Source organism: Notechis scutatus, chromosome 13 (genome assembly GCF_049901735.1).
Source record: "Notechis scutatus isolate UNSWTSFEM ecotype Mainland chromosome 13, rNotScu1.2, whole genome shotgun sequence".
NCBI lineage: Eukaryota > Metazoa > Chordata > Lepidosauria > Squamata > Elapidae > Notechis > Notechis scutatus.
The window spans coordinates 7270383-7341607 of record NC_142021.1 but is presented as its reverse complement, the minus strand read 5'-3'; the positions used below and the strand labels follow the sequence as shown (position 1 = coordinate 7341607).

The 71225-nt window shown below is 43.3% G+C and overlaps 2 protein-coding genes across 5 annotated transcripts; both read right to left on the bottom strand.

Annotated features, from left to right (window-relative positions):
- Positions 1-41032: 41032 nt before the first annotated feature.
- On the bottom strand, positions 41033-45145 carry GP1BB (glycoprotein Ib platelet subunit beta). Of its 3 annotated transcripts, none has more exons than XM_087942837.1 (2): positions 44810-45145; positions 41033-43143 (listed from the first exon to the last, which is right to left on the bottom strand). In XM_087942837.1, exon 2 carries the CDS (start codon positions 43065-43067, stop codon positions 42462-42464), a length of 606 nt encoding a protein of 201 aa, XP_087798963.1. In that variant the 5' UTR covers positions 43068-43143; positions 44810-45145; the 3' UTR covers positions 41033-42461. The 3 variants fall into 3 exon arrangements, with proteins under 3 accessions (XP_087798963.1, XP_087798965.1, XP_087798962.1); XM_087942839.1 differs by having other exon boundaries at positions 44814-45145; XM_087942836.1 differs by having other exon boundaries at positions 41033-43148; positions 44814-45143.
- Positions 45146-50150: 5005 nt separating this feature from the next.
- Positions 50151-69313, bottom strand: SEPTIN5 (septin 5). Of its 2 annotated transcripts, none has more exons than XM_026686379.2 (11): positions 68983-69313; positions 64185-64281; positions 63252-63338; positions 61776-61899; positions 60958-61092; positions 58977-59094; positions 57687-57788; positions 55745-55841; positions 54794-54929; positions 53657-53759; positions 50151-51548 (listed from the first exon to the last, which is right to left on the bottom strand). In XM_026686379.2, the coding sequence occupies exons 1-11, from the start codon at positions 69130-69132 to the stop codon at positions 51492-51494; spliced, it is 1206 nt and encodes a 401-aa protein (XP_026542164.2). In that variant the 5' UTR covers positions 69133-69313; the 3' UTR covers positions 50151-51491. The 2 variants fall into 2 exon arrangements, with proteins under 2 accessions (XP_026542164.2, XP_087798969.1); XM_087942843.1 differs by having other exon boundaries at positions 64185-64314; positions 68983-69217.
- Between the last annotated feature and the right edge of the window lie 1912 nt (positions 69314-71225).

The following is a 71225-nucleotide window of genomic DNA, read 5'->3' as shown; positions in this document are numbered from 1 at the left end:
AGAACAACAACCCGTACTAAAATTTGCACATTTGTGCATCCAGACAAACAAAGCAGCTCGTTTCTTTCAATTCACTTTGAGCTCTTCACTTGCACCAAACAGAACAAAGCATTTCCCTGCATGTCTTCCATATTGTATGTTCCTCCTGGATCGTGACTCTTGTCAGTCCAGCTAATAAATATTGATATTTTGGAAAAAGAGAGAGCATGTAAACAGAAGAGCAGGCTGTGAAGTCCTGGGGATGTCCAAGAAAATCTTCTAAATTCCTTTTCCATTCTAAAAAGGTTTGCTAAAGTGGAATTAACACAACATGAAGGGTGGATCAGTGGGATTTTGAGATCCTTGGACCCAATAAATAGCATAAATAAGACCAAAATCTGGAAGTTCAAAGAATATCGCTGAAGTAATGTGCAGTTTGGCCCAAGCAGACTAGACTAATGAAAGCAGGCAGTTTTGTCCCCAGTCCTGGGTTACTTTTCTCCAAGTTGGACCAAAGGGAGGGGGGGAATGGAGGTGGTAAGATCAGAACTTTGACAAACACAAGGAAAGAAGACAAAAAATGGCCATGACATTATTTCAAATAAATGATGCCGGTGTGAAGCTTTTCCATAAAGGGAGGAGGAACTTGGATGACTCCTGTCATTTTCGCTCGGTTGAATGGCTGTGAATTGGGCACATTCCAGATCTCCGGCACCATAGCTCGAGGCGATACATAAATTATTCTGGGCCGTCAGAAGTGTGTTTGCAGAGCTGCACACAACATCCTTGTAGACAATGAGGCCCTGCGGTCATCCTCCCTCGTCAACTTGAGTTGAGAATTCCTCCTTGTCTTACTTCCTTTCCGTATTTGGGGTATGGGTATAATACCTACATAAATAGACCTTATAACTGTATTTATATATTTATACACACACGTGTATCTCTCTCTCTCTCTCTCTCTCTCTCTCTCTGTGTGTGTGTGTGTGTAGTTCTATATATGAAATATACAGGTAGTCCTTAACTTACAAATATTTGAGCCCAGAATTATGGTAATAAATCATGACAGTCATTAAGTGTGTGTGTGTGAGAGAGAGAGAGAGAGAGAGAGAGATAGAGACAGATAGAGGTAGAAATAGAGACAGAAACATATATAGATAGATGGAGAGACAGACAGACAGAGAGACTGACAGGCAGGCAGGCAGAGGTAGATAGGCAGAGATAGATAGATAAAAAAGATAGAGACAAATAGAGAAACCAAAGTGTTTGGGTCCTTAACAATGATTGGCCATCCCATCCCTGGCACAACTACATCTATCTCAACTTGTGTCAGGCTAGCTAGATTCAGTCTGCGTTAGGAGGTTTCCCATCAACATATTCTTTGCGCGGCCTCCGGGCAGACTTTCTGGCACACCGTTATGTCTCATTCCAGGGAATTCCCACCAGCAAAAGTCAACACTCATTAGCAAGGGAAAAGGGCTTTATTGTGAAAAAGCCATTTGTCTGTGTGCCTGAATCCCAAAACGCAGCTTTGTGCGGGAAGTGTGAATCGGCTTTGCCAATTCAGAATGATATTACAGCTGCTCGGAAGAAAAACACAACCATGTTCAATAAAGACATCAGAAAAGTTATATGGGATCTCTCTCTCCAGCAGCCAAAATAGTTGCCATTGGTCTGATCCAATGCAGTCTATGTAGTCATTCCACCTGCCTTGAGATGCTTCTCTACAGCATGCATAGTTGGTCCCATCTTCATAGAGTTATATGGTTGGAAGAAAGCTTTGAGGTCTTCTAGTCCAACCCCTTCCCTGGAGCAGAAGACCTTATTCCATCCTGGACAAAGGATTGTCCAATCTTTTCTGGAAGATCTCCAGCAATGGAGCACCCACAGCTCCAGGAGGCAAGCTATTCCACAGATGAATGGTTCTCACTGTCAGGAAATTCCTCCTTATTTCTGGGTTGGATTTCCTTCCTTTCCACCTGTTATTCTTGTTTTGTGTCATGCACTATGGTAACCTGTTATTTCCCCCCACTTTTCTAAAATTCAGGGTATTGCCCTCTGGTTGAAAACTAAGTATAAAAAATGCAAAGAACAAGAGAGGGAGAAACATTTCCAAATGTCAGCGTTCCAGCAACCCTCCACTCCAACCAATAACTCCGAGACAGGCATCTTCTCAAAGGTTCTTTTTTATTTGGATAGTAAACTGGCACAACTGGGGAATCCCGAAGCTGAAAGTTCCGGCTTCCTTGCAATAAGTAAAAACTACAAAAGCCACCCCCTGCACCCATCATCACATCACATGGCCCAATCACCATCCGTCCCAACTTGAGATGTCCCCTCACCCAGGTGCAGAAATAACATGACCTTGACTTAGAAAAAGAATGTTATTATGTCTAACTACATATACACTCCAAGAAATTCCCCCCTCCCACTTTCCCAGTCTCAAAATGTGGCAGCATGGGAGCATCTGGTCTCAGTATGGCTTCCAAAACTGACATCAAAGCTATATCTGAAGAGTCCTTGGTACTCTGTCATCTTCCTAGTTTTCTTGCAGATGTTTCGTTACCCGAACTAGATAACATCATCAGTGATAGAAGGGGGGGCGGTGTGGAGAGGAGGAGGAGGAGGAGGAGGACTGTGGAGCCCTTGGTGGTCTCTGAGCTTGGTTGCACATCACTAGCACTGATAATGTTGTCTAGTTTGTGTAATGCAACATCTGCAAGAAAACCACCAAACTCAGAGAGCACCAAGGAACCCTCACTTCAACTCTGAGCTACAAAAATTTCTCCTTTCAAATTGCAACTCCTGGAAGAAGAGAGTGGCCAATATGATATCTTCTAGGGGTTGGTACTGGAAAGGAGAAGCAGGGTGCAAAAAGAAGTCAGACTAATGTCCTTCCAAGAAATATTGAAGAAAATCTCCCTCAAAATATACAGGTAGCCTTTGACTTACACACAGTTCATGTGATGACTGTTCAAAGTTACAACAGCACTGAAAAAGTTGACTTCTGGGCATTTTTCACACTTATGACCATTGCAGCATCCCCATGCTCACGTGATTTACAACCTCTTGACAACCGACTCACATTTATGACAGTTGCAGTGTCCCAGAGCCTCGTGATCCCCTTTTGCGATCTTCTGGACAGGCCAATGGAGAAGCTAGGTTCATTGAACAATCGAGTTACTAATTTAAAATTCCCTTAACAAACACGGTGAGAAAAAATCATAAAATAAGGCAAAACTCACTTAACCAACTTCTCACTTAGCAACATAAATTTGAGGGCTCGGTTGTGGTGACAGGTTGAGGATGACCTGGAGAAGGAAAGCAGGCCGCTCTCTTTTGGGAAAAGACGAGGCATGAGAGTGTAGAAAGTTCTCACACTTTCGGGCCCAATTTTCCTGTTACAATCGTTCTGCTCCTGCCTTTCTTTCAATACCACCCAGCCAGCCTGTTAGAAGTCCTGTTTACAGTAAATACAAGAAATGAGAAACCAGGTGGCCTTTTGAAGTTGAAGTATTCATGGTTGGTAGACAAGGGCTCTCTTCGCCCAGACGAACCAGTTCTTCTGCTCAACTCAGTTGTTCAAACATAATTTCAGCCGTTCTACAATTTCAGGCCTGGAAACTCTCTCCTGAGAATGGGAAAAGAAAAAATTGTCGGACCATGGCTTGGGATGGAATTGAAAGTGGAAACAAGACACTTTGTTTAAAAAGAAAATAACAGAGTTGGAAGGGACCTTGGAGGTCTTCTAGTCTAACCCCCTGCTTAAGCAGGAAACTCTGTACCGTTTCAGACAAATGCTTGTCCAATCCCTTCTTGAAAATTTCCAGTTGATGGAGCATCCACAACTTCTGGAGTCAAGTAGTTCCACTGATGAATTGTTCTGTCAAAAATTTTCTCCTTAATTCTAGGCTGGATCTTTTTTTGATAATCTCCAGATCTTTGATCATCTTAGATAGATTCAGATTAACAGGGTTGGAAGGGATCCTGTAGGTCATCTAGTCCAACCTCCACCCAAGCAGGAGAGCCCACACCAATTCTGACCGACGGCAGTTCAATCTCCTCTTGAAAGTGATGAAGCTCCCACAACTTCGAAAGGCAACTTTTGTTCCATTGGTTGATTGCTCTCCCTGTCAGGAAATTCCTCCTTATTTCTAGGTTGAATCTCTCCTTGATCAGTTTCCATCCATTATTCCTTGTCTGGCCTTCAGGTGCTTTAGAGAATAGGTTGACCCTCCCTCCTCTCTGTGGTAGCCCCCCAAATATTAGAACACTACTATCATGTCACCCTAGTCCTTCTTTTCATTAAACTAGACCTATCCAGTTCCTGCAACTGTTCTTCATATGTTTTAGCCCCCTAATAATCTTTGTTTCTCTTCTCTGCACTCTTTCTAGAGTCTCAACGTCTTTTTTTATAATGTGGTGACCAAAACTTGATGCAATACTCCAAGTGTGACCTTACTGAGGCCTTATAAATTGGTATTAACACTTCACATGATCTTGATTCTATCCCTCTGGTCATGCAGCCTAGGTCTTCATTGGCTTTTGGGGCAAAGTTAAGCACAAACCCATCCAACCCATTTCATGGCTTATCCCAGGGAACCAAGTTAGATGGGATGGCCGGCATATAAGTCTAATACATCAAAATGAAACCAACTTTAATTTAATTTTAATTTAAGAAGGAAATAATGTATCTCATAGTACATGTATTGACGGTGGCTAGAATATTATATGCACAATATTGGAAACATTAAATCATACCTCCAGAAACAGAAACAATAAGAAAAATTATGGCATGTGCACAATTGGATAGGTTAACTTTAGAAATAAAAGACAAAGGAGAGTCTAAATATTATAAAATATGGAATAAATTTTATCAATGGTTACATAGCAGAAAACAAGGTCGAAAATTTAGTAGTTATGATTAGATTAATTAGTAACCAATATGTTAAATAAGGAGATTATAAATGATGAAGTAAAAGTATATATGTATAGCAAAGCTAAGTTGGATGTATTGTGTTGTATTCTCATAATTAAAATTTAAAAAAATAATTTAAAAAAAATGAAACCAAGTTACAGTGTGGATCAGAGAAACTTTCTCCCTCTGTCCCAGGAGCCCAGCTCAGGTCATGCAAAGAAGCTGACATAAATGATGGGATGGAGTAAAAAAAAAAGTCCTTGGCTTATCACTACAACCAAGATGCAACTAGGTGGCTTTAAGGCTTTTGCTTTGATGGATTTGTGGAAGTTAAATGCTATCGGTGTCTCCTAATCGTCGGGGTATTAACTCTGATTCCAGAATTAACTCTTCTTAATTCTGGGATCAGAGGCACCACCAGGTCGAATAAATGCCACTGGGGAACACATACTCTGGATGGTCCAATCCTGTAACTTTAGGATTGGGCCCGATGGGAAATGTGACATATAAACTAGACCTTTGATCCAGCTGAATTCTTTTCTTCTTCCCAATTCGCCACAGCTTTCAGCTCCCTCCGGGAAGAGGATTAGGGGGAGATTGCAACAACTCATCCCTTGTCGCCACCGTAAATCTTGCTTTGTCCCCTTCTGTCTTCCTCAGCTCACAGCCTCCGTTGTCTTCCCAAACATCCCCGTGGACTGGGCTTGGTTTGCAAACCATGAGAATCTCTCTTTTGAGGGGCTGCGGGGAGAATTTAGGATTCTACAGAGTGGTCCTCGCCTTACCAACCACAGCTGAGCCCCACATTGATGTCGCTAAGCAATTGACGTTTGCAAAGTGAGCTCCGTCCCATTTTCTGACTTCCCTCGCCTCGGTTGTTAAGCAGATTGTTGCAGTTGTTCACTTAGTAGCATGGTTGTTAAGAGAACCTGGCTTCCCCTTCGACTTTGCTCGTCAGAAGGTCACAAAAGGGGATCGGGTGACACCGGGGCACTGCAAACCGTCATAAATATGAGTCAGTTGCTAATCACCTGACTTTGGATCACAAGACCAAGGAGAAAGTGTGAAAAAGTGGCCATAAGTCTCTTTTTTTCAGTGCCGTGGCAACTTTGAACGGTCGCTAAACGAACTGTTGTAAGTCGAGGTCTACCTGTGCAGGTAGTCCTCGACTTGTGCCCACAACTGAGCCCCAAAGGTATGTTGCTTAGTGAGGCATCTGTTATGTGAATTTTGCCTCACTTTGCGACCTTTCTTGACCCAGTTGTTAAATGAATCATTGCAGCTAAGTTAGTCACACGGTTCTTAAGTGAATCTGGCTTCCCCATTGACTTCGCTGGTCAGAAAGTCGGAGGGACACTGAAACTGTCATAAATGTGAGTCAGCTGCCAACTGACTGAATTTTGGTCATGTGAACATAGGGGTGCTACAGCCGTTAAAGTGTGAAAAATGATCATAAGTCCCTTTTTTCAGTGATGTAACTTTGAACGGTCACTAAACGAAGTTGAGGTCTACCTGTATTCATCCTATCTCCCAAAATAGTGGGTTAAAAGTACAACTAGCATTAAAAGTAAAGGTTCCCCTCACACTTAATATGTACTAGTCATTTTCCGGCTCTAGGGGGCGGTGCTCATCTCCATTACAAAACCAAAGAGCCAGCGCTGTCCGAAGACGTCTCCATGGTCATGCGGCCGGCATGACTAAACGCCAAAAACGCATGGAACGCTGCTCCCTTCCCACCAAAGGGGTCCCTATTTTTCTACTTGCATTTTTTTACATGCTTTCGAACTGCTAGGTTGTCAGAAGCTGGACCAAGTAAATGGGAGTTCACTCCATTATGCGGCGCTAGGGATTCGAACCACTGAATTGCCGCCCTTTCTGATTGACAGGCTCAGCATCTTAGCCACTAAGCCACCACGTCCCTCAACTAGCATTAGAAGCAGACAAGGAATAATGGATGGAAAATGATCAAGGAGAGATTCAACCTGGAAATAAGAAGAAACTTTCTGACAGGGAGAACAATCAACTAATGGAACAGAAGTTGCCTTTGGAAGTTGTGGGAGCTTCATCACTGGAGGCTTTCAAGAAGAGACTGGACTGCCATCTGTCAGAAATGGTGTAGGGTCTCCTGCTTGGGCAAAGGGTTGGACTAGATGACTTACAAGGTCCCTTCCAACTCTGATTTATCTGTTCTCTGAATGTAAAAGTGCTGATTGTAAGAGTGAGAATGCTACCACTACTGATGGCCAAATCATATCTTCCAAAGGAGATTTCAAAACAAATTGTCCTCAACCTGGAAGGGAAAAAAAATGTAGGTTTTTAGCATGGTTCTAAGGCAGCGTGGATTGTCTATCTCCAGCCAAGGTCTTGAGGTAGCTCTGTAAAAACAGGAAGGAGCACCATTTGATAGTCTCAAGGATGCTTTTCCAGAAGCTAATTGGCCTTTCTTGGTTGTTTTCTTTGAAAACATTTCACTTTTCATCCAAGAAGCTCCTTCAGTTCTTCTTGGATGAAAAGCGAAATGTTTTCAAGAAAAGAAAACCAAGAAAGTCCAGTTGCTTTTTGCAAAAGCACCTTTGGGGCAATGGTGACCTGGAAGATTGGGAACCTCCATAGACATTCCTCCATTTGACAGACTTCTCCATTTGGGCTGGTTGTGTAGAGTAGAAGGAGAAGAGAATCTCACAGCCAATAACAGTGACAATAATGAGTGTGTTGTCCAAGTGGACTTTGTGACTTGTCGGAGCTTGTTCAGGATGTGAGCAGAAGAAATATCTGCGGCTCCACCTTCTCCTCTGTGTTGGAATCTAACCTAAAGCTCCGCAGACACTGTAAATTATAACTTTGCTGCATTGCTACTCAAGACCTTCCAAAACTGAAATATTTTTCTATGAAACCTGCCGAAATGAGGAGTAAACAGATGAGTGGTCTTGGGGACTGTTAATCTGTCATTCTATTACGGGGACTAAATTTTTAAAGCAAAATAAATACCAATCAAAGCATATAAGAGATGATAAATGTCTATTACCACAAATCCAGATATTACCACCCAGATGTCTGAGAACAAGAGGGGCTTCCTTGAGTTTATAGGCAAAGATTTAAAAGTGGGGCTCAGTCTGGGGGAAACCAGACAGGATGGGGGTGTGTGAATAGGACAGAGCCTGGAGCTATGTCCAGTGTTTGAAAAGTTATTGTGGCATATTATCGAATGCTACAATATTAAAACAAATGAACCCAATTGCTTTAATACAAATAAAGGATAGTTGGGTGTTACTTTAAAAAATGGTACGATATATCAAGGTTTAAAAACTTGGGGCCCACAAGGCAAAAAGTCTGGCATGGTATAGGATCTCCTGCTTGAGCAGAGGGTGGTCTAGAAGACCTCCAAGGTTCCATCCAACTCTGTTATTCTCCCCTCTTTCATACTCAAGAGGAAATTGTCCACAAGACCCACCAGGACAGTTGGCCAAACTGCCAAAATTACAATAATATTTGCTAAGAGACTAGACAGCCACTTATCCAGAATGGTATAACTTCTCCTGCTTGAGTAGGGGTTGGACTAGAAGACCTCCAAGGTCCCTTCCAACTCTGTTAAACAGTTGAAAAGGGGTTGTGGTGAAGGAAGGGGATTTTAGCCATGCTTTGAAAAAGAGCAAGATTTACTTTGTAGATATCAACAGCTACGAGACAACCATTCTGTCTCGCTGGGTTCAAATTTTTTGGTTATCAGTAACACGCCTGGCCTTTAGCAGATGCCACACTTAGTTATCACAGGTTTATCTCTTCTCAACAGATTGATCCTGGATTATAAATAACACAACTCTTGGTATGTGCCTCAACAGCTACACTAACACAACAGGCTTAAAAGAGATTAGCTTAGAAGCTAGTTGCTGCCTTTCAGTGATTCATGGACTGCCATCTGTCAAAAATGGTGTAGGGTCTGCTTGGGGGTGGGTGGGTTGGACTAGATGACCTACAAGGTCCCTTCCAATTCTGTTAATCTGTATAATCTCCTTCACCTCGTGTTTATTAGACTTCCCAACACAAGCAATGTGCCCAAAAGATTTTATTTTCTTAAATTTATTTGCTGCCCATCTTACTACGAGGTTAAGATCAATGTTAGCCCAAAAATAAACCCTAGAGCCTTAAGCTTTTCTAAAAGCAGGGAAATTTGGGTTCTATTATATGGGGGGAGGGGGAGTGGAGATTTTTCCAGAAGACCGGTGATGGCACAGAAACATGAGCAAAACACGTGAACCATGGTTAGATTCACTATAATGATTTCTCCTGCAGCTTCGTGTACTTGCAAACCCATCTTGCTGGCTACATAGGTGCAAATGTTTAATACAATTACTTGTGGATTGCATATCCAAATTAAATCTGTGTCTTATGAAAGATGTAAAACTGTGCCTTGGGTACTAGTAACAGTGTCATGTCAGGAAAACTTGAGGAAGAAGTAGAAAATAAGGTTTGGCTGCATCCCATTTTTGGACCAGAGTAATTTACAGTAATCGAGACTCCGATTTGGGGAGAAAATTAAATAATGATCATTCCTCTTATTCTGTTCTGGTTAAAGAGCAGAGATGAGAGGAGTTTTTGTAACGATTTCCAGATTATCTCCAATGAACCATTGGCAGGAGGAAAGGAACAGTAATGGATTTTTTTTCAAAATGGAGGAGGAGGAGGAGACAGGGAGGAAGGAAGGAGAAGAAGAAAGAGGGAAAATAGGTTTTGTTTTTTTTCAAAATGGAGGAGAAAGAGAAAGTAGAGAAAGAGGTGAAGGAGCGGATAGAGAGGAAAGAGAAGGAGAAAGAGACGGTAGGGAGGAGGAGGAGAAAGAGAAGGAGGAGGTTTTTTTCAAAAGGGAGAAAGTAGAGCAAGAGGAGGAGAAGGAGAAAAGAGAAAGGGAAGGAGAAAGGAAGTAGAAAGGGGGAGGATATTTTTTCAAATTGGAGAAAGTAGAGCAAGAGGAGAAGGAGAAGGAGAAAGAGAAGGTAGAGAGGAGGAAGAGGAGAGGAGGAGGAAGAGGATGAGAAATAGGAGAAGGAGAAGGAGGAGATTTTTTTCAAAATAGAAAAAGTAGAGCTAGAGGAGGAAGAGGAAGAGGAAAAGGAGGAGGAGGAGGAGGAGGAGAAAGATGAAGGAAGCCTGGACATCGTGTCCCAGGACTGGTTACAACTCCATGGAAAGCAATCAAACAAAAAAAGCAACAAGTGGAAATCTGGGCATAAAACATGCCTATATATTTATAATTCCAGCTCGATGATAAGCAAAGGCCGCCCCATTCTTCATCGTCCATTGTCCCCGTCACAGACAAGACGGAGCTGGGGTTTTATTATTAACAGTTCACCTGTTCTCATCTTTCAGCGCTTTTTGATTCCGGTATTTTATTTGGCCTCCTGGCTCGGTTGTCATCAGCTCCACCACATCTCCTCTTTGGGATGCAAAGGGAGCCAACGGGATTTGACAAGAGAACCACCAAGTGAACAGCAGCTCTGGAGACCCTCCCCCGCCCACCCCGCCTTCTCTTTACACAAGCGCGCACAAACACACACTGTTGATCCTATCGAAACTGTTTCCACGTTCAACAGGCGTGCAAACACTCTCCTGAGCCTGCTTATTATTCTTTTGGAATTGAGTTGCGTCTGGCTTTCAAGGCTCTTCAAACAAGAGGTCCTTCCTCCAAGAACCAAACTCACACCCAAGCCAGTTGCATCTTGTGCATTGAGTGGTGAAATTTTCCATGGCAATGGCCTGCTACCTGGACAGGTGTGAAACAGAAACGCTGCTTGCTCTGGTTTCATCACTATCTCAGAAAAGCAGCAGAAGATGATGAAGGATCCGTTGTTCTGACCCAACCGGGTTCCCAGAGAGCAAACACAGACAAAGGCAGCAGCCCCCACCTTTCAAGGTTTAATCACGAATGCTGTTCCTTTACAGATTAAAGGCTGCTTTCCAACAATTATCTCCAACAAGAAAGAGCCTTGCCAAGTTGTTTGTCAAGGCTGCCAAAAAAAACAGAGATAAGAGCAAATTTACAAGATTCACAAACTGAGATGTCCACAAGTTGAGCTTCAGAGCTTCTTTGCTTTCTGCAGCGAATGTTTTTTCAAACCTGGCTTTTATCCTCTTGAGGGAGGGCCCATTACCTTGCAGCCTTACTCTCGACTTGCCTGTGCTGCTGTAATTGTTCTTTCCTCCGAATAATCCTCCGTGCACGTGCACTTGGCACAGGCTCCTCAGGAACCTCCTCGTCACTGCTGCCAGCGCCTCCAATCTCTGAAGGCAGCAGTCCACTCCCTGATGGTCCTGGCCCCTCGTCTGAATCCTCGCTCTCCTCAGCCACCTGCACCTGCTGCCAGCTAACCACAACATCCGTAGGGTACATTGTATGATGAACTAGGCATGTCTAGTCTAACATTAGGGGGGACATGATAGCCACATGAGAGGCTGTCCCACAAAAGAGGGGATTGACTGATTCTGCAGATGGAAGTAGCAGATGGAAGCTACTCAAAGACAGAACCAACCTAGAAGTAAGGAGAAATTTTCTGACAGTGAGGACAATTAATCAGTGGAATGGCCTGCCTCCAGAAACTGGAGGTGCTCCATCTCTGGAGGTTTTTAAGAAGAGATTGGACATCCATTTGCCTTAAATGATACAGAAACTCCTGCTTGAGCAGCGGGCTGGACTAGAAGACCTCCAAGGTCCCTTACAGCTCCGTTATTCAGTTATTTTTCAGGACAACATAAGGAAGTGGTTTGGGGCTTCCCCATGCCAAGTATTTTTTTTAACAAAAAGAAAAATGACTAATTTTAAAACAGACACCACTTCAAATACAATCCACCATGCTCAAATCACCTTGTGCGTTAGCTACCCTAACAAGACGGACAGGCATTAAATTGCATTCTGCAAAACTGTAGTTAATCAATCAATCAATCAGAATAGAGCTGGAAGGGACCTTGGAGGTCCTCTAGTCCAACCCCCTGCCCAGGCAGGAGATCCTATACCATTTCAGACAGGTGACTAGACTTTCCTTAAAAACCTCCAGTGATGAAGCACCCACAATTTCTAGCAGCAAGTCATTCCGCTGAATAATGGTTCTCACTTTTAGGAAGTTCCTCCTTAGTTCTAGGTTGCTTCTCTCCTTGATTAGTTTCCATCCTTTGTTTCTTGTCCTGCCCTCTGGTGCTTTGGAGAATAGCTTGACTCCCTCTTCTTTGGGGCAGCCCTTCAAATACTGGAACACTGCTATCATGTCTCCCACAATCCTTCTTTTCTCTAGACTAAAGGTAAAGGTTTCCCTTGCACATAACGTGCTAGTTGTTTCCGGCTCTAGGAGGTAGTGCTCATCTCTGTTTCAAAGCCGAAGAGCCAGCGCTATCCGAAGACGCCTCTGTGGTCATGTGGCTGACATGACTCAACACCGAAGGCGCACGGAACGCCGTTCCCTTCCCACCAAAGGGGTCCCTATTTTTCTACTTGCATTTTTTTTTTACATGCTTTCGAATTGCTCGGTTGGCGGAAGCTGGGACAAGGAACGGGAGCTCACTCCATGACGCGGCGCCCGGGATTCGAACGGCCAACCTTTCTGATCGACAAGCTCAGCGTCTTAGCCACTGAGCCACCGTGACTAGCCATACCCAATTACTGCAACCGTTCTTCATAGGTTTCAACTCTGCCCGGGGCCCCCCGAAGCATACCACGGCTGGCAGTAGACTTTAATGGGACGAGACAAGGAACCCATTTGGAAATGGACCTGAATCCCTGGTTTTTGTCACGGAGAGAAAAAAAGAAATCCCCAAAGAGCCTGGATTTGTTTACATTCTCCTGCAGAATTTGTACGATGGGGTAGCTACTCAATCTGCCCTTCTGATAGCTTATCTACAAGGGCTTTTCCCTTCATTAATCATGGATAGCAGATCACAGCGAAACATCAACTTTCCTGCAGGGCCAGAGCTGAGCACTTGGGACCTTTCTTGGCCACGTGTTTCTCTGGGTCAAGTTTTCAAAATGGGGACAATAACTTTTTTTCTCTTAAAAAACGTGAAGGACTGTACAGGGCACTTTGTGCAAATTTTGTTCGAAACGGACTTAACAGGAACGAAAGAGCATTTGCCTGAATCAATATTGTTTCTTCTCTGCGAAAAGACATCCAGGTTCTCACTGCCTTTGTGCTGCATTTGAGTAATATTCTTTTTATTATTATTATTATTTTATTTTGTATTTACATTACAACAAATCCTTCTTTCATTTAAACAGTGTGTCGACTAGGTACATATAACTTGTGCTAGCAATTACAATTAAAATATATTCCTTACTAAAATATCAGTAATGACATTTTCTTTATAAGCCATTGTCCCTTACATGTTTTATCATTATAACAATCTTGGCTTATTTCACTATATATTCATCTACTTAATTTTAACTTATTTATTTTTTCAACCGTTGATGGCAATATTCTAATTAGCGTGCTAATTCAGAGAGTTCTCCAGTCAGTCTTTCCCTTACTTAAGGTTGCAAAAAAATCAGGTAGTCATCGAGTTATTGGCATTCATTTTAGCAATTGTTTGAAGTTACCAGGGTCCTGTAAAAAGTGATTTATGACTGGTCTTCGCACTTATGACTGTCAGGGCATCCCAAGGTCAAAATTCAGGTGCCTGGAAAGGGCAGCATCCTAAGCTACTGTGATCACAATTTATGTCTTTCTCAACTGGCTTTCAACAATCAATGTCAATGGGGGAAGCCGGATTCACTTAACACCTGTGGTGATTCACTTAACAACCATGCCAAAAATTGGGCAGGATTTAATCAACAGCCACCAATAGCCATGGAAATTCTGGTCCCGATCGTAAGTCGTGAATTATCTGCCAACTTTCTTCAGGTTTTCTTTCCTAGCAAAAGAGACTTCTGATTTCTTAATTTAAGCTTTATGATTGCTTTCAGATAGCAAAGAATAAGAGAGTTGGAAGGGACCTTATAGGTCATCTAGTCCAACCCCATTCCCAAACAGAAGACCCTACACCATTTCTGACAAATGGCAGTCTAATCGCTTCTTGAAAGTCTCAAGTGACAAAGCTCCCATAACTTCTGAAGCCAACTTCTGTTCCATTGGTTGACTGTTCTCACTGTCAGAAAATTCCTCCTTTTTTCCAGGTTGAATCTCTCCTTGTTCAGTTTCCATCTATTATTCCCTGCCTGGCCTTTGGGTGCCTTGGAAAATTGCTTGACCCCCTCATCTCTGGAGCAGCCCCTCAAATATTGATCGCTGCTATCATGTCACCCCTGGCCCTTGTCTTTGCTAGATTTCTTTCAAGTGTTGCTTTGAGTGTGCTCTTTTATTGAGAGGTTAACTATGGTAAAGATATTCTGCTCCTGCTTGTTTTCCATCAGACAGATTGAAAAATGGAACAGATTTGTAGAAAAAGCTTCAGGATTATTCCAGCTGCAAATAATTCAGATTTTCCTGGGAAGCGTCTGTTTACATTTATAAGAACCTCTGAACAGCCCAAAAAATTCCTAAGGAAAGTTTTGAAAAACTGAAAAACTTTTCTGATAGAAAGCTAACTCTACTTCCAAAAACCCCAACAACTGGATGTTGCTGGTGCAGCTCCTCAGAATATAAATAGATCCCCTTAAAAACTGGGTCCATATTCTTTTCATGCCCACTCGATATTGAGAGAGTCTGAAATCACACCTCCTGGAGTATTATTCCTCCTTTCTTTCGTTTCTCCCAACTCTCTCTTCTAGTCACTGAGGAGCATGGTGCAATTAATCTAACTGGTAATGGGAAACAGATGAATGCATAAATCAGACCTCACAAAACCTGACGGTGTATCTTCCTTTCGGGTGGGAAATGGTTCTTTGACGGGTTCATGACTCAGAGATGGAGCACTTTCCACAACGACAATAAAATCAAAAATTAACAGCTCAGCATCCTACAGTCGGGCTGACCAACTGAAGGTTGTGCTTCAGCCTGGGAAGAAGGAGATCGGGGAAAAAGCAGTTTCTCTTCTCAGCAATTACACCAGGTCTCCAACAGTCAACATTTCAAGATCCTGCATTACAGGTAGTCCTCAGCTTATGACGACAATTGGAACCTGAGTGTCCATTGCTAAGCATGTTAAATAAATCACACCCGATTTTATTTAAAAAACTAACAGGGTACCCGTGCTTCGCTATACAACTATGTGATCGGGCAAGTTTTTGGAGAGAAAAATAAGGGGAAAAATTGTGCCTCTGCCTACCAGCATCCATCGGTATTCATCTGGCTAGCGTTCTGTCAGTGTGGGAGAGAGTTGAGGGCTGTTTGGAAACTGAAGCAGTATTTGCTGTGTCGGCAAGGAGACAGCAAGGAGCCTGGGGGTGGCTTAGCTCAACCGTTCTGTACTCAAGCTGCTTGGTGATGTGAAACTGAAACTGAACCTCCTCTCCTCTGCTTGTGTTTTGCATTTGGAAGAGATTTGTTTTCAGGTGGGGAGGGGGAGTAGAACTCCTTAGCATCAGAGCATGTTAATAATAATAATAATAATATAGGAAATACTAATAGCTCTGATGGTCATTTTGAAAAATCCTTTCTCAGTGAGCACCTAGAAGCCAAGTGGAACATACGTGCCAAATGTCAAGTTTGTAGGCTTTACAGTTCTGGTGATTTTGTGGTGATGCGTGAGTGGTATTTCACTTTTATATATATAGATTTGCCAGAAAATCCAACTTTCCCCTTTGATTTGGCTCGTTGGAAATTGGCTGGGAAGGTCCCAAAGGGTGATTCCCCAGGATGCAGAGACCGTCATAAATATTTGCTAGTTACCAAGCACCCAAATTTTGACACCGTGATGGCCGTAAGTGTGAGGATTGGATGTAAGTCGCTTTTTTCAGCACTGTCATAATCTGGATCACGAAATGAATGGTTGTAAGTTGAGGAATACCTGTATTTTTCCCCCCTCAATTTCTTCCACACTTCATTCCAAGCACCAACCTGATACTTGGAAGTTTCAGGCTCAATTCCAGAAAATGAATCAAATCCCAGAAAATAAGTAAAAGGACTTCCACGCGTGGTGGGGTCAATTTATCTGCTTTGGAATTAAATGAACTCTGAGCAGTCACCATGAATTCATAACTGTGGAGTCTTTGTTGCTCTCAGAGCTTGGTGGTTTTCCTGCAGACATTTCTTTACCCAACTATGGAACATCAACTATGCTACAAGGAGGTAGGGTTTGTGGAGAGGAGGAGGAGAGGACAGTGGCTGTGGTCCTTGGTGTTCCCTGGTGGTTTTCTTACAGACATTTCTTTACTCAACTAGGGAACATCAACTATGCTACAAGGAGGTAGGGTTTGTGGAGAGGAGGAGGAGAGGACAGTGGCTGTGGTCCTTGGTGTTCCCTGGTGGTTTTCCTGCAGACATTTCTTTACCCAACTAGGGAACATCAACTATGCTACAAGGAGGTAGGGTTTGTGGAGAGGAGGAGGAGAGGACAGTGGCTGTGGTCCTTGGTGTTCCCTGGTGGTTTTCCTCCAGACATTTCTTTACCCAACTAGGGAACATCAACTATGCTACAAGGAGGTAGGGTTTGTGGAGAGGAGGAGGAGAGGACAGTGGCTGTGGTCCTTGGTGTTCCCTGGTGGTTTTCCTCCAGACATTTCTTTACTCAACTAGGGAACATCAACTATGCTACAAGGAGGTAGGGTTTGTGGAGAGGAGGAGGAGAGGACAGTGGCTGTGGTCCTTGGTGTTCCCTGGTGGTTTTCCTCCAGACATTTCTTTACCCAACTAGGGAACATCAACTATGCTACAAGGAGGTAGGGTTTGTGGAGAGGAGGAGGAGAGGACAGTGGCTGTGGTCCTTGGTGTTCCCTGGTGGTTTTCCTCCAGACATTTCTTTACCCAACTAGGGAACATCAACTATGCTACAAGGAGGTAGGGTTTGTGGAGAGGAGGAGGAGAGGACAGTGGCTGTGGTCCTTGGTGTTCCCTGGTGGTTTTCCTCCAGACATTTCTTTACTCAACTAGGGAACATCAACTATGCTACAAGGAGGTAGGGTTTGTGGAGAGGAGGAGGAGAGGACAGTGGCTGTGGTCCTTGGTGTTCCCTGGTGGTTTTCTTGCAGACATTTCATCACTAAACTAGGTTACATCATCAGTGCTAATGGTAGTGAAATGTATGCAAGAAAACCATCAAGCTCAGAGAGCACCAAGGACTTCACAGTTCAACCCTGAGCTACTTCTCTTCTCTTCCATTTCTTGTGTTTGTTTATTTTGGCATTTCAATACCACCCTAATCTACAGACTCTAGGCGGTGCACCATAACGTTATCAATAACAGAACAGCAGAAGAAAGAAAAAAAAAATAGCAAACATGTTGAAGAAGTAATAGACCTCAGTGCTACTCGTGTAGACACTTCTAAATGTGGGAGGGTTCTTGGTGTTCGCTGAGCTTGGTTTTCTTTCAGGTGTTTCATCATCAAACTAGGTAACATTATCAGTGCTGATGGCGGTGGAATGTCTGCAAGAAACCCACCCAGCTCAGAGAGCACCAAGGACCCCACAGTTCAACCCTGAGCTACAGATACTCTCTTCTATCCAGTCCATAACTAAGCAGAGCCAAAACAGACCCAAAATCAAAATCCAACAAACACAAATGATTGACCAAAATCTCATTCATGCCACTGGCTCTTCTAAATACATCTGGACCTGGGTGAAGTAAGGTGTGCCTAGATGGCATCTCTGGAGGCTCCTTTGTACGTTTATCACAATGCATCATTGATGGAAAACCTGAGTTGAACAGAAAGAGGGAATTCCTATTCCCAACCAGAAAGGGTGGTGGTGGTGGTGGAGAAGGAAGCAATTAATCTTCGGTTCTGTCATCTTGACTGGCAAACTTGATACAAGATCAGCTGTTAGTCAATAACTGATGAGGGAGAGCAGGAAAGAGATCTCCTGATACAGAAATTATACAGGATCGGGGAAATGTTGACCTCAGGCCAGGGAGATCCACAAGGATTTAGCATTTACTGTTTACTTCTTACTGGGGGGTTTTAACCTAGCAGCGAGATTGAGAGAGACTGAGAGAGAGAGAGAGAAAAGAGAGAGAGATTTTGTGTGTGAAAGAGAGACACTAAGAAAAAGACTGAGAGAGAGATTTTGTGGGTGAGAGAAGGAGGTTGAGAGAGAGAGATTGAGAGAGATTGTGAGAGAAGTAGAGAGACAGAGATTTTGTCCATAAAAGAGAGTGAGAGAAAGAGATTGAGAGATTTTGTGTGAGAGAAAAAGATAGAGAGAGATTGAGAAATTGTGAAAGAGAAGAAGAGATGGAGATTTTGTGGGTGAGAGAAAAAGAGATTGAGAGAAACGGAGAGAAAGAAAAAAGAGGGATTAAGAGAGAGAGAGATTTTGTGTGTGTAAAGAGAGACACTGAGGGAAAGACTGTGAGAGAGATTTTGTGGGTGAGAGAAAGAGATTGAGAGAAACGGAGAGAAAGAAAAAAGAGGGATTAAGAGAGAGAGATTTTGTGTGTGAAAGAGAGACACTAAGAAAAAGACTGAGAGAGAGATTTTGTGGGTGAGAGAAGGAGATTGAGAGAGAGAGATTGAGAGAGATTGTGAGAGAAGTAGAGAGACAGAGATTTTGTGCATGAAAGAGAGTGAGAGAAAGAGATTGAGATATTTTGTGTGAGAGAAAAAGATAGAGAGAGGTTGAGAAATTGTGAAAGAGAAGAAGAGATGGAGATTTTGTGTGAGAGAGAAAGACTGAGAGAGATTTTGTGGGTGAGAGAAAAAGAGATTGAGAGAAACGGAGAGAAAGAAAAAAGAGGGATTAAGAGAGAGAGATTTTGTGTGTGAAAGAGAGACACTGAGGGAAAGACTTTGAGAGAGATTTTGTGGGTGAGAGAAAGAGATTGAGAGAGAGAGAGACTGAGAGAGATTGAGGGAGATTTTGAGAGAGGCAGAGAGACAATTTTGTGCGCGAAAGAGAGTGAGAGAAAGATTGGGAGATTTTGTGTGAGAAAAAAAGATTGAGGGAGAGAGATTGAGAAATTGTGAAGGAGAAAGAGATTGAGAGATTTTGTGTGTGAGAGAAAGATTGAGAGAGAAGGAGAGAGAGAAAGCGTGCACACTGTTTTCTAAAACACCCCTTTAATAAATTTGACACAGTGCCTACAAGTGTGTTTATAGAGGTCTATGGGTGGAGAAAAGAAAGAAGGTTATATCTGTTTTCTTAGACTGCAAAATCAAGGCTAGCTTATAGCTCCTCAGAGACAGAAGCCGTTTCGAAGGCCACCCATCTGGAAAGCAGCTGATAGTTACCTAAACACCCTTCCCAAGCTTGGGGTTTCTGCACTTCACCCCCTCCCCTTCCTGCCCCAAGTTTTATGGTCCCCTGTCAGGGTAAGAGAGAGAGTTTATGAAAGACTAACAGCAATCTTGTAGAGCCCATAACTGGATGGATCAACAAACACGGCTATAAATTAGCAGGAAGAAAAGGCTCCAGGGAGGTGTCTCTAAATTGGCCTGCAGTCCCACATAAGTCAGCAATTTTTTAAACACTCTAAAGTTTCAAAATCCAGCAGGTCTCAAAACAGGTCCAGGTTGGAGCAAGGAGATGGGAAGGGGAGAAAGGCCAGGGGGAGCCAGCCGAGTAGGCATAGCCGAAATGCGAAATTAGCAAGCGGGGAGTGAGAGAGGTGGGGATCTTTCCTTTTGCTACTTTAGAACTCCAGGCTGTTGGAAAATTTCATGCTTCTGGTTTATTAGCTCTGGTCTGTTGGTAGGGTTGGTGTGATATTTGGTAAAGTTGCACCAGATCGCGAAAGTTAGAGAAGAAGATAGGTAGATAGGATAGCTAGACTAGATAAAAGAGAGATGGATGGATGGATGGATGGATGGATGGATGGATGGATGGATGGGAGAACTAGAGATGAGAGAAAAATTAAATATAGATAGATAACTGGATCTAAGTAAAGATGATAGAGAACTATAGTGGGTTGTTGAGTGGGTGGGTAGATAGAGAGAAAAAAGATAGATAGATAGATAGATAGATAGATAGATAGATAGATAGATAGATAGATAGATAGATAGATAGATAGAACAGAGAGGTGGATGACAGAAAGATACAGATATAGATAGCACAGAGAGAGGGGGATGGGTGGATGGACGGACGGACGGACAGACAGATAACAAAGTGGATGACAGATAGACATAGACAGCAGATAGATAGATAGATGAAAGAACTAAAGATGAGAAATATACATAGCTAAAAGGATATAGAAAATATTTTTAAGGATTAGAAACAGAAATTAAGTAGGTAGGACAGAATGACATTAGACCGACAGACGGACAGGTAATGAGAGAGAACAAGATAACAACGCATCTGTACCATGGCTGGTCGTTGTGAGAGTCTCATGTTTACTCCCATTTTATTCTCTCGTCATGGCTGAGAGGTTTATCCTGCCCACCCTCCATCTCCTGGAATCAATTTCCACCAGTTACACCTGATGTGTGAGCTATCAACATTTATAGCTGCTAAAAGCATTTCTTTTTCAAGCAGGTTTAGGTCTTCATTTCCCCCCCCTGCCAAACTATTTTGTTATTTCAATATAAATTTTAACGATCATTTTTAAACGCCCTGAGCCATTCCTATTACTGAGGGTCTCTATTTTAACCGCAGTTTTAAAGGGCCTCTGACATCTGTCCATGTGTTCATAAAATTTTACACCCCAGTTTTAGCAAAAGTTGGCTACATTTCATTGCAAGGGGAGGCTTCATAACCTGTCACTTACAAGCAACTCGTTCATAAGCCGCAAGTAACATTAGATCTTCAAGTAGTGGAGTAATTGAGGCTGTACATTTCTTTTTCCAGGGTTTTTTATGTGTATTTTTAGCTTAAAATTTTAAACAAGAAGATAAAAATTCAGAGGGAACCCACTGTGGAAGCAAAAGTTGGATGCAAAGTTGGAAGAATCAGAATAGGAAGACTTTCAATGTTTTTGTAATTTAGTATTGGAGATACCAACAACAATATCAATTAACAATGGTTGAGGCTGCCGGAAGAGTAAGGACCATAACTTTGTATCTCCCTCAGGAGGAGGAGGAGGAGGAGGAGGAGAAGGAGGAGGAGGAGGAGGAGGAGGAGGAGGAGGAGGAGGAGGAGGAGGAGGATAAAGAGGTTTGCTTTGTTTCAGTTATTCTGATAGCCTCTTATTCAGAAGAGAAGGAGAAGGAGAGAAGGAGAAGAAGGAGATTGATAAGAAGGGGAAAGAGAAGAGAAGGGGAGAAGGAGAAGAAAGAAGAAAAGCTAATAGAGGAAGCTCCCAAAGAGAAGGGTTTCTTTCTTTTTCTGTTATTCTGGTGGCTTCCTATTCAGAAGATATAAGGTAGTAGATACCACCTCTGATGTTCTACATTTTATTGAATTACCTCCGGTGCTTTTCAGCTCATCCCATCTGGTGGCAAACACCACATCACTGAGGTCCATCAAACTGTCATCCTTCTCACAGAAACCCAACAGGCATGTCCCTTCAACCAATGCTACATCAGATCCTGTCTGAATTATTTGACATCCATGGAGTTCAATCCAATCTAACACAGAGTAAAGTAGACAACCTTTTAGTTTAGAGAAGTTTGGCCATTTGTGGTTCTAACATAAAAACGGGACTTCAGGTGAAACCAGGACACTGCGGGGTATGGAAAAACCATGGTTCATCTACAAGTTGTAGGAAGTGTATGCCAGGCCATAACATCCCCAAATGCTAAAGAAACTTTCTTTCTAATGCCATTGACGTGTCAAGTGTCAACACATCGGTAGGGCATGAGCTGAGGCTATCGACACAATGGCTACGTTGACAGAGAAGATTTATCAGTAACACAGCACTAAAAATAAACCAGATTCATTGGCCAACAATTGTTTGTCAGATAATGTTCAGCCACTAAAACAGTTGCAGCCATTAATTCAAGATAGTTCTGTAATAAGCACTCTCCTAACTTAAGCTTAGAAGCTTAAGACCAATAATTTGTGCTTTTGTGTCAGCCTTCATATAAAGCCAAGGGCAGCTGTAGCCTTTCTACTTTCTACTTCTGCTGAATTACAAGGCACTAATAATCAGGACTGGGGCTTCTGGGCATTGAAGTTACAGTATTAACACAGCCATCCTTTCTCCATTCATGAAAAAGGTGCACATTTGACAACAGAGCATAGAATAGCGGAGTTGGAAGGGACCTTAGAGGTCTTCTAGTCCAGCCCCTGCTCAAGCAGGAGACCCTAGAACATCTTGGACAAATGGCAGTCCAGTCTCTTCTTGAAAACCTCTAGCACCCACAACTTCCACCAATAAGGCTCTACTTTTGGATATGACAATATTTGCTTTCCAAAGCGGTTTTTTATTTCTCCATTTGCCATGTGAGAGAGATTCCCAATTTATTTATTCATGTATTTAATTCATTGGCCAGGCAATTGGATTTAACCTCTAACCTTTAGCCGATAATAATTAAGTACAGAGCAAACCATCAGTAGAAAGCAAGCAAGGTGTCAACCCTGAAGTGAACCTGGCTGAAGCCATTTTGACACACGGAGTAACGAACCCCCAAAGAACCACAATGCAAAATTAAAATAAAAAGAATCAGTATTTTATAACACTGTTGGAGACACCAATAACAACATCAATTAACAATGGTTGAGGTTGCCAGAAGAGCAGTCTAGGGATATACAGTGGTCTAGGGACATCTGGATAAGCAGTCTAGGGACATCTGGAGTAGTCTATCTCTGAAAGCTTTGCTGAAAAAAAGTAAGCAAGGGAAAAGAGAGAGATCTCTCAACCTTATATCAAAACTAAAAGCTGATCCCAACACCTGTTAAACATGAGTTTTTGACTTTCCACTAAATCCTTTATTATCGGATCTTTTCAAACTGAGGTGTATAAGCCCCCAGAGGGGTTTCAGAAGAATGGATAGTTATCAGCTCAAAAAGGAGAAGATGCCAAAGAAATTTTTCAAATATTGCAGGAAGTAGGTGAAGAAACAAAACTTCCTTTCCCAGGGGAGAAAACATATGGACAATTTACATGAGAAACTTCAGCAAAGGGGCGTAAGAGGGGGAAAAAAGATGATTTTTCCAATCCATTCGGAAAATGAACTCTGCTAAAATGACTTTTTTTTTTAAAAAAAATGTCATTTTGCAGAATTGCCCTTTTTTGGTTTTCAAACGGGGAGGGGGGAAATCCAAGCCAGAAGAAAAAAAGTCTAAACGACCAGAAGTCATCCTGGCTCTGCCTACTGCTGCCTTGGTTTGACATCTGCTTAATTAGTTGTGTGTCTAATTAGCAACAAGATCCCCTTGGTTATTCTGAAACGGGAGCTGCCTTCAAGCAGTGGGAGCCCATGAAGGGCCTTGTCACAAAAATCAGAATGGATTCCATTTGGTCTTCGCAGCAGCTCCTTCTTCCTTTCCATTAAAAGAAAAGCTAATGGTAGGGATATGGACATCACAGTAAGGCTTTTCGTATCCTTGAACATTAGAGTTAAGCTCTCTGGATCCTTAAACATAACACAATTAAACTTTCTGAATCTTGGAACATCTTTGTAAGCCTTTCTGGATCCTTGAACATCACAATTAAATTTTCTAGATCCGTGGGTATCTCAGTTAAACTGTATGGATTGTGGCACATCATGGTAAAACGTTATGGATCGTAAAACATTAAACTCTCTGGATTCTTAAACATCACACAATTAAACTTTCTGAATCTTTGAACATCATGGCGTACCTTTCTGGATCCTTCACCATCACAATTAAACTTTCTAGATTCAGGTATCACAGTTAAACTTTATGGATTGTGGAACATTAGAGTTAAACTCTCTGGATTCTTAAACCTCACACAATAAAACTTTCTGAATCCTTGAACAACTTGGTAAACCTTTCTGGATCTTTGAACATCACAATTGAACTTTCTAGATCCTTGGGCATTATGGTGGAACTTTATGCATTGTGGAACATCATGGTGAAACTTTCTAGATCTTCGAACCAATACCTTACAAATGTTTAAAAAGAGAGGTGTTTTATGCCAAAGATTCTTAGAACATAGTTGCACCCAATTGCAATGTTTTGTTTATCTGCTGATGTCTTTCTCAGACAGGAGAGGGAGAAGGACCAACCTCATTGAGCAAAAGATTACTTAAAATATTTCAAGAAATCTAAATTGCTTATCTGGTATTACCCAACTTCAACCATAACTTTTGAGTTATGAATCAAGAGCTGCCATTTCAGAATGTGAGATAGTTTCTTTTGTGGTTTATGGGAAGCTTAGATTGCTGCAAGTCTGGGCTTCTCATTTGTAGGTTCACCTGATAGAACCATGGCAGTCCAACTGAGAAGAAATCTGTGGAAGCTCTCAAGAGAGATCCAACCTAGAACTAAGATGAAATTTCCTGACAGGGAGAACAATTAATCAGTGGAGTAGTTTGCCTCCAGAAGTTCTGGGTGCTCCATCACTGGAGGTTCCACTGGTGTCTCTCTCTCTCTCTCTCTCTCTCTCTCTCTCCAATCTCTGCCACACTTATTAACCCAACCCCTCCCCTTTCTTTTCTCCTTTCCCATTAGGAGACATCAAATAAAGGACAGATGGAGATAGAACAAGGCAAAAAAACGAGATTCTTCAGATTTCCAGTCTCCAAGGTTCTCTGGTGGAGGGAGCTGTCATTCCCAAAGAGACAGGAGCAAGCTGTTGGGGAAACAACCTCCCTTCTCAGTTTCACAGAGAAACAAAATATATATATCCAGCCCTCTTTCGGGCTGGGAGACCCCAGCTGTGTTCAGCCCAGGGGGTCACTCCAGTTGTTTATGCCCCTGTCTTCACCAGCCCCAAAATGACAACATCCCCTCCCAGCCCTTCATCTGCGGGGGCCCCTCCAGAGAAGGGAAAAATTTGTTTAGATCCCTATTAAAGCCGGATCGGTGTCGGGGCCAGAATGACAGACGAGCTAACGTCATGAGTGACATCAGGATCTTCTTTCAATTAGCAGGGTGGGCCCCCTCCTCCTCCTCCTCCTCCTGATCCTTTCCTCCCTTTCTGTATATTATCCTTACCTCAGAGGCCTTTTTTTCCACTCCTACGTTTCACCCACACCTCCATAATTTCAACTGGATGAGAAGCAAAACGTTCTGAAGCCCCTTTGAGATAACCACGACCCGGATGACTGAGAATCTCCACAGACTCCATAATTTCAGTTTAGTGATGCTCTGAAGACAGCCCTTTGTCAGAAATAGTATATGTCTCCTGTGTGAGCAGGGGATGGAGTAGATGACATCTACGATCTCAACTCTGTTACTGTTATGATGCATTGGACCCCTCCTTTGGGCTCAGCCTGGTCATCTCCTACATCTACAAGACTTACTGGGTCCTCACTGGAAATGGATTGTCCCAATATTTATATCACTATAATGTTCCAATATTTGAGGGGCTGCCACAAAGAAGTGAGGGTCAATCTATTCTCCAAAGCACCAGAAGGCAGGACAAGGAGCAATGGATGGAAACTAATCAAGGAGAGAAGCAACTTAGAACTGAGGAGAAATTTCCTAACAGTGAGGACAATTAACCAGTGGAAGGACTTGCCTTCAGAAGTTGTGGGAGCTCCATCACCGGAGGTCTTTAAGAGGAGACTGGATAGCCACTTTTCTGAAATGGTATAAGATCTCCTACATGAGCAGGGGGTTGGATTAGAAGACCTCCAAGGACTCTTGCAAGTCCTCTCCTCTCCTCTCCTTTCCTCTCCTTCCTTCCTTCCTCTCTGCTTCTACTCCCATTCTTCTCCCTCTCCTCCTTCTCCTTCTCCCTCTTCTTTCCATCACTCTACTCTACTCTACTCTACTCTACTCTACTCTACTCTACTCTACTCTACTCTACATTTTATTCTGTTCTGTTCTATTTGATTCAATTCTACTCTACTCTACTCTACAATCTATTCTACATTCTACTCTACTCTACATTCTGTTCTGTTCTGTTCTGTTCTATTTGATTCAACTCTACTCTACTCTACTCTACTCTACTCTACTCTACTCTACTCTACTCTACTCTACTCTACTCTATCTCACTTGCTCTGCCAGTTGTTAGAAGCCTTAAAGTCCCATCAATGGGACAATACAGGTGGAAGTACAGCCTTGCTAGATGAGTTTGCCTTAAATGTTTGTCTTTTTCCCCTCCCCTGACATAAGAAGCCAGACACGGGCATTTCCTCCATTTAAGACTCCTGCAGATAAATGAATTTCAAAGTCAACACCCCCGGCAGATAACCAACAATAAACCAGACAGCTCATCAATCCTCATGAATGGATGGCTGGCAGTCTTGAGTTAGGGGCAGGGAAGTTACAGTATGCGAGGCCATCTCATGTGCAGGTTTAGCAGTTCGGCTTTTCTTAATGCATTCAGGACCAAGTTTTGGGTAGGGTAAAGGTAAAGGTTCCCCTTGCACCTACGTGCTAGTCATTTCCGTCTCTAGGGGGCGGTGCTCATCTCCGTTACAAAAGCCAAAGAGCCAGCGCTGTCCGAAAACGTCTCTGTGGTCATGTGGCCAGCATGACTGAACGCCGAAGGCGCATGGAACGCTGTTCCCTTCCCACCAAAGGGGTCCCTATTTTTCTACTTGCATTTTTACATGCTTTCGAACTGCTAGGTTGGCAGAAGCTGGGACAAGTAACAGGAGCTCACTCCATTACGCAGCGCTAGGGATTCGAACGGTCAAATTGCCGACCTTCCTGATCGACAAGCTCAGCGTCTTAGCCACTGAGCCACCAGGCTCAAATTATAGAACCAAATATAGGTAGTCCTACCACTATTCATTTAGTGACCATTTGAAGTGACAATGGAACTGAAAAAAAAGTGACTTATGGCTGTTTTTCACACCTACGACCATTGCAGCATTCCTTTAATCACGTGATCCAAATTCAGCCACTTAGCAACTGACTCATATTTATGACGTTTGCGGTGTCCTGAGGTCATGTGATCCTCTTTTGCGACTTTCTAACATGGTTGTTAAAACCGTGTTACTAACTGAACAACTGCAATGATTTGCTTAACAACTGTGGAAAGAAAGGTAGCAAAACTCACTTAGTCACCATCTCACTTAGCAGTGGAAATTTCGGGTTCGATTGTGGGACTATCTATAAGCCCTTACTCAAATAGCTTTGGATAGAGGTGTATTCTACAGTAATATATTTTTTCCCCTCTTTCCATCTCCTCTCTCTCTTTTGAATACCTGAAGATGTAAAAACCTTCAGTCCAGCAGTTCTCCCCAAAGCCATGTACTTCAAGAAGACACCCCATCCTTCCAATGTTCTTTTCTTTCCTCCCCCAAAGCACCCTAATTTTTAAAAGTTTCCCTTCCCCCACCCCCCAATGACATTCCTCTGGGTTTCAAAAATCCACAGAGGGGGGCAAAATATATGGGGAGGGGGGCTTGTTTTTGTTTTGCACCGAAGTCGAGATAACCTTTGGCGTTTGAAATGATGGAGTGCTCTTTGACCTTTCCTGATGACCTTGAGCCAGCTTGCGATTCCACAGAAGGTAAAGCTATTTTGGCGAGGGCCGAGGAGTGGGTGAAGGTAGAAAGGTTTCGGTTACATGTCAGCTGAGGCTGCAGGGCTGTTAGGAAAAAGCTTGTAAGGCTGTCCTCTTTGATCAAGAATAGCTTGGAGGGGGAAATGTTCTTACAGCCCTCAAGAGTTCGGATTTTAAGACAAGAGAGACACCATCAATGCCTTCAGATTTTCACTGCGCCCGTGATCCCTTCTCTTAGATTAAGATGGGCTTTCTTGAAAAGGTCCTTTTAATGGAAAGGACGTTTCAATTCAAATTCAGGGATTTCAAATGTCCTGGAGAATGGAATGGTCCAAGGTTCCTTCTTGTGGCCTGACCATTAGTGGTTCCTCTACCAACCATCTGGTTTTGACCTGCCTCACTTTGTCTGGACAAAATTGAACAGAATTTCGGTGTGATCCTGGAAGAGGTGCTTCTGCTTAGTAAGGCCACACCTAGAATACTGCATCCAGTTTTGGTCACCGCACTATAAAAAAGATGTTGAGACTCTAGAAAGAGTGCAGAAAAGAGCAACCAGGATGATGAGGGGACTGGAGGCTAAAACATAAAATAAACGGGTGCAGGAACTGGGCCTGGCTAGTCTAGTGAAGAGAAGGACCAGGGGGGACATGATAGCAGTCTTCCAATATCTGAGGGGCTGCCAGAGAGAGGAAGTAGTCAATTTATTTTCCCAGGCACCCAAAGGCCAGATAAGGAACAATGGATGGAAACTGATCAAGGAGAGATTCAACCTAGAAATAAGGAGAAAATTTTTGACAGAGAGAACAATCCACCCATGAAACAGAAGTTGCCTTCAGAACTTGTGGGACCTTCATCACTGGAGGCTTTCAATAAGAGATTGAAGTGCCATCTGTCAGAAATAGTGTAGGGTCTCCTGCTTGGGCGGGGGTGGTGGACTAGATGACCTACAAGGTCCCTTCCAGCTCTGCTAATCTGTAAGACTTCATCTGCCCTGTATCGGTGTGGCTGGGAAGATTCCCCTTGTTATGATTGTGGTGCTGATATGCAAACTATTAAACATATTGTGGGATATTGCCTATGATGTGCCTTCTCTGGTTCCTTAGAAGATATGCACAAAGCAACATCAGAGACAATCACCTGGATAACTGAATTGGATCTCCAGTTATGAGCCCACTGCCGTAGCCCCAGAGAGGTTATGTATAAAATTACGTGGATTGTACTTTTCTTCTGTCACGTTCTCATTATATGCTGAATAAATAATGGAAAGTAAATGAAATGGGATTCTGGGCAGATGCAAAGCAAAATGATGACCTTCAGATATATATCTTTATTTTAGAAATGGTCTCGGGATCTTCATAAACATCCCTAGAAGACTTAAATGATAGTTGGCTGCACCCCCACTATTTTTGCAGAACGAAATGTTGCTATCCAGAAAATCCAGAATAGGCGGGGTACCCGAAGCAAACCCATATTTACTACAGAGTCTGATGAAAATTGAACATTTGTACTCATGGAAAAGTTTCTTTGCCGTACTGATAGACTTCCCAAAAATATGCAGGTGGAGATTTTTGGAAACCTGTTCCTTAATCCTGATAGATCTTCATACAAGATGGTACTACTTTGATGTCTCACTGATGGTCAACCTCAAAACAAGTTTGAAAACAATCAGCCCTCACACGAAGGAAAGCAAACAGCACCTTACAGGCACCATGTATCTCACCGAAATTCACTCCTCTGTCACCATTTCAGGCTTATTCTTCATTTTCCACACAGGGCTGCCCATCTTATGTCTTTTATTCCCTCAAGTGGTCCCACTGAAGGACAATTTTCCACCGTGCTGGGAGGTCTCTAGACATCTGGACCACGACAGGCCAAGTCAAACTTCTGAGAGTAGCTGCATTCAGAGAATGGGTGATAACAGGAGGAAATGGCCATGTTTTCCTCTTGGAAATTAAGAAATCAAGGCGGGCACTTGAAAAGCTGGTGGGAAACTGGTCATAACAAGTGTTTTCCCACTGACTGCCTACCTTATTGTGTAACGTTCTCGGATTTCCAAGGAGGACTCATGTTCCTCCATCAAACAGATGTTGGTATGATTTGTCACTGAACTCCGAGAAGCTCAGCTCTTTGGAAAATATTTAGCCCTGGCTAGGCCCACCCTCAACGCCCGATGCTTTTCAACAACCACCAGAGTCACAATTCTGCAGCACAGTCTCCATCTCAGGGACGGACATGCTCAATCTGTTGTCTCTGAGCTGCCATGTTAAATTTCCCACAGTGTTTCTAGACCAGAGAGGTCCCCAAACTTGGCAATTTTAAGACTTGCGGACTTTAACTCCCAAATTCTGGGAGTTAAAGTCCACAAGTCTTAAAGTTGCCAAGTTTGGGGACCCCTGTTCTAGACCAACATTACACCAGTAGCATTGTGGGAAATTTAAAATGGTAGCCACTCGTGCAGATAGTCCTTGACTTATGACAATTAAGCCCAACATTTCTGTTGCTAAGTGAGACAGTTACGTGAGTTTCTGCCCCATTTTATGGACTTTTTTTTGCCACAGTTGTTAAGTAACCACTGCAGCTGTTAAGTTAGTAACCCAGTTGTTAAGTGAATCTGGCTTCCCGATTGACTTGCCTTTTCAGAAGGTCGCAAAAGGGGATCACATGACACACACCCCCGGGACATGACAACCGTCATAAATGTGAATCAGTTGCCAAGCATCTGAATTTCATATGACCATGAGGATGTTGCAACCGTCATAAGTGTGAAAAACAGTCCTAAGTCACTTTTTTCAGTGCCGTTGTAACTTTGAACTGTTGCTAAATAAATGCTTGTAAGTTGAGAATTACTGATCTCAGTCACGAGTCATCAGGAATTATGCCGATAAGGTGAAAGAGTCGTTTGGAAATGTGTTAAACCCACAAACCAGGGACCTGTCAGGAATGACAACTCAATAGCTTCCTTCCTTCTGTGTTTTAAAATTGCAAGGAAAAGTTAAAAAAAAAAAAAAAAGCAAGCTGTGGAAATAGACTAAAAGGTAGTTACTAAGATGGAACTTGTATATATCTGTCTACTGAATGGAACTCAAGGTCATTGACAGCCACTGAAGTTCTCTAGCCAAGAGATAAGTTTTATTTGCTACACTTTTATAATGAGCAGTAATTCTAGAAAAACTTGAAACAGCCCAGGGTGATCGGATTTGAAATTGTCCATTGGCTTCTGTGCATTAATATCAAGAATTCATATCACGGGGTTTCTACTCGGCTGCTGGTGGATACAAGGTCTGTTTCTTCACACACTGTGCAAAAGCATTATGGGATTTAAATGTGTTTGATGGAAAAGTCACGACAGCTAGGTGCATGCAAAAGCCACAAGCTGTGGTTTGGGTTTTCTCCATATGCTAAGCCCAAGTCAATCAAGGGAAGAGAAAGAAAAAGAGACAGAGGCATATAGAGTGAATAATAGAATAATAGAGGAAGGAAGGGAGGAAGGAAGGAAGGGAGGGAGGAAGGAAGGAAGGAAGGAAGGAAGGAAGGAAGGAAGGAAGGAAGGAAGGAAGGAGAGGGGGAGAGAAGGAGGAAGAGAGAGAGATAGAGAGAGAAAGAAAGAAGGAAGGAGGGAGAGAGAGAGAGAGAGAGAGAGAGAAAGAAAGAAAGAAAGAAAGAAAGAAAGAAAGAAAGAAAGAAAGAAAGAAAGAAAGAAAGAAAGAAAGAAAGAAAGAAAGAAAGAAAGAAAGAAAGGCTTTCTTTTAAGACAATAGTGCCCTCTGCTGACTATAAAAAACAATTTAGCTATTGGTCAGACATGAATTCTAATTTTACTGTATTTTTAAAACATCTTTAGTCCTTGCTGCTCTGGTGATAGCTTCTCTCCATTATCGATTTGTCCCACTGTGACTGACCAAGGGGTTGGACTAGAAGACCTCCGAGCTCCCTTCCAACCTAATATTTTACATGTACTCTATGTTCTAATGGAAGATAAACTACCCTCTGCATTTTTTGTTTAGTTTAAATGGAGAAATAAGCTAATCTCTTACCATACCTTGTTATCAGAGCTGAGTTTCTAATTCTCTCCGTGTACATGCCAGCCCATCTCAAGTTCATGACTTTGGGTGACTAACCACGATTAAAACATTTAAAACAAAACTGAGAGACAACAGGAGGCATACAAACCTCCTCCAAACTCCCAGTCTGTAGATTGAAGTGGAGTTCGGATATTTGACTTTTTTTAAGCTCTCCAACGCCTCTGGTTCTTACAATAAGCCAATAAATAGAGGATGGAAAACAAACATTGGTTGGCCTTCCTCTCCCCATTCAGAGTTAGTGAAGTGGCAAACCCCCATCCTAGAAATGGGTTGCTCCAGGGAAGTTGTGCTCCAGTGGCCTCCAACAGTGATGCCCATTGGACGCCTATCAATCATCACGTCCCTTGGGATCTACCTGGGCATGGCTTGGAGTTTGAAGGTCATCCCAAGGTCAGGGCCTGAACTATAGTTTATAAACCTTATTTATTGACAATACCAACTTGATGTTTCATGGAGCTCCTCAAAGTATAGAACCAAAGCTAGAACATCATGTGACGTAAGCTTTCCTGCCTCAGCAGGGGGTTGGACTAGAAGACCTCCAAGGTCCCTTCCAACTCTGTTATTCTATAATTTTTAACTTCCCTATCACTGAGCACTACTGCTCTTGTTCCTTGCATAAGCCATGAATGTCAAGAACCAATAGATTCAACTTTTTTTCACCATGGACCCCCTTTAAATATCTTTTGGGCCAGGGATTCCCAAGATTTATCTTAAGATTTAAATCATCACAATTCTTCAAGCCTTCGTGGACCTCCTGGGATGATGACCATGGGTTGAGAACCACTGCAGAAAACAATTCCTCATTGCCTTTTTATGTTCCTTTGGAAATATTTTCATCCTCAAAGCCTAGTCATTGTCAGAATGTATACATTTTTGTTTAGACAAGAGTTGAAGTTTCTTTTAGACCATTTGCAGAGGAATTCATGATCGGCTTGAAGTATCAATGCTCTAACACAGTGGAAAACATTCAAATCTCATCACTGACCACCCAATAAAACTAGAACCTAAGAGCCAAAGGATCTCAAAATTTTTAACATACTAAAAAATGATTATTATTTTTTTAAAAAAGTCAAAGTTAGTTGCAGGATCAGGCAATCTATAACTCAACAACAATTCTTAGCATTTTTATAAGCATGATGAATGATGGGACTTGGAGTTGAATAGAACACAGAATCTAAAACAGAATAAAATGCAGAATACTAGAATAGACTACAAGAACAAAAGAACTTTCTTCTTTAACAACACAAAAGCAATTTTCAAGTATTTCAACCATCCACACATTGAAATAGGTGCTCCAACTAACTCATAATCAAAACTCAGCAACTTACACCACAAATAGAGCAAACATTTATTTCTTAAAATGTGCAAGCCTTTAAATGTTTACCTTTTAAATAGGCAACATTTTAGAACCAAAAGATGAAAGACTTTCTGTAAGGAAACACTTTACAAAGAGTGGCATGGGCCTTTGTAAATGTCACAAAAATGTTGTAATAAAACCACTATCCTAAAGATTGCAATAGTGCAACCAACTCTATGGTTGGCAGTGTAAGAGCACACTTTTTGGTCAACAAATTATTTTAAAACTCAGAACAACAGCGATGAATATTTTCTATAACAGCTCTTCTATAGCCAGAGAAATAAATATTTGTATTCCAAAAGGAGTTATAAACATTTTAATAGGAAAAAACATATCCTACCTTGTAGCAATCGGAGTTGACTAGAACAGCTTCAATACTGAGGTAAACTAACATGGAGAATTCACTTCAGATATATATCTCAGGTGAAACCTATAAGTCTCCAAGGCCAACTCTAAAAATGTCTAAATAAATATGTTTCCAGTCTTTGCTTATCCTGTTATCTTTTTATTCTTCCTAAATTTTGGAAACCAATTATCAGGAAAGAAGAAAACAAACAGCAGTTGTATTGTAGAAAAGCTAGGAGTTTATGTATTGAGGCTGCTGTTGTAATGGCTTCCCTCACTGAATTTACTTGAGGTTCTTCATCATTATCTGGCAGTTGGTGGCACCTGGCTGATGTTCCGAAGGATTTGGAAGCTAAGCAGGCTTGGGCATGGTTAGCACTTGGATGGGAGATCAGCAGGTTAGCACTGTAGGCAGACTTGAGAAGTTAAAGAAGCATCTCAGAAAAAGGCAGTACAAACCAGGTTTATGCTGTTGCCAAGATACTTCATGAAAGTATCCATGGCTTCAGTAGAGTCAGATTCAGGGTGAATTGAGGACTCTTCTTTTTTCTTTCTTTCTTTCTTTCTTTCTTTCTTTCTTTTTTTTTCTTTTATTTCTTTCTTTCTTTCTTTCTTTCCTTTCTTTCCTTTTTATTTTTATTTTTATTTTATTTTTAATAAATAAAAATAAAATCTCAGAAAAAGGCAGTACAAACCAGGTTTATGCTGTTGCCAAGATACTCCATGAAAGTATCCATGGCTTCAGTAGAGTTAGATTCAGGGTGAATTGAGGACTCTTTCTTTCTTTCTTTCTTTCTTTCTTTCTTTCTTTCTTTCTTTCTTTCTTTCTTTCTTTCTTTCTTTCTTTCTTTCTTTTATTTTTATTTTATTTTTTTAAAATAAAATCTCCCTCCCTCTTTGCTTTCTTCCATTTCTTTCTTCAATTCAAGGTTTGAGACTCTTTCTTTCTTTCTTTTCTTTCTTTCTTTCTTTCTTTCTTTCTTTCTTTCTTTCTTTCTTTCTTTCTTTCTCTCTTTCCTTTTTTTTTCCTTTCCTCCTTCCCTTTCCCTTTTTCCTTTCTTTTTCTTTTTCCTTCTTTCTTTCCTCTCTCTCTCTCTTCCTCTTTCCTTTTTCCTCCCTCCCTTTCTTTCTTTCTTTCTTTTTCTTTCTTTCTTTCTTTCTTTCCTTCTTTCTTTCTTTCTTTCTTTCTTTTTTCTTTCTTTCTTTCTTTCTTTCTTTCTTTCTTTCTTTTCTTTCTTTCTTTCTTTCTTTCTTTCTTTCTTTCTTTCTTTCTTTCTTTCTTTCTTTTTCTTTCTGTATAGCAACATTTGCAGTGCCACTGTTCATTCCAGCCCCAATTTGGAAATAGACTCCTAAAGAGAGAGAATTATGGGAATATTTAGAAATCATTCATTGATATTTAGCAACATGAGAGCAAATGCCCACAAGGGGATTAAATTATCTGATCATTGTGGGGTCCTTAGTACTCTCTAAACTTGGTTGTTTCTTGCAGACATCCCATTAACCAACTAGGTAACATAATCAGTGCTAGAAGGGAGTTGGGTGTGTGGAGAGGAAGATTTTGGGGTCCTTGGTGCTCTCTGAGCTTGGCCGTTTTCTTGTACACATTTGCAAACACTCACTTCTAGCACTGATGATGTTACCTAGTTAGAGCATGAAACATCTGCAAAAAACAACTAAGTTCAGAGAGCACCAAGGACCCCACAATCCTCCTCCTATCCACAAACCCCACTCCCTGTTAGCACTGATGACATTACCTAGTTGGGACCTGAAACATCCAAGCTCAGATAGCACCAAGGACCTCACCATCCAACCCTGAGCTACCAATATTATCTTCTATTGATATCCGATCGTTCTTCTTGCAATGCTGAGAAGGACTGTATTTTTTTAATTTAAATTATATTCATCTAATTATAAACGTTGGAGGGTTTAGGATGTAGGTTCAATATAATCCACTTGGCTCAAAGAGGATAAAAGTCTTCAAATAAGGAGGCCCAAGCAAGACGTTGTAAGGACAGAGAATGTCCCCTCCGGCCAACCCTTTCGTGAACTTCCTCTTCTATTGATCAAAACCTTTGGCCAACCTTCATTTGTTTCAAACCAAAGCCAGGGCTAAAACAGCTTGTAACAAAGGGAGTGGATGGGCGAAGAGAAGCAATAGAGGAAGAAGAATCAGGAAGGAAAAAAAAAAGAAGACTTGTATTGTCTCTGTCTCCTTTCTTTTCCCTCTTGCACACGGCTTGGAATGTCCTGCAAATGTGCTTGGCGTTTGCCTAGATAACTATGGAAAACAATGTGAGGCCTGGTGGACGCTGATGGATCGTTGATGTACAAGATAAATGCTGAAGAGATGCAGAATTGTAATTACACAGACATTTCCACACAGGCCGTGCGGCCTATTATTTGACAAAGAAAGAGACAATGCTTCTTGCTTCCTTGAGCAGATAAGAAGAGAAGGCCCCGCAGTCATTGGTAAACAGGGAAACATTTCCTTGGACCTCCTACAATGGCTGGCCATCACTGGATTGACCCAGCACCCAAAAATTCCTCTGCCAAGACAATAGACTGGATGTATACTCAGAAAAAATAAGTCAACTTTTTCTACAGGGACTGAATAGCCCATGAAGAGATGGCTATCACCCAAGAGGAGGAGGCAGGCGGAGCAGACAATGGCCGGTCTTCAGCCTAAGAGCCATCCGTCATAGGGGAACAAAAGCCGTTGTCAATCCCACAACGAGCAGGTCCTCCAGGCATGTCATCCATGTCCTGCTTGGGCTGACAACTCACCACTCACCAAGGTTCAACTTGGAACTAAAGGAAGACAGAATTGCCGGGGTGCGATTGAGGTGCCCGTGTTATTTCCTGTTGAATGTAGCTCAGTGTGTTTCTCTTGTAGCTTTCCACAAACGTTCCTAAGACAGGTTTCAGCGAGGTACGCCAACAACTTTGTGGATAGACGTTGTGTGTCCCCCAAACCCAGTGAGGTGTGTAAGGACAACGAAGTCCTCACTCTTGTCATTAAGGGACTGGAGTCCAAAACAAGGACAAATAGGCTGAAAATCAGCTTCTATATCCCAGGGCGGTAACTCTTACTGAATTCTACTGTATAGTGCAATATTGATGCAATATCAGGGGTTTTTCAATTCAATGTATAGAATGTGTGTTTGTGTTTATTTTCATAGTCATAATCTACACTGAAGATGGTGCTTGATTTCATTGTACGAGGTGCAATGACAATAAAGTAAACTAAATATGAAAAACGGTTGCAGGAATTGGGTATGTCTAGTCTGGTGAAAAGAAGAACTGGGGTGACATGATAGCACTGCTCCAATATTTGAGGGGCTGCCACAACGAAGACTCTCCAAACTCTTCCATAACATCTGAAGGCAGGACAAGAAGCAATGGATGAAAATTAATCAAGGAGAGAACCAACCTAGAATTAGGTCGTCCTCAACGTATGACCACAATCAAGCCCAAAACGTTTGCTAATAAGTGAAAAATCCATTGAGTTTTGCTCTGTTTTACAACTTTCCTTGCCACATTTGTTAAGTGAATCCTTGCAGTTGTTAAATTAGTAACACAATTGTTGAATGAATCTAGTTTCCCCCTTGACTTTGCTTTGTCAGTTCGCAAAAGCGGATCATGTAACCCTGGAACACTGCAACTGTCATAAGTATGAGTCAGCTGCCAAGCCTCCAAATGTAAATCACATTACCATGGGGATGCAGTGTGAAAAGTGGTCATAATTCCGTTGTAATTCTTTAAAAAAAAAGATTGTAATTCTTTAAAAAAAAAGATTTTATTGATTTTCTATCGTTTACATTTTGCTGGTGCTTAATAAACAACGTGTTGTCTGGGTTGTTCAATTTGCTTCATAATACAGATTACATTCTTAATCTCCACCTCTTTTTTCCCAACCACTGGTAAAATAAAGTGCCGCTGTAATTTTGGTCACTAAACGAACCGTTGTAAGTGGAGGATGACCTGTGTAGAGAAATTTCCTGACAGTGAGAAGAATTAATCAGAGGAACGGCTTTGCCTTTGGAAGTTATGGGTGCCTTCAAAATTGGGAAAGTGAAGAGATTCCAGCTGAACAGAATGTGATTCGAAAAATATTAGACTGTGCAGAAATGAATAGGTTAACACTTAGCAACCCAAGAGAAGGAACAAATTGAATATGATATGATATGGGATTTATTTTATCAATGGTTGGAAAACAAATATGGAAGTTAGAAATTAAATGAAGACTAGCGCAAAATAGTAAACATGTAGTAAGAATTAAAAATGTTAGGATGGGAAATGTTATAACAATTAGATATAGGATGCAGATTAGTATTAAGTAAGAACAGAGTATTAAAGCTAAGCAATGAATATGTATAAGCTAGAATGGTTATTGCACAAGAGATTTATACCCAGATGACACACTGTTCAAATGAAAGATGGAATGTTTGTAAAAATAATATATAGATCACTCTGAGAAGCACAGAGCTGAAGACACAAGCCTGAAGATGATGAATGAGACTTCATCGAAACGTTGCCTAGATACTTCCAATCTTACGCGGGAGAAAACCCAAATAACCAAAGATAGATAGATAGATAGATAGATAGATAGATAGATAGATAGATAGATAGATAGATAGAGATAGATAGATAGATAGATAGATATAGATATAGATATAGATATAGATATAGATATAGATATAGATATAGATATAGATATAGATATAGATATAGATATAGATATATAGAGATAGAGATAGAGATAGAGATATATAGATATATATAGATATAGATATAGATATAGATATAGATAAAGGAAGCTATGGGTACTTTATCACTGGAGGTGTCATGCCTCTGGTGGAGACTGACTCTGAGGAAGAGGAGGAACAGCCAACAGGGAGTGGAAGTGTGACTCCGGAGGTGGTGGTGGAGGCTGGGGAAGGGCAGAGGCCAGTTGAGCAGTCAGAGGAGGACCCAGGCCCATCCCCTCTCCATCCTAGGGCACGCAAGGAGGAGAGGATCAGGGTAAAACGTGGTCTACTCAGGAGGAGAGGGCCATGATCCTCTTCATGGGTTGCAGGTGTTAAGACCTGCATAAAAGGTTGGATCTGCATGCTAACAGACGCTGGAGACAAATTAGTGTTTTATTCCTAAAGAAAGTTTACCTTGGTTGGCGTTCTTCCAACGGACTGTCCCTGGTTATCTTCCTGAAGTTGGGTAATTATCTATCCTGGTCTGTCGAGGAACTTTATTCAGTGCGGTTTGTTTTTGGTTTTTGCTTCGTTGTCGGCTCTTTGAATGTGAACTGTGTTTCTTGCCTTTGAAATGTTATTTTGAAAAATAGTTTACTCCTCCACTGTGAACAATTAAACAGTGAAGCCAAGTTGAAGGCATTAAAGGACTTTCATTTACGTTTTGGTTTTTGTTATATTTCTGAAATACTCTGGGTCATCACAGGAGGTTTTTAAGGAAAGATTGGACAACCCGTTTGCCTGAAATAGGGTCTCCAGAATGAGCTAAAGACCTCCAAGGTCTCTTCCATCTCTTAATTATTCTTATTTTCTAGATTCCAGTACAAGAAAGCTTGCAACACAAGCTTTGGCTGTTTGGGCACATGAGCTTGGCACAATACCCTTTTAACTCTTTGGGAGGGAGGGAGGGACGGGCCTCTTGTAAATTCAGTTCCTTCACCCTCCTCTCCAATTTCCCATCTTCTTTCTGTCTTCCTCTAGACTCTTTTAAGACTTTCGTGGGTCACGTTTGGTGACTCTGTGCTTATTTTTCTGCTGTCGGGGAAAAATGCCCCAGCACAGAACTAAACCTTTCTCCCATTAATCAAAACTAGCAAGCTTTCTGTAGGGAGACAGAAAATCGCTATGTTTTCTCCCTTAGTGCTCAAGCAAGGTCAGCAGGAGGCCGGGGCAGGAGAAAGGGGAGGGGGGCGGTCAGAGACTTGGTCCAGCCACCCCCCCAGCCCCACCTCTAGTTAGATTAACATTTTATTCAGAAGCCTATTTGTCAAAGTCAAGAGCATAGCATAAAGTGGCACCAGAAAAGGATGGCGGGGGAAGAGAGAAACTGTTCCTCGGAGCAGACAAGACATATCATTTGGTTTCTCTCCACCTATTTCTCTGGCTTAATTTTGTCCCACAAACCCACAACCTGGTGGGTTGTCTCTGGCTGACCAGGATTACCAATCCTGGCTCTCATGGAAAAAAAACAACAACATTCTAGATATTTCGTACGGAGTGAAAAAGCCAAGACCGAAAGCCAAATGCAGCTTTCAAAGGTGCTGTGGTTAAAATTTTACAGAATAAAGAATTGGAAGGGACTTTAGAGGTCTTCTAGTCCAACCCCCTATTCAAGCAAGAGACCTTAGACCATTTCCAGGTCAATGGCTATCCAATCTCTTCTTTAGAACCAACAACTTCTGTAGGCAAGTCATTCCGCTGATTAATTGTTCTACCAGAAAATGTCTCCTTAGTTCTAGGTTGCTTCTCTCCTTGGTTAGTTTCCATCTGTTGCTTCTTGCGATCTTCAGGTGCTTTGGAGAATAGCTTGACTCCCTCTTCTTTGGGGCAGCCCCTGAGACTGTTATCATATCAGCCTTAGTCCTTCTTTTCATCAAACTAGACCTATCCAATTCCTGCAAACATTCTTCATGTTTTAGACTCCAGTTTCCTAATCATCCTGGTTGCTCTTCTCTGCACTCTTTCTAGAGGCTCAACATCTTTTTTATATCATGGCCATCAAAACTGGATGCAGGATTCTAGGTGTGGCCTTATTACCAAGGCATTATAAAGTGGTATGAACACTTCATTCTATCCCTCTGTTAATGCAGCTCGGGTATTTTCCCACGTCATTATAGTTGTGCTTTTAAAGTTGTAGCAACGTTTTGGCAGAATCTCATCTGCCATCATCAGGCTTCTGTATTGTGTTCGTCAGATACAGAAGCCTGATGATACAGAAGCCTGATGATGGCAGATGAGATTCTGCCAAAACGTTGCTACAACTTTAAAAGCACAACTATAATGACGTGGGAAAATACCCAAAGCTGAATACCATACATATAAATACCACGAAAACTTAACACACACACACACACACACACACACAAACAGACAGACAGACAGACAGACACAGATGATATATTTTATTGTCTTTTTCCCCAAGAAAATTCCACCCTTTCGGCAGAATGTTTTTTTCCACAAGATCGATGTTGGCAGATTCTATAACAGAGTCGTTGTCTCAGAAATAAAATCTCTGTTCTTCTCTGGCTGTGATAGAGAGAAAGAAGTTAGCATTTTGTCCTGCCAAGGAAGGCACCAATTGGCTAAATGTAACATAAGAATGAAAGCGTGGAAAAGAAAGTGTAAATGGGATTTGTGTGCCCCCTTCTGGGGACAGAGAAAATATTTTTCTGGAACTGAGATTTCAAAATATATATATATTTTTAAAGTCAAATTGGTATACATTGAAAAAGAGGGAGGGAGGGAGGGAGGGAGGGAGGGAGGGAGAGAGAGAGAGAGAGAGAGAGAGAGAGAGAGAGAGAGAGAGAGAGAAATTAAGCAACACAAATTTCACTGCATTGTTTGAAAGAAAAAAGAGCTTGATGGGACCATAGGTTTTTGAAAAGAAGCTCAAATAATCTCTCTCTGCTCTGCCTAATTAACAGAGTTGGAAGGGACCTCGGAGATCTTCTAGTCCAACCCCCTCCTCAAGCAGGAGACTCTGTACCATTTCAGAGAAATGGTTGCCCCAGTTTCCTCTTAAAAACCACCTGTGAAGTTTTTAAAGAGGTTTAATAACCGCATTTCAATCATTTGAGGTTAAAATTGAGGTTTTAATCAACCAAAACGAATCCAGATTAGAGGGGAAGAAGAAGGACCGTATTAATATGTTGGAAATAAAGAAAACAATAAGTTATCACATGGCAGTTAACAGAGTAAAAAAAAAACACACGGAAGGATTACACAGGCAGCCCTTGACTTACAATTGGGACCAGGACGTCTGCTGTTAAGCAAGACAGTTATTAAGTAAATCACTCAGTCAGTAAGAGAACGGGGCTTCTCCCATTGACTTTGTTGGCCAGAAGACGGCAGAGAAAGTCCCAAATTTTGACCCTTGGGATGCTGCAATTGTCATAAATACAGGCCACTTGCTAAACGCCCTAATGGTTTGATTACATGACCATGGGAAGGCTGAAGGTGTAACTGCGAGGACCAGTTATAAATTACTTTCTTCAGTGTCATTGTAACTTTGAATGTCCACTAAATATAATGGTTGTAAGTCAAGGACTACCTGTAAATAATTTAGGGGGCATCAGACAACCTTTGGTGTGAGGGGATTCAATCATATGAGCCCCAAACCATTTTTTTTCCAATTATAGGAAGACTGTACAGAGTTTAAGTACCAAATGAGGGTCCAGCAAATGGCAGCTTTTTCCCATTTTGTCGTTCCGCAATTATGTTTATCCATCCCAAATGTTCTGCATAGAAGTTTCTTCTTTAAAAAACAAAAAACTAGCAAGCACCTTCCAAATTCTGCCTAGAACTTCTGAGGTTCTCCAAGAAATAAGGCATTTGGGGAGGGGGGGAAGCTACACCAATCAATATTCACCTATCGACTGGTGATCAATCAATGCTGTCCCCCAAAGGTGTTTTTTTTTTCAAAAGGCAGTTGGACTTTCTTAGTTTGTTCCCTTGAAGACATTTCGCTTCTCATCCAAGAAGCTTCTTCAGGGGATGAAGAAGCTCCTTGGAACTGAAGGAATTTCTTGGATGAGAAGCAAAAGGTCTTCACAAGGGGAAAACCAAAAACGAAGGTAGGCCAGGTTGCCTTTGAAAAAACACCTTTGGGACAACCATGACATGGGTGATTGAGAATCTCCACGGACCAGGGTTGGGCTGCTGGGGGTTCGCGGGGGGTTCGGGACAGCCCCCTAGCTAAGATTCAGCGCAGTTTGGAGAACCCCCAAATCCCACTCCTGGCTGGCCCTGCCCGCAACACCCCTCCCCTCCTAGGAGTCCCCACATGGCCCGCGTTGGATGCAGGTAAGGGCAGGGGGCACACAGAGGCTTGGGGAGAGCAAAAAACGGGGCTCCTGGACGTCTGGGAAGGCTGGAAATGGGCCCGTTTCCGGCTTCCAGAGAGCCTCTGGAGTCCAGGGAGGACAAAAACATATCACCATGGTGGCCAACTAGGCCACGCCCACCCAGCAACTGGACAGAGAACCCTTTGCTAATGGGCCATCAGTCAATACTGTCCTTACGAGCGCTTTCCCACAGGCCCGTGTTCTCATAAACCTCCACCATTGTCCTCCTGGCTTCCATGGCTATCCGCTGGAACCTGCAGATGTAGAAGACCACCAGAAGCAGCAAGATGGCCTGCACCAGGATGAAGACGAAGAGGCAGATCTGGGCCACCAGAGCCACACCGCAATACCAAGACTGGCAGCTGGAGATGATCTCCTCTTCGGACAGGTAGGTGATAATCCGGCCTTGAAGGTGGGCAGGGGTCGAGCACACCACGTCGCGATACAGAGTCCGGTTTTCCTGCCACTGCAGCCAGGAGCGGAGGTAGAGAATGTTGCAGGTACACTCCCAAGGGTTCCCCCGCAGGTAAACCGCCTGGAGGTTGGGCAGGTTGTCGAAGAGGCCTTTGGGGATGAAGGTCAGGTAGTTGTTGTTGAGAAAGAGCTTGCTGGTTGAGGAGGAGAAGGAGAGGGGGATCCCATCATCCGTGAGGTCGGTTGATATGCAGTCAACGACGCTGGCGGCACAGCGGCACGGGCGAGGACACTCTGGGGTGACGGGAGGGAGCAAGACGAAGATGAAGAAGAAGCGGACGAGGCTCATCTTCTACTCTGAAAAGACACAGGAATCATTCAACGAGAGAGCGGAGGAGGGAAACACCGCAGAGGAGTCTTCTTTCCTACCCTGAAAGTTACAGAAATCGTCAGCTAGAAATCAGGGGCGGGCTTCAAAATTTTTAGCAAAGGGTTCTCCGCCCGATTGCTGAGTGGGTCTGGCCATGGTGGGCATGGCCTAGTCGACCTCCTGCACCACGGCGGCCGGGGGGGTGTTTTCACCCTCCCCGGACTCCTGAGGCTTTCCTCGAGCCTCCAAGAGGGTGAAAACAGCCTCCCCAGGCTCCGGAGGCTCTCTGGAAGCCGGAAACGGGCCCATTTCTGGCCTTCCTGAACGGGCCATGTGGAGACTCCTGGGAGGGAGGGGTGGGCCGGGCCAGCCAGGAGTGCGGTTGGGGGTTCTCCAAACTGCACAGAATCTTAGCTAGGGGGCTCTTCCGAACCCCTGCAGACCCCCAGTAGCCCACCCCTGGCTAGCATCCATGTTCATAAAAGCCCATTCAGGACTGCAGAACCCATCACCGCCACCATCCATGTGTCTGAAGGTTGGTGGTTGAGTTTCCAGCCATTCTGAAATTGGAGGCCTTCAAATGAAACTCTAAGGTAAACATTGTTTTTTAAAAAAAAAAAAATACAGAACTATAAACTTTCTCCCATCTTCTGCATCCTAGAACAGGTGTAAAAAGTTTTTTTTGAGAGAGCATCCAAAAATTGTCCATCCTGGGAGCGCTACAAGGGCTTGCCTTCAGAAGTTGTGGTTGCTCCATCACTGGAGGCCACCACAGAAAATGGATCTTAATTAAATCTAGACTTAATAGTACTATTCTCTAATAATAATACAATTCTTGTAAAATGTAAAAATTAATGTTGAACTAAACTCTGGCATCCTATTTTCGGGAAAATGTCTTCCCTTGCAACTTCTTCCTCAAGACAATTTGAATCGATTTACATTAGACAATTGGTTTACAGTTGGTCAATGATAGTCTAGCAAAGTTTAACAAACACAATCCAACAAAGAGAAGGGCTAGGGGAGACATGATAGCAGTCTTCCAATATTTAAGTGGTTGCCACAAAGAAGAGGGGGTCAAGCTATTCTGCAAAACTCCAGAAGGCAGGACAAGAAGCAACGGATGGAAACCAATCAAGGAGAGAAGCAACCTAGAATTAAGGATAAATTTCCTATCAGTGAGAACAATTAACCAGTGGAATGCTTGCTTTCAGAAGTTGTGGGTGCTCCATCACTGGAAGTTTTTAAGAAGAGATTCAACAGCCACTTGTCTGAACTGGTATAGGGTCTCCTGCTCAAGTAGGGGGTTGGACTAGAAGACCTCCAATGTCCCTTCTAACTCTGTTATTCTATGTTCTATATGAGCGATGTACATTAATGGCTTGATCAAAGCCTTACAAAGATGCAACGTTCAAGTATTGGGCATCTCCTAAATCAAGGGTCTTCAAACTTGACAGCTTTAAGACTTGTGGGCTTCAACTCCCAGAATTCCCGAGCTAAAATGAGTGGAGGAGGAATTCTGGGAGTTGAAATCCACATGTCTTAAAGCTGTCAAGTTTGAAGACCCCTTTCCTAAATGAAAGACACACCGAGTTGGAAAGATAATTCTCCCTTTAACAGGCTGAAGATCTTCTGATGATCTCCTCAAATGGTCAAGGTAAACCACTCATTTGACCTGGTGGGCAAAATTGCTGTATAAGTGAAAGAGAAAACCAGTTGAGGACTTACCTCTCTGTTATGTAGCGTCTCTCTTTGGAATGAGACGTGAAGGACAACTGGCTGGTGGAAGCCAACAGCAGCAGAAGTAGCGTTGATAACCTCCATGCGTGTTTCAGCAAGATAAGAGGGATTCCCATTCTCCTTAGTCATTCTCTGGAAATCCCTGATGAGGCCTTTTTATTTTTTTCCCCCCAAGCTGACATCTCTTGAACATCTCCTTTCAAAAAAAAAGGCTTGAATGCAAGCAATGTTGGACTTGTAACAAGCCCTATTGATGGAGTCCAGGAATTGTGTAACGTCCTGGTTTGCTCGCTTCATGATTGAATTGATTCGACAACTTCCTAAGTGCATGCAGGTCATTGACCCATAGAGCAACCTGGCATAGAACGAGACAACCCTAAAAGGTGCTAACCGGGTTCAAACTAACCCGGTTTAATGGCTTCTGGAAATGTGGTTAAGGTTCCATCATTGTCATGGGCTTGCTAACACAATTCTGCAAATATTGAGGAGGAAATTCCACTGTATCTCAGGTGGAAATTTAAGAATCTTAGAGTTTGATCCTGTGCCCACAGACCCCTAAGATTTCCACGACATAGACGTCTTTGCTTATTAAATCATCACGCCCAGCTATATCCAGCTATTATAGCTTGCAAACCATGTTTACAGTGTTTGATTCCAATCCAATTCGGTGATTGGCCCAACTATCTTTACATTGTGGTTTAGTACGATGGGCAAACCCTAGTAACGAATCCAAGAAGCTCAAAAGGTCCGTCTAAAATGACACTTTGTATGGTAACCAGATGTTCATGAGTTTAGTCTTACAGATAACCAAAGACCCAAAAATGGATGGGTAGACAGTACCAGAGCAATAGATAGATTGGGCAGAAGAGAAGGGTGAAAAATTCAAAAACTTGATTTTGAGCAATCATTAATAAACTTAATAGTAGAGTATATGGGTTAGTAATTGTTTCAGTATGAGTTACAAAAAACAGGCAGTGGGGTGTAGTGGTGAAAGTACTGGATGAGGAATAATAAGGTTCAAGTCCACCATTAGATCCAGAAGTTGGTTCTCTCCAATGCTTTGAGCCAGTCCCTTTCTCTCAGCCCCAAAGCCAGGATGGTCCATGGTGGAAGATTCTGGATTAGGAATGGGGAGACCCAAGGTTCTGGACCCCCCCTTTTCACCATAAAACAGGGGTTCCCAACTGTGCCGTGGCCTATTCGGAATTGGGCCACAAGTGGCTGGCCAGAACATGTGCATACATGCACATAGCTCAACTTGCACGAGTGGCAGGCGTTTGCATGTGGGCCGGCCCACTGGTCATGCAAGGGCTGCTTGTGCATGCATGTGCTCGCCTACCACTCACATGGCTCAGTTCCTTCTCGCCTCACCATCCTATCTGAGCTGCCAAGCCACAAAGGTTGGGGACCACTTGCCATATAATTTCCCTGGGAGATACGGGGCCGGTTCCTCCTTCTCAGCCCAGGAGGCAGAATGGTTCAGCGGTGAAGCAGCTGAACCAAGAATGAAGGAATTGAGGTTCTGGTCCACCGTCCAATCTAAAGTCTTCCTGGGGGACTTCAAATAGTTTCTCCTTTTCATCCCAAGAGGTTCAATACTCCAGGGATGAAGGGGCTGGACCAGGAAAGGAGGATCCAGTTGGTCAACCCTATAGGGGGAGAACTTTGGGTCAGTCCCTTATTTTGAAGGCAAGAGCCAGGTGGTCCAGTAGAGAAGGTGCTGGACCAGGAGAAGACCCAGGTTCTGGTTCTCCTTCGATCATGGAAGTTCTCTGGATAATGATGGGAGATACCGTGTTTTCCCCAAAAATAAGACCCTGTCTGATCATTTTTTTTGCCACCCAAAAAGGCACCAGGTCTTATTTTCGGGGGAAGACAACCACTGACTAGCCTCACTTGTGTGCATCGCCCCCAGCCTCCTTTTCCCTGTCAGGAGGCTTTCAGGAACTTCTGCTGCAGCTGGCAAGGCTTCCTGAAGGTCTCTGCAGTCAACCACGGAGCTCTGGATCGATCCAGAACTTTGTTATTAGCTCCAGAGGCCTTCAGCAAAGCCTTGCCAGTTGCAGAAGAAATGGGCCGGCAAGGCAGCTGTCAGGGTGTGCAAGGCCTGGCTACAACTGTCCAAAGGTAAGTAGTAGGGCAGCTTCACCTCCTCATCCCCAACCTAGCTTAATTTTTATCTGTGTACTCTGGAGTGGGCAGGGTCTTAATTAGGGCTTATATTGGGGGGTAAGGCTTATATTGGGCGCACATGTAAAAATCAAGCTAGGACTTACTTTCAGGGTAGGTCGTATTTTCGAGGAAAACAGGGTAGTTCCCGTACAGTCTGAGGTGTTGGTGAAGGTGGACAAGGATGGAGAGACCCAGGTTCCAACCACCCTCAACCACAAAAGATTCCTGGGGAACTTGGGGTGAGTTCTTCCCCCATTCATAGGGTTGTCATTCAACGGGGGGCGGGGGGGGGAATAGCAGAAGGAAACCCCTGGACCTCCTGAAATACAGGATGGGTGGAAACCAACTAACCCAATGAATAAATAAGGAGACATTTCCAGACAGTGAGAACAATTAATCAGCAGAAAGGCTGGCCTCCAGAAGTTGTAGATGCTCCATCACTGGAGGCCTTCAAGAAGAGATTGGACAACCATTTGTCTGGACTAGTACAGGATCTCCTGCTTGAGCAGGGAGGGTTGGACTAGAAGACCTCCAAAGTCCCTTCCAAGTCTTCTGTTATGATGTCCTCTTAAGTGAAGTGTAGAGACACTCCCCGCCAATGTGAAACAGCATCCCCTTCAATGACCAACCTCAAACCAGAAAAGGACAAATTCACAATGTGTTGTCACCAGATTGGGAAAAAACGTTCTGGCCACAAACAGCCAAACGCTTCCTCTCGTAGACACCCAGGAGCTGAGAGCCCAGATTAGAATCTGCCCTGGAGGAAGAGCAAAAATGGGCCACGTCCTGTGACAAAACATGCCACGGAAATGATAACTGGCCCCTATAAGAGCTGTGGTGGCCTAGTGGTTAGAATGCAGTATGGCAGGCTAATTCTGCCCACAGCCTGGAGTTAGATCCTGACCATCTCAAGGTCGACACAGCCTTCCATCCTTCCGAGGTGGGTAAAACGAGGACCCAGATGGTTGGGGGGCAAGAGGCTGACTCTGTAAAACCGCTTAGAGGGGGCTGTAAAGTTCTGAGAAGCGGTATACAAGTCTAAGGGGTATTGCTATTGCAAGTGGCCTTCCTTCCTTCCTTCCTTCCTCCCTCCCTCCCTCCCTCCCTTCCCTTCCCTTCCCTTCCATCCATCCATCCATCCATCCATGGTGCACAATGATTAGAATGCAGCACTGCATGCTGACTCTGCCCACAGCCGGGAGTTCAATCCTGACTGGCTCAAGGTTGACTCAGCCTTCCATCCTTCCGAAGTTGGTAAAACGAGGACCCAGAGGGTTGTGGGGCAAGAGGCTGACTCTATAAAACCGCTTAGAGAGGCCTGTAAAGTTCTGAGAAGCGGTATACAAGTCTAAGGGCTACCTGTAAACCCCAAGTTCTTCATCGTGAAACTTTTCATACGAATGACCATTCTATCCCCTAAAAGGATGGGGCACCAACAGGAATAGACCACGATCCCCACCCATTCTTTTCTCCTTCTGCTTTGCTGAAGGCGTTGTGAGTTTTTCTCCCAATTGCATTTGAAAGGCAACATTAAAAAAATAAAAAAATCAGTTCTCCAGATGCAACTCGTTTTCCGCTTTTTCTCCTTTACTTCTTTCGATCTGTTCAAGGTCGTAGCAAACATTATATTAATATATTCCAATCGCCATCCTCATTTTTAATAAAACAGATATATTTTAAAAGGTCTCGCATCACCACGACGAAATATCCCACCGAATATTTACAAAAATCGGAACGATGCACCGAGGAAAGCCAGACGCAACGCGACAGAAGGCAGAGTCAGAATTTGGAATGGAAGGGAGAGGTCCCATGGGGTGGGGGCTGGGGAAGGAGCAGCCTCCCCCCACAAACCATCCATGCCACGAAGAATATCCCCCACCACGACACTTTCTTTCTAGGAAAACCAATAAATAAAGGCATGCGAAGTGGGGCCAGGAAATCCTGGGTGCACATCAGCACATAAGCACAGAGTTAGGCTTCATACACACTCCCCTTGAAAGCGCAACGTACCTAGGGACTCACACACACACACAGAAAGATACACACACACTGATGCAGTTTTTGTACGATTTGGGTTTCAACCAGGGTTCCTTTAACCTTGGCAGCTTGGAGAAGAAGCGTGGACTTCAACTCCCTGAAGTCTCCAGCTTAGCCTTCTTCTAACCAAATACCTTGGGTTGAATTGGCAACCAAGCCGGTTTTAAACCATGATTACAGCTGCCAACTTGGGGGACTGGGCTGAGAACCACTTCGCTTTCTTTCACACCAAAGGAAAAAAATGTGAATTTTAGAGCAGCTCAGAAACCTCCCCCCCAAAAAAGACGAATTTTAACTTCTAAAGAGACGGGAAGTCTTGTTATTGATGGCATTTTGGGTGGACCGACAAGGGAATCAAATTATATTTGGATTTTTTTGGGGGGGAACATTGTGAAATGCCGAGTGTAACACAGTTTGGTGAAGGTGTGGGAGTATGAGTGCCTTACTTTCTTATTTTAGAGTAGTTAGTTGGTGTGAGGAAAAATAAGTGTATCTTTTGTCAAGAGGGCACAAAACTACGGTTTTTTTTTTTAAAAAAGCATCCAGCTGGGTATGTGCATTGCTGGGTATAGAGAGGGGATCTTTATCTCAATTCAACAGGCTGAAGTGTTATCATTTCCTCTTGCTTTAAAAACGACACACACACACACATATACACACACACACAACAAAAACAGAAAGCCAAGAAAAGGCTTTGCAGCACCAGGTTAGCAAGGGAAAAAAAAGGCGGGGGGAGAATAGGAGGAAGGAGAGAAAGTTCCTAGTATTTCAGATTTAAAGCAAAATGGGACGTTCAGGGATGTAGGGAGATTAACACAGCCTCTTGGCAACCTTTCAAAGCAGCTGCTTCACTTTCTGGATTGCACAGCCATGGAAGAAAAGAATTCAAATTGAATTCCCTTGTTGGATTTTTTTTTTTTTGGCTGGCAAGGAACATCGGATGAAGCTTAATAACTTTGTTCTGGTTTTACTTTTCCGCCCTTAAGAGTTGAACTATGGAGAGGGGGAGATTAGGTTATATTTAGAGATGCTGACAGGCTGTTAATTTTATTTTTAACTTGCTAGGATGATGGGGCAGTTATTCTTTTTCTGTTTTTCCTTTCTTTTCTGCACTGAGTTTCTTTCTTAATGAATTAAGGGGAAGGAGGAGAGAGGTGAGGTTGTATTTGAGAGGCTGATAAGCTATGAATTAATTTAATTTTTTTACTTGCTGGGGTGATGGGGAAGTTACTCTTTCTTTTTTCCCCCCTTTCTTTGGCTCACTTGGTTTCTTTTCATGTTTTGCTCTTTGTATTCCTTACCCTTGGTGCTTGCTTTTATTTAATTTAAGCTTCTTCATAAAATTATTTGGAGGGGGAAGACTACAAAACCCACAATGCACCAACAAACCAAGCTTCTCATACAGGGAAGTATTTTTGCATTGAAAGAAAAACTGAACTTCAAGGGAGCCCCCCAAAAGAAACTTTGGGTTCAGGTTTTGTTCCTGCTCAGTGGAAATTGGGACACCCTGCAAAGAATCCACCAAGCAGCTTAGGAATCGACATAGATCTTTAACGATGGATCCCGTTTTTATCTGTGTTCAGCAAGAAGGGAAATATAGATTTGCATGCAAAGACAAGGCAAAATCTTAAAGTACAGGTGCAAAGCTTGGAAAATTCAGCCAACTAGGGAGAGATAGGCCACCTAAAGACTCTCCAAATGTTGCACTCTGAGTCTTGATGCACAAAACTTTGCATTCTGACCCACAAAATTTAGTCCACAGCTTCCTCCACCCTGTCCAGAAAGTATTTCTCAAGAGAATTAGAGCAGGGTGGAGAATCAACCGGGAACCTTCCAATGAACACCTTGACCTCAGCACAGTCAACTTTCTGCTCCTTATCTCAAATTAGGCGGGGGAATCAAAAGTTCTCCAAGCCAAATCAAATCTGCCCAGGAAGTCCCACCAACGTTTTGTTCAGATATGCGAAAGAAGGTCATCATCCGCCCCACCCTACCCCAACAAAAAGGGCAGGTGTTAAGAAAGGGGAAGGGGAGGAATGGAAAAGAAGGCGAGGAAGAGGAGGAGGAGGAAAATCACAGCACCGTAGTTAGTCGTAAACATTGACGTGCACGTTCATAAAGTCCTCACACTTCATATGCCGCTGCCCCCCCGCCCACCCCCGGCAGAAATTTTCGTTTAAATACTAGGATGCTGTCAGAGAACCGAGGGGCACGGGGGGTATCTTCTTCCCATCTTGAGGCATCTTGCAAGACCATCAGCCTTGGAGGGAGAAGGTGCGTTGGTGCTTCTCGCTCACATCCTTCTCGTTTCGCGCATTGGGATCGTAAGAAAAAGTTTCCCGAAGGCGTTTTTCCAAGGCAGGATGGACCCCCATGGTGTGCACAGACACACACACACACACACACACACACACCCACACCCACACACACAGTCGCTCTCTTCGTCCTGGCTCCTCCTCACTGCTCTTGAATTTGCTGTTGCATTTTCTGTAGCATCTCCTGCATTCTTCGCAGCTGCGGCGAGATAAAGGAAAGGGAGAGGAGGGGAAGAGGGGAGGAGGGGGTTGTCACCGTTTTTTGTTGTTGTTGTTTAAAAATAAATAAATAAAGGAAGACCACAAACGTTGAGGGTTTCGGCTGGAGGATAAGCCCTCCCAATCATCTCCTAGTCCCGTGATGGTGGACCTCATGGCGTGCATGCCGGAAGTGGCACGCCGAGCCGTTTCTATGGGCACGCCAGCCGTCGCCCGTTGCTCTTTTGCGCTGCAGTGCATGCATGCACGCCGGCCAGCAGCTCTTCATACGAGGGGGAGCGCCAGAAACCGGAAGCTCAGCTTCCTGGCACGAGCATGCACACCGTGGAGCTGCTCTTCCAGTTTCCGGCGCTTCCATTTCGGCACTCGGTGCCAAAAAGGTTCGCCAACACAATCTGTCGTGCCCCTGTCAGAATCCGATTCGGAAGGGGAGGCCGACATTGGGGGCAAAGTTGGAGATAATGAAAGGGACTCTTCTTGCTTGTTTGACTGTGTTGCAGGGGTGGGATTCAAAAATGTTAACAATCGGTTCTGTGGGCGTGGCTTAGGTGGTGGGCGTGGCTTGGTGGTCATGTGATTGCGTGGACATGGCTTGGTGGTCATGTTATTGGTTGGGTGTGGCCAACTCAATATCACTCACATCGAGGCACGCATCTCCTCGCCTGGCCTCTCATGACTATGGGGATGCTGCAACAGTCGTAAGTGTGAAAAATAGTCATAAGTCACTTTTTTCAGTGCCATTGTAACTTTGAATGGTCACTCCACACAAGCAAAGTACCAGCAAAGCGAGGGGAAAATAAAACTCCAGAGAAGTTCCTGAGACAGGAAGTCTAGTCCTGGCAAGAATGTAATAAGGGTTAATGGAGAGGCAGTTTCTGTAAGCAACACCAGAATGTTTCCTTCCTGCCTTCCTTACAGGATTAGGCCAGTGATTTCTTCTAACAACCGGTTCTCCGAACTGCTTAGAATGTTAACAGCCGGTTCTAGCGAATAGGTGCGAACCTGTACAATCTCACCCCTGCTGTGTTGTCTTTGTGCCACGCCCCTTTGGGTCATCACACTATCCTAGTCTGTTGCTCTCCTTAAGGAAGTGCAAAAAAAGGAAAAATACATTTGGGGAATTTGATTCACAGACAGTATCTATGGAGATTTTCAGTCCTCCAAGTCCTGGTTGTCCCAAAGGTGCTTTTTTTTTTTTTTCCCCAAGAGGCAACTGGACTTTCTGGTTTTTCTTTTGAAGGCGTTTCGCTTCTCGTCCAAGAAAAGCTGCTTCAGCTCCGATCTGAAGCTTCTTGGATGTAGAAGCGAAACGTCTTCCAAGGAAAACCAGAAAGGGAAAAAAATTAAAGCACCTTTGGGTTCACAGGCAGTAGGATCGATGCTTGGTTTGCCAGAACCGCATCGCAAAATTGAACCGCATCCTCCAATCAGATCCTTTGAAGAGCCACTTGGTCGATTCCGTCCAGATGGAGAAACTGAAGATTGGCTGAATCAACTGAAAATCCAAATCAAATGAGGGCAAATCGGTTATGGGTGTCCACCTCTGAGCGTGGTGGTTTGCTTGGACATGTTTCATCACCTGACTAGGTAACATCATCAGCGCTAGGGAGTGTGGGGTTTGCTCCCTGTTTAAATACATTTACATAAAGTTCATTGCTCCGCTGTTGTGGATTGGGATGTTGCGTTCTCCTTATTCGTTCCTTGATGAGGGCATTGTTTTCTGCTTGATGGTTTGTCTGGTGTTAATCCTTGCTTATCTGGTTGCTGGAGAAGACCTGTTCTGGTCTCTAGCTTTCCTTCTTAGCTTTTCCAATATCTCTTTTGAATAGCGTTTACCTGGGGTTAATTTCTATGTGTTATGCTAATCACCATCGTGGATGGCTAATAGCTAGTTGGGAAACATCTGCAAGCAAACCAGTCAGCTCAGAGAGCATCAGGGACTCTACAGTTCAATCCTGAGCTGTAGATCTTCCCTTTTATGGAGGCAAAGAGTCGTGACTTACGATCATCACGGGCAGGTTCCGTGATGGTCGCCACTCTCAAGGACTACCCACATTTAAGACTTTAACAGCATCTTCAGCAGCTTACCTCTTCGTCCTTCATCTTGATCAGCTTCTCTGTTTCGGCATCCGGGGTTGGAAGCGGCAAGATGGGAATGGGACTTTCGATGCGGTTGTCCTGAGTCAGTTTGCTGAAAAGGAGGAATAACACTTAACTTCTGTAAATTGGCCTCAGTTCTTCTCTTCTCTAGAAAGGAATGGGATTTGGTGATGGTGGTGGTGCTGGTGGTGGAGGAGGAGGAGGAGGAGGAGAAGAGGAAGAGGAGGAGGAGGAGGAGGAGGAAAAGGAAGGGGGAGGAGGAGGAGGAGGAGGGAAGGAGGAGGAGGAGGAGGAGGAAAAGAATGGAGGAGGAGGAAAGGGAAGGAGGAGGAGGAAGGAGAGAGAAGGAGAAGAAGGAGAATGAGAAAGGAATGGAGGAGGAGGAGGAAAAAGGAATGGAGGAGGAGGAGGAAAAGGAATGGAGGAGGAGGAGGAGTGGGAAAGGGAGAAGGAGAAGGAGAAGAAGGAGAAGGAGAAGAAGGAGAAAGGAATGGAGGAGGAGGAGGAAGAGGAGTGGGAAAGGGAGGAGGAGGAAGAGGTGGAGGAGGAGGAAAGGAGGAGAGGAGAGAGAAGGGAAGAAGAAGGAGAAGAAGAGAAAGGAATGGAGGAGAAGGAGGAGGAGGAGGAATGGGAGGAGGAGGAAGGGTGGAGGAGGAGGAAAGGAGGAGAGGGAGAGGGAGAAGAAGAAGAAGGAGAAGAAGGAGAAGGAGAAGAAGGAGAAAGGAATGGAGAGGAGGAGGGGAGGAAGGAGAAGGAGGAGGAGGAGGAGGAGGTGGAGAAAGGAAAGGAGGAGAGGTAGAGGGGGAAGAAGGAGAAGGAGGAGGAGGAGGAGGAGGAGAAAGGAATGGAGGAGGAGGAGTGCGAAAGGGAGGAGGAAAGGAGGAGAGGGAGAAGAAGGAAGAGGAGAATGAGGAGGACTGTGGAGTCCTTGGTGCTCTATGAGCTTTAGTTGTTTTCTTGCAGATATTTCATGACCCAAACAATGACTAACACTGATGACGTTACCTAATTGTGTCATGAAACATCTGCAAGAAAAGAGCCAAGCTCAGAGAGCACCAAGGACCGCAGTCCTTTTCCTTCTCCTCCTTCTCCTTTCTTCCTGATCTGATGGGTCAGGAAAGTCACCTGGTCATCTGTTGGATGCACTGTGCTCGATAGTTCTCATAATGGACGTCGCACGTCACGTCTTTCAGGTCGTGCATGTGGGTTCGGATCAGCATGTTTCGTAGCTTCACAAAGTCACAGTGTCCTTGGTTCTCCACTAGGGAAGGAGAAAGACATCCTTTTGGAATTGGGTGGTATGAACAACCCAACCCATCAATAAATTAAAGAGAGTCCACCAATCATTTGGAAAGACACAGAGTCAATGAAGAAAGAGATCTCATTTAGCGCTCAATGTTATCTCTATGATAGATCTCCATCCATCAACAGTCCATATGTCAGGATTCCGGCAGTTACCCCCATTTAAATCGTGAGTCTCGAGCCAAACTTCCCAAAAATAATTTATTGGGAGTTAACATGCTGGCACTGCCTGGGTGTAGCCGACTCTGAGACACATCATTCATTGTCACCCTTGACCCTGGTTTTCCCCCCACTTCCTGGGTGTATCATAATTCATATTCTCCAATGGGACACATCCGTAGCCCAGAGTCATCAATCAGGCTCTCCAGTTAGAATTTTGCGGCGGCAGAAACCTCAGTCACCTAGTTACTCTCTTTGAAAACATTTATGGAATGCACTTTCGGTTTTGAAAGCTGCCGCACTGCTTCCCCCTCCCTTTCTGTTGGCAACTCTAAAAAGACCATAGAAATATTTTATGAGTTGACACCATATCTCTGAAAGGACAACTGGGAACATCTACTAGTCTGACTGGAATATGCCGAGATCAACCAGCATTGGATCTAACCCTAAACTGACCACTTCAGAAATTCATAACTCCTAAAACTTTCACGCTGTTTTGGCCTTCAGAGCTTCACTGCTTCCAAACCTGAAAGTTTCACTTAGATTTCAAAGAAAATAGTTCAACAGAGCTTGTGAGCTTCTAGAGTTGGTGTTGAAGTCAACAAGGCAGCTTACCTTCCACAATGCCCCAAGGGTAGAGTCTTCCTCGGACCCTCTGCCCCTTGGCTTCCACCACCGTGTTGCTACCAATGACCGCAAAGGGCGCACTCTCCTGGTGCAAACACAAAATGTTATGAGAAGTCAGGTGAACCACAACCAAGAGAGGTTGCCTTCCCTGGATGCCCAATCCAGACAAGGTTACAAGGTGGACCTGGTTGAAAGTTTAACCGGGCTGATCTCGCTTCTGAACAGGCAGCAAACATTGGGCACATTTGGGGCAACAAACGTCACATGTTTATTGATGTCGGTTAAAAACTCGTGTTGATCAAAAGGGAAGCAAAAGGGAGCTTCATCACTGGAGGCTTTCAAGAGACTGGATTGCTATCTGTCAGAAATGGTCTTAGACTAGATGACCTACAAGGTCCACCCCCAACTCTGTTAATCTGTTATTTCCAATCCCATGGAATCCCAAATTTGGATTAATTTCCAAATTGAATAAGTCCCAGATTGGATACTTCTGCATCTATTCAGGTCATTGTTTTCCAAAAGAAGTATTAAAAGTATAATAGAGTTGGAAGGGACCTTGGAGGTCTTCTAGTCCAATTCCCTGCTTGAGCAGAGACCCTGGCCTATACCATTTCAGACAATGACTATCAATCTCTTCTTAAAAACCTCCAGCGTTGGAGATCCCACAACTTCTGAAGGCAAGCCATTCCACTGATTAATTGTTCTGACTGTCAGGAAATCCCTCCTGGGTTCTAGGTTGCTTCTCTCCTTGATTATTTTCCATCCATTACTTCTTGTCCTGCCCTCAGGGGCTTTGGAGAATAGCTTGACTCCCTCTTGAGAATTGAGAATTGAGAAGTATTTACGTTTTCCCCAAGCAAATTGGGAAATTCAAATCAATGCACCTCTATAACTGTCTGGTTTGGCTCTGCAACCCAACAGGACAGGCACAGACTTCAGAGGATAATTAGGACTGCAGAAAAAAATAATTACTACCAACCTGCCTTCAATCGAGGACCTGTATACTGCACAAGTCAAAAAGAGGGCTGTGAAAATATTTACAGACTCCTCACATCCCGGACATAAACTGTTTCAACTCTTACCCTCAAAACGATGCTATAGAGCACTGCGCACCAGAACCACTAGACACAAGGGGAGTTTTTTCCCCCGAAAGCCATCACTCTGCTACACAAATAATTCCCTCAACACTGCCCAACTATTACAAAGTCTGCACTACTATTACTATTAGTCTTCTCATCGTTCCTATCCCTCATCCCCTCCCACTTGTGATTGTAGGACTGTAACTTTGGCGCTTGTATCCTTACGATTTATACTGACTCTTTCCTAGTATGATTTGATTGCTGATTGTACCCTATGACTATCATTAAGTGTTGTAAGTTATGATTCTTGACTCTTGACGAATGTAGCTTTTCTTTTATGTATACTGAGAGTATTTACAACAAGACAAATTCCTTGTGTGTCCAATCACACTTGGCCAATAAAGTATTCTCCGGTATTTTCTATCCATCTATCAAATCCTTCTGATTCAACCATTCGGTTCAGATGTCCTTAATTGGATCGAATCAAATTGCAAATCCAATTTTGGCTGATTTTTCAGACACAGCCATCAGTAACCCTCGGCCCCAGTTTTGATAAAGCTTCCCTCCCCTAATTATCTCATTCTCTCAATTTTTCTTCACCAGGACATAGATTGCTGCAACTGTCTGAAAAACTCTTAAGGCTAAGGGATCGTTGCGTGCCATCCTGAGTGACAGGACGCAGGTAGTCCTTGAGATATGACCGTAACGGAGCCTGACCGTGGGAATTTTGGAACTAGATCATAACTCTATTTTTCCACGAGGTTGTAACTTTGAATAGTTGCTAAGCAACCAATTATAAGTCAAGTAATTTAACCCAGACTTGAGTCCCAGAATTAGGTTGTTTTGCTCACCTTCAGTTCTCTGTCTTGTTGCTTGAAATCTTCATCTTCATCAGAGTCACATTCGGGAAACTGGTAAACTTTAATTCCGAACTTATCAATCTCTTCCCGGATCTGACAAAAAATGCAACCGTTCAAATCAATATTACACCGTCCTGTATCGCAATGTATTCTTTGCCTGTTGTGCAGGCAAAGAGACGTGGTGGCGCAGTGGCTGGAATGCAGTATTGCAGGCTAATTCTGCCGACAGCCAGCAGTTCGATCCTGACCAGCTCGAGGTTGATTCAGCCTTCCATCCTTCCGAGGTGGGTAACATGAGGACCCAGATGGTTGGGGGCAAGAGGCTGACATTTGTAAACTGCTGAGAGGATGCTATAAAGCACCGTGGAGCTGTATATAAGTCTAAGTGCTATTGCTATTGTTGTCCCTCCAGGCACAATGACATGAAAACGCGGTTTGGTTTGGCAAAGAGACATTTTTAAGGTTGTCTGAAGTCTTAGATAGTTGTTTTATTTACTTTTTGGCAGGATGAACTACATCACTGTCCATAGGGAGAGGCGGAAATACAGCTACCCAGTCTGAAAACAATTTCCTACGTGGATTTCTCTTGAGAAATCACAAGGGGTGAATGCCTAAATTAAACCTCTACTTTTATTACTACACCTAATGATTTTGGAGTGACCCACAAGATAACCCTACCTGATAATCTACTAGCCAATTTGGTCTATTGGTTAAGGTACCAGACTAGAAACCAGGAGACAGTATGTTCCAGTCCAGTCTTGGACATAAAAACCAGCTGAGTGACTTTGGGAGTTGTAGTCCTGGCTAAGGCATGTAAGCCATCTGGATGGCTTTGGGCCAATCAGCAAGACACTGGGAGTTGTAGTCCTGACTAAGGCATGAAAGCCAGCTGGGTACAATCACTAGGAGATGGTGAGTTCTAGTCCCACCTTAGCCATAAAATCCAGGTGGGTGACTTTGGGCCAATCACCAGGAGACTGAGAGTTCTAGTCCTGCCTTAGGCATGAAAGCTAACTGGGTGAGTTTGGGCCAATCACCAGGAGACGCCGAGTTCTAATCCCGCCTTGGACATGAAAGCCAACTGGGTGACTTTCCGCCAATTCCTCTTTTTCAGCCCAGCCCACCTCACAGGGCTGTTGTTGTGGGGAAAATAAGAGGAGGAAGGAATATTAGTAAGTTTGCCACCTTGAGTTCTTTATACAAATCATATAAGGCGGGACATAAATAAATAAAATAAATAAATTTTAAAAACCCTTGGAAATAAGCAATTTTTCTGCCCACCCGTTCTTTTAGCTTCTTGATCTCAGAGGGAACAAGGCAGTCGGCTTTCGCAATGAGGGGAACAATATTCACTTTTTCATGGAGCGCCTTCATGAATTCCACATCAACCGGCCTTAATCTGCAACGCAAAAGGGGGGCAAAAAAAGGCAACATCTCAATCCAACATGGTTGGCTTCTCAGAAACGAAGCTAGATGGGGTACTAGATAAATTCCCTCCCAGTCGAATTCCAAAACGAGACGGGGAAGCAACAAGGCGAAAGCTAATGTCAGGTTCAAGAACAAGGACAGAGTTTAAAAAAATATGAATAGTTTCTTTCATGCTACCTAGGAGGGGTCCTTGATGTTCTGTTAGCTTGGTTGGTTTTTTTTTTTACAGATGTTTCATTACCCAAAGTAGGTAACATCCACAGTGCTAGTCTCTTCGCCAGAAAGGAACGGGATTTGAAGGAGGAGAAGGAGGAGGAGAAAAGGAGAGGAGAGGGGGGGGAGGAGGAGGAAGAGAAAAGGGGAAGGAGGAAGGAGGAAGAGGAGAAAGGGAGAAAAGAAGGAGGAGGAGGAGGAGGAGGAGGAAGAGAAGGAGGAGGAGATAAGGAGAAGGAGAAAAAGAGAGGAGAGGAGAGAAGAAGGAGGAGCAGAAAAGGAGAGGAGGAAGAGGAGAAGGAGGAGAAGATAAGGAGAAGGAGAAAAAGAGAGGAGAGAAGAAGGAGGAGCAGAAAAGGAGAGGAGAAAGGAGGAGGAGGAGAAGATAAGGAGAAGGAGAAAAAGAGAGGAGAGAGAGAGGAGGAGCAGAAAAGGAGAGGAGAAAGGAGAGAAGGAGGAAGAGAAGAGAAGGAGGAGGAAGATAAGGAGAAGGAGAAAAGGAGAGGAGAGGAGAAAAGAAGGAGAAAGAGGAGCAGAAGGAGGAGAGGAGGAAGAGGGAGAAAGAGGGAGAAGAGGAAGGGAGAAGAAAGGAAAAGGAGAAAAGGAGAGAAGAGAGAAGGAGGAGCAGAAAAGGAGGAGGAGGAGGAGGAAAGAGAAGAGGAGGAGAAATAGGAGAAGGAGAAAAGAGAGAGGAGAGAAGAAGGAGGAAGATAAGGAGAGAGGAGAAAAGGAAAGAGAGGAGAGAGAGGGAGAGAAGAAGGAGGAGGAGAAAAGGAGAGGAGGATGAGGAAGAGAAGGAGGAAGAGAAGGAGAAGGAAAAGGAGAGGAGAGAAGGAGAGGAGGAGGAGAAGAGAGAAAGGAATAGGAGGAGAAGGAGGAGAAGAAGGAGAAGAGGAGAGGAGGACTACGATTGTGGGGTCCTGGTGCTCTCTGAGCTTGGTTATTTTCTTTCTTTCTTTGGGTCAATTAATTACCCAAACAATGACTAGCACTGATGACGTTACCTAGTTGCGTCAACATCTACAAGAAAACAACCAAGCTCAGAGAGCACCAAGGACCCCACAGTCCTCCTCCTTCCCTCTCCACCCTCCTTCCTCCTCCCAAACCTCCTCCCTTTCTAGCAGTGATGATGTTACCTAGTTTGGGCCATGAAACGTCTGCAAGAAAAGAACCAAGCTCAGAGGGCACCAAGGGCTCCTCATTTCAACCCTGGGCTACTAATATTCTTCTCGATTTCCATGCTTCCTACACACATCAATCTAAAGGACTAACGGTCAAGGCAAATTGGTGCCAGATAAGAGTCAAAGGATTTCAAGGGAGATGGGACCTAGGTCTTTTATGGAGGCGTAGAGACTCCAAGCTGATGGTGCATTTGACCCCGCCCTCAGACTCAGCCTGGTTTTCTCCTACAGCAGAGGTCTCCAACCTTGGCAACTTTTGAAACTTGTGGACTTCAACTCCCAGAATTCCTCAGTTCAGGCAGCATGGTTGACTGAGGAATTCTGGGAGCTGAAGTCCACAAGTGTTGAAGTTACCAAGTCCTATAGCATAACAGCTGTAGAGGTGGCATCAACACTCACTTCCAAACAAAATGGCCGTAACTGTTGGATCTCGGCCTTACCCGTGTCCAAACGGCGAGATGAAATAGAGGCAACAGTGAACTCGATTGTCTTGGATATTCTTCCGGTTGAGGCCACTCTCATCCCGGAAGTACTGTTCAAACTGCTGATCGATGTAGTCGGTGATCGGCTTCCAACTGGACAGTAGTAACAAACAAGGGAAATGAAAGCAATTATAGTTCCCAGCATAAAATAAATACATGTAGTCCTTGACTTATGATCACAACTGAGCCAGAATAGAATAGAATAGGATATAATACAATACAATACACAATAGAATAGAATAGAATACAATAAAGAATACAATAAAAAATAGAGTACAGTAGAATAGAATAGAATAGAATAGAATAGAATAGAATAGAATAGAATAGAATAGAATAGAATAGAATAGAATAGAATAGGAGAAAATGAATAGAATAGAATAAAGAATAGAGTAGAATAGAATAGGAGAAAATGAATAGAATAAAGAATAGAGTAGAGTAGAATAGAACAGGAGAAAATGAATAGAATACAATACAATAAAGAATAGAGTAGAGTAGAATAGAATAGAATAGAATAGAATAGAATAGAATAGAATAGGAGAAAATGAATAGAATAGAATAAAGAATAGAGTAGAGCAGAATAGAATAGGAGAAAATGAATTGAATACAATAAAGAATAGAGTAGAATAAAATAGAATAGGAGAAAATGAATAGAATATAATAGCAGAGAACAGAACAGAACAAAATAAAATGAGCCGGAAGGGAACTTGGAGGTCTTCTAATCCAGCCCCCCTAACTAAGTTTTGTACAAATTCGAACAAAGAGAAGGTAGGACTCACCAATCTGAGTTGTTGACAGCATCTCCAAAGCCTGGCGTGTCCACTATTGTCAGCTTCAGCTTGACCCCTTTCTCTTCGATGTCCACAGTATGCTTCACGATCTCTACTGTCTGATTTATTCTTTCTTAAGAGATAAAGACCAAGGAAAAACAACAATGGAGGTAGGTTAGCGCCGTGATCCTCTCCAAGTCCCAGCTCAGGGGTCAAGTCAACCCCAGGTTGCATCTGCTCTCCCTTTCCTCCGAATTAGCCAATGTGTTGGGTAGCCTTGGCAGGTCTAACAACAGTTGGCGAAGGCCACATAACCGTGTCCACTACACCCCATTCTGCCCAACCCATCGCGGGTGTTCAACCTGGCTGGCCCTCCAGGGACACCTGTGGCTCGCCTGCCCCAGGTGACCCATTTCCCCAGGGGTGACGTTAGCATGGCCCTGTGGGCCCAACCATTTGCCCCAGTCTGGGTGTTGGCTAAGTTAGTGCCAAGACAATGGTAAACCATCTTCTATACTTTTTAAAAATATTTCTATTGCGCATTTTCCTAAATTTTACATTGCAATTTCAATTTTGCAACAACGATATGCTGGTTGTATCAGCACCTTTTAAAAATATACATGTTGTTATACATCCTAGTTACGACTGTTTTTCTCTTTTCATACATAGAAAAAAGAATAAAAGCTTGCTATTATACAACCTACTTATATCTATTGTACCCATAGTTATAACATACTTCTCTATAGATTTATCACTCTATATATTTTGATTTGCAATTATGTACAATCTAGTACCAATATTGCTTACAATACGTATCCTTTTATATAGCTTTAATATCTGTATTTGTTCCTAATTTGTTTTATTTATTTTTATTTATTTATTTGATTTGCCAATTGTTTGCAAGATAATAAGTATAACTGTATACATAGTTGTGAATACATGAAATGGGTACATATAAGAAAAATAAAAGAATAAGAGAAACAATAGGACAGGGACGGCAGGCACGTTGGTGCGCTTATGCACGCCCTATAGACCTCTTAGGAAAGGGGTGAGGTCAATAGTAGACAGTCTAAGGTTAAAGTTTTTGGGGTTTGGGGAAGAGACTACAGAGTCGGGTAGAGTATTCCAGACATTGACCACTCTATTGTTGATTCTCTTCCGTCATCCATTTTCTAACTTTTGCATCTGTTGTCTAGCCAATTGTACCCTGGGTCCCATATTAGGTAATACTTTGTTTCGCCTTTGTCTTTAATTTCCATCATTTACCTGTCCATTTTGGTGCATTCTAATATTTTCTTTATTGCCATTTCCTCTGTGGGCGAGGGTTAGGGTTACTACTGTACTTTTACCAAGAATGGACAGGATATTCATAGAGAAAAATCTGTGTGATTGACAACAGTCAACAAGGACTTGATGGCACAGGTCAATCAATCAAAATCAAGGACAATATAGGTTTCAATTTCAATTTACATGGTGGGGAATTACCCTCAGCGTTGAGAAGTTTTCGGTCTTTGTAGAGATCCGTCAGAAAGAGGCTGTTCACCAAGGTTGATTTGCCCAGACCAGATTCTCCTAAAAGAACAACAACAAAATCAAACAATTCTTTTAAACAAAAACAAAAAAACTTGGAACGAGTCTTGAATCTTCAGAAATGCCATAGCAGAACTGACACTTTCTCTCTGTACCTGATATTCTTATTTAGAACAATCTGTCCTTGGAGAGAGACAATATTCCAGTCTAGTTTTTAATCTCCATTCTCAGGGAGGGGAAGAGGAGAGGAGATAAGGGAAGGGAAGGGAAGAGGGAATGGTGGGAAGGAAGAGAGAGAGAAGAGAAGGGAAGGGAAGGGAAGGGAAGGAAGAGAAGACAAGACAAGGAAGGAAGGGTGGGAAGGAAGGGAAGGGAAGGGAAGGGAATAGAAGACAAGACAAGAAAGGAAGGGGGAAGGAGGGAAGGGAAGGGAAGGGAAGGGGGAAGGGAAGGAAGAGAAGAGAAAGAGAGAGAAGAGAGGAGAAGAGAAGAGAAGAGAAGAGAAGAGAAGAGAAGAGAAGAGAAGAGAGAATGGTGGGAAGGAGGGGGGGGAGAGAAGAGAGAATGGTGGGAGGGAGGGAAGAGAATGGGAGGGAGGGAGGGATGAAGGAAGGAAGGAAGGAGGGAAGGAAGGAGATTAAACAGCATCTACCCCTGGATAACCACAGTTGGTCCACCTCTAGCCAGGATGAGATTTAACATACAAGCTATTCACAAGTAAGAACCTTGGCTGACCATTCCTAATTGATTTTGGATGACCTTGGAAGATCTACCAAGCCGGAATGCTTCGTCCATCCCAGAACTGTTATGCCAGGAAGCTCAAAACCCATCTCGGTAGAGCCACTCCCATACTTTTAAGAAAAGGTCCTAAATGAGAGGTTCATTCACCTGCCACCATGAGGGTGAAATCGAAGCCCTTCTTCACCGATTTCCGATGGACCTGGTTGGGCAGAGTGGCAAAGCCCACATACTGCTTCTCGTGGTCCTGAGAAGGGGAGATAAGCAGCCATGGGTCAGACTGGAGAGAGAGAAAAAAAGGAGAGAACGAGAAAGGAAAAAAAAAGACCTTCTAGTTTGCACAACAATCACGTCAACTCTTGAGGTTGGCTACTCCCAAGTTGAGTTGGGAGGTTAGATTGGGTCTTATAGGAGATACAACCCATTCAGTGGTGAGATTCTTTTTTTTTTTAACTACCGGTTCTGTGGGCGTGGTTTGGTGGGCATGGCTTGGTGGGCATGGCAGGGGAAGGATATACTGCAAAATCCCCCTCCCTCCCCACCCCACTAACCTGCTTTCCAGCTCCATTCTCCTGTGCAGGGCAACCAAAGAAGACCCAACCAATCAATTGGGACTCAATGGGAGGCAGAGAAGAGATGGGGTTGGCGGGGCCAGTCAGAGGTGGTATTTACCTGCTCTCCAAAACTACTCAAAATTTCCGCTATTGGTTCTCCAGAACTGGTCAGAACCGGCTGAATACCACCTCTGGACCCATTGGCCAAGAAGATCTCCATTCATGGAAAGAGAATTGAGGCTGGAGCAGAGTGGGTACTCCTAATTTTGCCTCTCCATTGAATAACAGCCCCCTCAAGAGACAAAGGCAGGCCCTTCAGATCAAATGTCGAAAGGAGAGGACACTAAAGTTGGAGATACATTGCTGGTCAGTGGCACCAGAATAGTATTTATTTATTAATTCGTACCCAGCCTTTATCATTCACTCCAGGCAGCGAACATACCTAATATGCTTTCCTCCTGCTATTTTTTCTCACAATCCCAATCCTGTGAGGTGGTTTGGGCTGAACAAGGAGGACTGATCCCAAAGTCACCCAGATGGGTTTCAGGCTTAAGGCAGGACTAGAACTCACAGTCTCCTGGTGATTGGCCCAAAATCACCCTGTCAGCTTTCATGTCTAAGGCAGGACTAGAACTCTCAGTCTCCTGGTGATTGGCCCAAAGTCACCCATCTGGATTTCATGGTTAAGGCAGGACTAGAACTCTCAGTCTCCTGGTGATTGGCCCAAAGTCACCCATCTGGATTTCATGGTTAAGGCAGGACTAGAACTCACCACCTCCTGGTGATTGGCCCAAAGTCACCCAGCCAGCTTTCATGGCTAAAGAGAAACTAGGTCAAAGAGTCTCCTGCTTTCTAGCCTGGTGCCTTAACCACTAGACCAAACTAGGTTTCTATTTTCCATCCTAGGTATCTTCAACTCCCAGTAATGGCCACAGTGGCTGGAGAATTCTGGGAGTTGAAGTCCTCACATCTGGAAACTGCCCAGATTGGGAAACTCACTACTGGACGGTGATCAGATGCTAGTTGGAAGCCAAAGAGAGTTAAGGAGACAGCTCCTTTCCTTCCCCAACTATGTTAGGTAACATCCTCCATGTTTCCAATTCGTGTATTGGCTGGGATGAGGACAGCTAAAGCTCACCAAGCTTCAAAGCCACCAGGTTGAAGAAGATGAACCTTAAAAAATGAGACTGGAAGCCACTAAACAATTTGCACTTGGGTATGCTAGTCCTTTCCATCAACCCAGGAACCAAAAGAAGATTCCAACAAAACGTCTATTTCATTGGAAAACAAGCTCTGGGCCCACCATTCATAGTTCCCACTAACTCAAGGATAACCGGACAACTCATCAGTGGAACAGCTCACCTCCAGAAGTTGTGGGAGCCCCATCACTGGAGGTTTTCAAGAAGAGACTGGATTACACTGAGTATTTTATCCCATTTTATAATCATATGTTGTTCCAATTTTCTAACATTATTTCTAATACAAGTATAACAATACAATCTTATGTACCTTTGCAGAATCTCTTTTTCAGTTATATTTTTACCCATTATCTCTGAATAAGTCCTGTTTCTTTACATCTTGTTCCCGGCCTGGTTCTATAGAACTGGTAGCTCCGTAGAGCAGCTGACACCGAAATGATTTGCTGCAATGACCTTCTGGTCGTCTGTTTGGCCCATCCAACCGTCCGGGCTCTTGGCTAGCCTTTAATTCCTGCTTTTTTCAACCTCAGCTGCTTTGCACGGCACAGTTGAGGTTGAAAAAGCAGGAAAGAAGAGGATTTTCAAACACTGCACACCCGCGCGCAGCCCTTGTCAGCTGTCCGGGTGGCACAGCTGATAATTTTTCGCAAATTCTCCACATGCACACGCAGCCGGTGCACCCTCACCGAAGCAGTTGTAACACCGGTTGAATCCCACCCCTGGTATAGGGTCTCCTGCTTGAGCAGGGGTTGGACTAGAAGACCTCCAAGGTCCCTTCTAGCTGTTATACCGTAATTTTGCAACTGGCTCTAACAGAGGTTTCATAATTTCTTGAAAACCTAGTTAAGGGTATAGTAACCTACTGGACAAGAACCAAGAACAAATAAAGCCAGAATGGCTTCATTTTGTTAGTTGCCCCTGTCCTGGAATCACTTCAGTGCAGGCGAGGTATATAAAAAAGAATTTAGATTTTTCTTTTCTCTCGCAAACGTTGATCTGAATTTCTACTTGCCATTTCCCCTTTTTGCGTGCGTTTGCTCAAAAGGAAGTGAGCGTTGGGTTGATGCCCTCGTTCACACACAACAGTCTTAAACAACGCGCCCCCCCCCTCCGGCTTCCAAAATCTCCAGCTGGATTTACACAACAACAATGCAAATCAAAATTGGGGGGGAAAAAAGCCTCGTTGCATGCTTAGGACAATGCAGAAAAATCTAGGCCACGGAGCTCATTCCAGAACGCAATCTTTCGCGATTAGAAAGACGCAACGTGACCCGATTGCTTCTTCTCAAAGGAAGAGCAGGGGAAAAAAAAAAAAAGCAGAAAGATTATTTTCCGGCAGAGCGCCAGAAAAATATCAACGGGAAAGCCCACTATAGGGAAAAGCAGAGTTTTGCAAACCATGGCAATGTAATCAGCTTTTTTCGGATACATTTTGCCTTCAAGGCTGGTACACAGTGGCCTCCAAAAGAAATCAACAGATTTTATTTTATTTTATGTCAACATGGACATTGGCCGATCTGGTGCCCCCTTGATATGTCTGATTCCCGTCGTCAAAGGCCACCCTAGCTAAAAATTATGGGTGCTCAAGTCCCAAGCCTCCAAAACGGTGTTTCTTAACCTCAGCCACTTTAAGATGTGGTGGACTTCAGCTCCCAGTTTACCCCAAACTTCACCTTTTAGATCATAAGCAACTCATGGACAACCCCAACGTAGGATGCAATGCCAATTTACCTTGAGGAGCTGCCCCAGAGAGGAGGAAGGAGTCAAGCTATGTTCTAAAGTGCCTGTAGGCCAGACAAGGAATAATGGATGGAAACTGAACAAGGAGAGATTTAACCTGGAAATAAGGAGGAATTATTTGACCGTGAGAGCAATCAACCCATGGAAATTGTGGGAGTTTCATCCCTGGAGGCTTTCAAGAAGAGATTGGACTGCCATCTGTCAGAAATGGTGTTGGGTCTCCTGCTTGGGTGGGGTGTGTGTGGACTAGATGACCTACAAGGTCCCTTCCAACTCTATCTGTTATCTGATTAATTTCTACCTTGCACAAATCTGCTCACCTCACCCACATCCACTTCAATCTTCTGTTCGGGCAGCCTGGAAGATCTCCCCAAACCATCAATCCTTGTGAGTAATTTTTGTTCCTCCCAAAGCCACAGAAAGCCACCGATGAATGCAAACCACAAAATAACCTTGACCCATCACTGTCTCTTACGATTTGCCTTGCCAATTCTAACCATCAGCAGTTTTTGACCTAATAAAGGAGTATATTCATAGTTCAGAGTTGAAATAAGGCGTCCTTGGTGCACCCTGAGCTTGGTTGCCTTCTGGTAGACCCTTTCTTGACCGAAACTAGACAACATCATAAATGATGATCTAGCACTGATGATATTAGCTAGTTTGGGTCATGAAACATCTGCAAGACAACTACCAAGTTCAGAGAACACCAAGGACCCCACAGTACTTCCGCCTCTTCTTCCTCCTCTCCGCAAACTTCACTCCCTTCTAGCACTGATGAGGTTACTTAGTTAGAAATAGAATAACAAGAGTTGGAAGGGACCTTGGAGGTCTTCTAGTCCAACCCCCTGCCTAGGCAGGAAACCCTACACCACTTCAGACAAATGGTTATCCAACATTTTTTTTAAAAGCCTCCTGTGATGGAGCATCCGCAACTTCTGGAGGCAAGTTGTTCCACTGATTAATTGTTCTCTCTCTCAGGAAATTCCTCCTTAGTTCTAAGTTGCTTCTCTCCTTGATCGGTTTCCATCCGTTGCTTCTGGTCCTGCCTTTCAGGTGCTTTGAAGAATAGCTTGACTCCCTCTTCTTTGGGGCAGCCTCTGAGATCTTGGAAGACTGCTATCATGCCTCCCCCAGTCCTTCTTTTCATCAAACTAGATATAAACCCAATTCCAGCAACCTATCTTTATATGTTTTAGCCTCCAGCCTCCCAATCACCTTTGTTGTTCTTCCGTTGGGTCATGAAACGTCTGCAAGAAAACCACCAAGCTAAGAGAGCCCCAAGGACCCCTCATTTTTGTCCCGAACCTTTTCTTCCCTTGCACTTTGGAAGGGTCTGAGGTGGGAAGAGGATGCTTCTCCTGGGCTGCCCTTCTCTCTTCCCCCTCCTCTGCCCACCCACCCACCCACCTACTCCTTTTCAGTTTGGTCCTCGCTCTGCAGAAGACATCCTGGTACCTTCAGTTTGGCAGAAGGACTCCGGTGAGTTTGAGTGCGAGGTAACAGCAGCTTTTCCACTAACTGCTCTTGCAGGATGATGGAGTCCATCAGAAGGAACTGTGCAGAAGCCCCCACCCCCTCCCCACCCCCGGGGGGAGTTCCAAGCATCAAACTATAAATGGCTAAGCCGCTGCGGAGAACAGCCCTATGCGAGAGTTCTTATCCAGCTTGGACTCCCTGTATCTGGCGGGCACCACTCCGCCCACCCACACGTACACACAGAGAGAGAGAAACACACCAGCCAGAGGGCTAGAATTTCCTGTCCAACTCTTACAGGCTTACTCAGAGGGAAGGGAGGAGTGTGAGTGTGTATGTATGTGTGTGTGTGTGTGTGTGTGTGAAAGAGGGAGGGAGAGAACACAAAGGAGAACATCCATTGCAGCTAATAGGAGCTTCCTAGAGTGAGTAGTGCCACTCAGATCGTGACAACGGAGCTTAGGAATTATAACAAAGGCTTTGGAACAGGAATTGGGGTCAAATGTCCAGCACTATTCCTCACATACTTTTTGATAAATAGATAGAGCGATGGGGGGGGGTCAAGTGAGCAGGCAGGCAGAAAATGTTAGATAAATTATAGGTAGGTAGGTAAGTAGGTAGGAAGGAAAGTAGATATAGATAAAAAGATAGATAGATGATAGATAGTTAGACAGACAGACACAGATAGATAAGATTGATAGATAGATTGGTAAATAAAAAAGATGGTACATACATTAGGGAGATAGATAAATAGATATAGGTAGGTAAGTAGGTAGGTAGGTAGGAAGGAACGAAGGAACGAAGGAAAGTAGATATAGATGATAAGATAGATAGATGATAGAGACACTGATAGATTGATAGATTGCTAAACAAAAAAGATGGTACATACATTAGGGAAGGAGATAGATAGGTAGGTAGGTAGGCAGGCAGACAGGCAGGCAGGCAGGCAGATGATGGATAATAGAAAATGGTAGATGATAGACAGATCGTAGATGGATGAATGGACAGATGGATGCATAAAGACAGATAATAGAAAACGGTATATAGGAGGCGGGAGAGAGAGAGAGAGAGAGAGAGAGTTTTTATTAGATTTCAAGATCAAACATTAAAATGCAAACTAAGGTAAAGGAGAAAGGGAAAGGGAATGACAAAACAAGTTAAAAATGACCCCAAAAATATACATCAAACAAATACAACCAAGGGGACCTCAACTTTCTTTCAGTACAGAGAATTTAACCATATAATACACCCACCCACATATAATACACTCTTTCTAAGTTTAAACAAATAACACCCATCTATTTTAACATATTAATATCAACATACTAAAAAAAAAACCTAGAGAGGTGGGTGAGTGCTGGTCCCTTACTGCTGTGCAATGACTCGAGGCTAGCTCCTCACTTGATTCCTCCTCCTTGCCTGACTGGGAATTCCTAACAAACCCATAGAGATTATCATGTTTAAACGGGGATTTTAATGCCCATTTAATGTCTATCAATGGGGATTTTAGTGCGGTGAAGATTATTTTTGAGAAAACATACATAGGTCCTCCTTCTGTATGGGCACAAAACTCAACCAGGCTGTTCAGCTAAAGAATCTTGCATTTTGTTGCAGTAAACCTGATTTGCAATACAAATTACCCGTTCTTTCAACCACTTCCCAATTCTGATGGTTTTTTGTTTTTTTTTGCCCAAGTCAACTATTGTGCAATTAGGAGGAAGTGGCTCCTTTGCCCAACAACTTGATAGAAATTAACTTATATATAAGATGAACAGAACAGGACAGGACAGAATAGAATAGAATTCTTTATTGGCCAAGTGTGATTGGACATATAAGGAATTAGTCTTTGGTGCAAATGCTCTCTGTGTACATAAAGAAAAGAAAATATATTCATCAAGAATCATAAGGTAAAACACTTAGTGATAGTCATAGGATACTAATAAGCGATCAAATCATACTAGGAAACAATAAACAATATAAATTGTAAAGATACAAGCAACATGGTTATAGCCATAAGTGGGAGGAGAAGAATATGTTGCTTAAATATGTCACAGAGAAGAGGGGGGTGGACATATTCTCCAATGTTCTATCATACACCAAAACAATGTTCCACAACATTTTTTCTAGTTTTTTTATTGCCACGTTTGCAACAATCTGAATATTTTATTGCAACATCACTTACTTGCTTAAAAGAAAAGCCAGCAGGGGAATAGTGTGTCTTGGAG

Coding starts and splice junctions, on each gene's coding strand:
- GP1BB (XM_087942837.1), bottom strand. CDS start 43,067: ATGAGCCTCGTCCGCTTCTTCTTCATCTTCGTCTTGCTCCCTCCCGTC.
- SEPTIN5 (XM_087942843.1), bottom strand. CDS start 69,132: ATGCTTGGAACTCCCCCCGGGGGTGGGGAGGGGGTGGGGGCTTCTGCA. Junction 63,339..64,184: donor TTTCACCCTCATGGTGGCAG/GTGAATGAACCT, acceptor TTGTTCTTTTAG/GAGAATCTGGTCTGGGCAAA. Junction 54,930..55,744: donor CCCTTGGGGCATTGTGGAAG/GTAAGCTGCCTT, acceptor CTCCTTCCCTAG/TGGAGAACCAAGGACACTGT.